Source organism: Aphidius gifuensis, linkage group LG1 (assembly GCF_014905175.1).
Source record: "Aphidius gifuensis isolate YNYX2018 linkage group LG1, ASM1490517v1, whole genome shotgun sequence".
In the NCBI taxonomy this organism is placed as follows: domain Eukaryota; kingdom Metazoa; phylum Arthropoda; class Insecta; order Hymenoptera; family Braconidae; genus Aphidius; species Aphidius gifuensis.
Window position 1 is genome coordinate 20,876,591 of NC_057788.1, and position 60,948 is coordinate 20,937,538.

At 27.0% G+C, this 60,948-nt stretch overlaps 3 protein-coding genes and 1 long non-coding RNA gene across 6 annotated transcripts in view; 3 read left to right on the top strand and 1 right to left on the bottom strand.

Moving 5' to 3' along the window:
- The window catches only part of LOC122860569 (probable ATP-dependent helicase PF08_0048), an 18,959-nt gene extending 6,309 nt beyond the window's left edge, over positions 1-12,650 (top strand). The window contains exons 7-9 of the mRNA XM_044164436.1: positions 1,141-1,467; positions 1,739-2,350; positions 12,633-12,650. Of these exons, the coding sequence (XP_044020371.1) occupies positions 1,141-1,467; positions 1,739-2,350; positions 12,633-12,650 (957 nt within the window). The remainder of the gene's footprint in view (positions 1-1,140; positions 1,468-1,738; positions 2,351-12,632) is intronic.
- A 4,670-nt stretch (positions 12,651-17,320) lies between these two features.
- LOC122860574 (myb-like protein D) lies at positions 17,321-27,130 on the top strand. The gene is made up of 6 exons (XM_044164449.1): positions 17,321-17,744; positions 17,809-17,861; positions 17,919-18,420; positions 19,109-19,239; positions 24,237-24,560; positions 27,113-27,130. The coding sequence occupies exons 1-6, from the start codon at positions 17,321-17,323 to the stop codon at positions 27,128-27,130; spliced, it is 1,452 nt and encodes a 483-aa protein (XP_044020384.1).
- An 11,814-nt stretch (positions 27,131-38,944) lies between these two features.
- Positions 38,945-41,404, bottom strand: LOC122851374. 3 transcript variants are annotated; one of them, XR_006373682.1, is made up of 5 exons: positions 41,090-41,404; positions 39,644-39,842; positions 39,307-39,454; positions 39,179-39,233; positions 38,945-39,080 (listed from the first exon to the last, which is right to left on the bottom strand). It is a non-coding gene; the product is annotated as an uncharacterized LOC122851374 (long non-coding RNA). The 3 variants fall into 3 exon arrangements; XR_006373681.1 differs by having other exon boundaries at positions 38,945-39,120; XR_006373680.1 differs by having other exon boundaries at positions 38,945-39,233.
- Positions 41,405-47,016: 5,612 nt separating this feature from the next.
- On the top strand, positions 47,017-48,797 carry LOC122851386 (DNA ligase 1-like). Its single transcript, XM_044150571.1, has 2 exons — positions 47,017-47,543; positions 47,611-48,797. The coding sequence occupies exons 1-2, from the start codon at positions 47,120-47,122 to the stop codon at positions 48,426-48,428; spliced, it is 1,242 nt and encodes a 413-aa protein (XP_044006506.1). The 5' UTR covers positions 47,017-47,119; the 3' UTR covers positions 48,429-48,797.
- Positions 48,798-60,948: the final 12,151 nt, after the last annotated feature.

The following is a 60,948-nucleotide window of genomic DNA, read 5'->3' on the forward strand; positions in this document are numbered from 1 at the left end:
CATATTAAACTGGCTTAATCAATTTGATTTTTATTTTAAAAAAATAATATTAGTAAATTATAATAAAAAATTAGTTTTTTCTTCTTTCTATAAATAAAATAAAACGACAAAAGCGTCGCTGGTTATAATAGCTGAGATATAAAAAAATATATAAATGCGTTATTTTTTGTTCAATAAAACGGAATTGAATCGAGTAAATAAACATATTTTCAAAAAATTATTACAAAGTAATATTGATTTAAAATATATTGAAAAAAAAAGAGTATAATTGATCAATCATTAGACTTCATCGCAACATAAGTAACAAATTCTAGTTATTTAATTTTTGAGATACTTTCATAAATTAATGATCAAGTGATTATTATGAATAAATTCATATAATTATAAAAATAATTGTCTTGAATATTCAATTTTCATATGTATTCTTTAATATATGCATTAATCATTATATTCTTATCTTCTATATATGAATATAATAACTTAATAATAAGTTAACAATCGATACTGATAGCACTTTTAATTAGAATAAAACATATAAAGTTTTTAAAAATAATAATAATTAATATAATTGACAACTTAGATATTATTTTTAATAAAAGTATTGTGGTTTTGGACATTTACCATTTTTTTTAATTGACATCATCGTCATCAACGTCGTGTCTCTAGTATTTAAAATATTTTGATGAATAATTTCAGCCACAGTAAATCTAAAGAACAAAAATATTATTGGATTTGATATATATTATATAGATCAATTTAAAAAAAAAAAAAAATGGATAATTGAACTATATCAAAATGTTAATTAATTTTTTATTACACTTTCGTGATGTGGCATAAATATTAAAAAGTAATTGTTTGCAAAAATATATAAAAAACTTATTTCATGTGTAAAAATAAAAATATGAAATATAATTTAATTTTTTAAATATAATTCAATGTACAATCGTTGTAGTCAAATGAAAATGCCTAATTATATCTGTGTTTATAGTTTACATGAAAACAGTCGCGGCACTGCGCGGCACTCTCTGACAGGTATTCAAGTATGAAACAACAATAAAAACATTGTAAACATTGCAAATACAACAATCAAAAAGTACATAGATTAAGAAAAAAAATTTAAAAAATATATTCATTGATAAGATGGAACAATTTGATAAACATCAGCTTGAGACAACTGATCAAGAATTGTTTACTGACTCATTTAATTTTTGTTGGGAACTTTTGAAAAGTAAAGAATATTATCTCAGTGAACGTGAGACCGATATATTTTCAAAGATGTCATTAAATTATGGTCAAGACATGTATGATGCCATGATGATAATTATCAACAAAATTATAAAATCCAATGAACACAAATCAAAAGTTGAATCAATAAAAATTGTAACAGCAGAAGCCACTTGTGATTCAGGTTATGATGATAATTGTGATCAATTGGATCAACAACAAAAACAACAGCAAGTTGACAAAGTGAACATTGACATCGACAACAGTCAAGACAAGATGATATTAGAAAAAAGGAAAATATCAGTTGATGAAATTCATTCAAAGAAGATGTTCAAAGAAGGTATGTTTTAAATGATGTTGAATTTATTAAACTGTCATTTGATTCAATTTATTTTCTATTTCAGATAACAAAAAAAATAACTGTGATGATTCAAGTAATGCTAAAAATATACAAATTGTTTCTTCAAATGTAAACTTAATTAAAAAATCACATATAATTGTTTATATTAAAAAGGAAAAAAAATTATTTACAAAAGACAATATAACCACTAAAGATGAAATCGTGTCAGATGATTTAATTGATGTTAGTAAAATTAATATCTGGAACGATCACTCATATGCACTAGATATAAAGTCAAATGAAATTTCCAACTTTTCTAAAGATAACAATCAAAGTCGCTCGAATGAAATCATTGAAAACGTTGATTATCAAAAAAACACAAGAATTCGTACTGGATCACTTGCTCCTAAAAAATATAGTGTTCATACAAAAGAAGATGATGATCTAAGCTTTACCATAGACGGAAATTACCTTGATAATGATGACAATGTTGATGTTGAGGATGATGATGATGATTTCCACCTTTATGTTGATGACAATGATGATGATGATAATGATAATAGCCTCAGTCAAAGTAAAAAGCGTGATGGTAAAATTAAAATAACTAGTGGCTTTTCTTTTGAAGAAAAAAAACGTGTAGTCAAATTGGCAACAGAAAATCCAACTTGGTCATTAGACTTGCTGAGAGAACAAAGTGGATGTAAAAATATTAGACTGCGCAAGCAAGTTGAAAAATGGAAAAAACATGTTCAACAAGGAGGTACTAATCGTGAAAAAATGAATCGTGTAAATAACTGGGTTCTAAATAAGTGCATTAAGAGCAAACAGAAAAGAGAAATAATTACAAATAAAAAAATTAAAACATGGGGACTTGAAGCCAAAAAAATATTTAAACCTATAAAATTTTCAGCAAGTCATAACTGGTTAAAAATGTTTAAAATAAACCATGAAATTACTTTTTGGCCAGAAAAAAACAATCATCTTCTTTATCAAAGATTTACGCTCCCTATGGAATAAAAGTTGAAGTTGTCAATCTTGCAAATGAAAATCTACATTGCAGTTAAAAAAGACTAAGAGAACAAATTGAAAGCTGCTGATGTTAGAATTACTCACTTATTATTTTTACTGGCTGGATCAATTATTTATTATTCTCTTATCAAATATTAACAACACATTTGATCAAATCAAAATATATAAACTCTTTGAAAATATAATCAACGAGTTGGATATTATTCTCAATCAAAGCAGGTGGTGCTGGACATTTACAATTTTCTTGATTATCGTTGTTGTCGTCATATGACATTGACGAATGTTAATTATAAATTTATATATATCGAAGTTTAGAATTATAATTTTTTTTTTTATTTTAAATAAATTATCATTGTTGATTAAAACTAAGTTGAAATAAAACTGTTGTGCTGAGTATAAAAGAACTAAAACGCATCAAATAATAAACCTAGTTAAAAATAATAATGGATGACAAAATAATTAAAAATATTGTAAAATAAAAAAATCATTTATGCGTTTTTGAGATATATGGATTTTCCAAGTGGCTGTTAATAATTTTATTGATAACAAATTATTTCATAATAATTTATTCAGTCGTTCACTCGACACATTTAAAAAATTACCATTTTTTTTTTTTCTGTATTAATTTGTCGTTACATATTTGTCTCACTAGTTTCTATTATATGTATATATTTTGTTTTTCTATCGTGATAATAACATTTCATGTGGACTCAAATTTCTCATTACAAATGACAATAAATAATCGATAAAAAAAACGAATCATTGTTGTCAGACAATTAAAAATATTTTGTATAACAATTTATTATTAATAAAAAAAAATTTTAAAAGTTGAAAAATATTATTTCATTTATAATTTGATCTCACTGAGATGACTCAACCCGGGAAAAACGGTTTGTATACAACCATATACAATCATATACAACCATTATGATTGTATACAAACTCATACAGTTGTATATCGCCATTTTCTGTATACAAATTTATTAAGTTGTATACAGTTGTATACAACCATATATGGAATTTATAGATCAAATTCAAAAATGGTTGTATACAAACATAGATAGTTGTATACAAGTTTATATGCCGTGACTTTCGAAAATTTATTAATATCATAAAAAAAAAAAAAAATTATAAATATTTAAACAATGAAATCTTTTTGTTTATATATTTGAAGATTTATTTGACCGAAAAATTACACCATAAATATTGACTTTACCGGGACTTGAACACGGAATCTTCTGGTTGAAACTCCAGAGCCTTACTTACCTAACCACGGCAGCTACAATCGAAATTTAGGAAAATTTGTTCTACTTAAATATTTATTATAATCATAGCAATCCAAGGATCAACTAACAATCGGCCGATATATAAATTTCATTTGTTTCGTATACTCCGGAATGTATTGTCATAATTCATGAAAAAAATTTTTTATCCCTGAAATTTTCGTTTCGTAAAAAAAATAAGTAGCTGTTATATATTATTAAACAAACACCCTTCCAATATTAAATACATAATAGCGGTTCTTAATATATTTTTATATACATGGAAAGAATGAAAAAAAATCAGTCTTAGTGACCCGAATAAAAATCGATGATAGCAAGTCATAGGTTGGTCAGTCTTCAATGTGCTACTGAGTTGTAAAATTGTATATAATTTTAAAAATGTCCATATATGTTTGTATGCAACCATATATAATTGTATACAAGATAAATAAAGTAAGCTACCAAGTTGTATATAGTTGTATATGATTTTATAAATTCATATATAAACATATATATAAATATTGTTACGAATATGAAGTTAATCATTCCCTCCTCCTATATGATAGACAGAGACAGACAATATAGAATTAATTTATAACAAATGACGACCTTAGTAACGGGAAAGAGATGAGAGAAAGAGTTAAGTTGCAGTTGCAATAGAATAGCAAATGAATAAAGACCTATTAATTTAAATAGAAAAGAGAGATATCATTTATTTTAACCCTAAAACGTAACATTGGTGTCAGAAGAAAAATTAGAAATAAAATAGAAAGAAAGGATTAAATAATAAAATAAAAATATAAATTCATTAAGATATTTGAGTTGAATTCTATTTTATTTTTAAAATAGTGAAACGCTCACAGAATTAATATCAAAAATAAAAAAGATCTGGTAACATTTGTTGGGGCGTGTGGCCCGCGTTACCCGTTGAAAATTAAAAATTTTCAATACTCCGGCTAGGGCCATTGTTGTTTTTATTGCTTAGATATAATTTAATTGTTAAGTAACGATAACATTAAGTATATTTAAAAGAAAGATACCCAAGTGGAAAAAATATATCTATTGGAAATGTGAAATATATTTATTTTATATTTAGAAAAAATTTAGAAAAAATATGAATTAAATTTAAAATATATACAGTTTTGGACATACTAAAATTAAATTTAGAAAAAATTTAGAAAAGATTTAGAAAAAATATAAACTAAATTTAAAATATATACAGTTTTGAACATACGAAAATTAAATTTAAAAAAAATTTACAAAAAATATAAAAAAATCAAGAAAAAATTTAGAAAAAGCTTAATTTTAGTATGTCCAAACTTGAACATTTTCTGAATTTAATTTATATTTGTTCTAAATCTTTTCTAAATTTTTTCTAAATTTACTTTTAGTATGTCCAAAACTGTATATCCATTAAATTCAATTTATATTTCCATTAAATATAAATTAAATATATTTTTTCCACTTGGGTATTTTAATTTTAGTTAAATATTTAGATGATCATTAAAACGAAATTTACCGTAAGATAGATCATATACTAAAATAAAAAAGGGATTTCATTTTTCATGGTTCCAGATATGTTCAATTAATTGATCAATAAAAATTATAAACATTTAATTATATTAGAGATGCCGCGATAATCGATAATATCGCGACAAGGCGATACGATAATGACGACAACGATACGATAATGCCATTTTTTATCGTATCGTCGTCACGACACGATACGATATTTGACTGACGATAACCGATAAAATTATCGTGTCATCGCGATAATGTCGAAAAAATATACATTTAAATCAAAGCAATATTTTCATATTGTTAAACTCCAGAAAATATTAAATTAAAGAAAAAATAGATTACTGCAACATATAATATTAGATACATATTAATCTAACAATATGAAAGTAATATAAATTATAATAATATGATAACTAATAATAATTTTATATAAATTATATAAACCGTTGTTGCATGTGTTATAATATTTTTTTTTTAATTTGGTTTTCAAGTTTTTTTTCAATATTATTTGCCAATGAACTTTTAAACCATGAATTTAAACATAATAAATTTTGACTATAATAATTTTTACTTAGATAATTCATGTAATTTACTTATTGTCCTTAAGATAATTCTTCCTGCTTTTATAATGTTTTTGTATGCAAAAATATTTTAAAATTTCCTGTAAATTATACTCAAACAAAAAATTATCGTCGATCATGTCGATAATACCCGATACGATACGACAACACCTATGACGATACGATAATACGAATTTTTAGGACGACACGATACGATAACGACAATCATCTGCGACACGATACGATAATCAGCCAATTATCGTATCGTATCGTATCGCGGCATCTCTCATTTATATTTTCTTTTATTTTACAAATATTTCAATCGTTTTTTATAATTTTACAATTAATTTCGGATTTATAAAAAATACAACTCTTTAATAATATTAGGATACAAAGATATTTTACTAACAATTATTTGAATTTTTATAAAATATATTACAATAAGTAGTAATAAAATATCTTCGTTTCTTAAGGTGACTGTATTTTTTATTTTAATTTTTAGATTCAAAAAAAGGTTAAATAATTTATTCCAAACTTTTGCATTTAAAAATTTATTCTGATTATAGAAAAGAAACAAAGAAGGTGTAACTAATCGTTTCGATATTATAAGTACACATTGGTAAGAATCAGCTTACATATAATAATTCAATGTATCTGAATATTACTGAATATAATCGATGCATATTTTCTGAGTATTGCTTTCAGAGTGGATTTTATTCTGCCCAAGTGAAAAAAATATGTTTATTTTATATTTAGAAAAAATTTAGAAAAAATATGAATTAAATTTAAAATATATACAGTTTTGGACATACTAAAATTAAATTTAGAAAAAATTCAGAAAAAATTTAGAAAAGATTTAGAAAAAATATAAACTAAATTTAAAATATATACAGTTTTGAACATACGAAAATTAAATTTAAAAAAAATTTACAAAAAATAAAAAAAAAATTAAGAAAAAATTTAGAAAAAGTTTAATTTTAGTATGTCCAAACTTGAACATATTCTAAATTTAATTTATATTTGTTCTAAATTTTTTCTAAATTTACTTTTAGTATGTCCAAAACTGTATATCCATAAAATTTAATTTATATTTCCATTAAATATAAATTAAATATATTTTTTCCACTTGGGTGGTTTCAATTTTCGAAATCTACCTTCGATTAGTAATTTCTATGCTTGTTGACTGAACAATATTTTTTTGCATAATATGTTTGTCTGTGTTATAATTTTTTTCACATTCCTGTTTTGTTCAGAGATTCCATAGATAATTTTGTGAATGTTTGTTGACCGAAAAGCTTTTTGTATTTATGTTTTTATATCATAATTTTTATGGAAATTTTTTATTTTATTAAAAGACTTGTCATTAATAACTTCTTCAATGCTTGTTGATTCCAATCGATAATTTTTTTAATTCAGTTTTACATTTCATAAATTTAACTGTGATATATTCTCAACTTTCTCGTGAAAAAACTTGGTGATGGATAAAAACATTTTAAAAACTGAGTGTTATTCGAATTACTCCATCTTTCAAGTATTATGTAAAGACCATATTGCTGATATCGTGATCAATAGTATTTTACAAATATTCTAATTTCTTGGTAGTTATTGTCTTGTGGCATGATGTAAATTTTCGTAGTGTTGATATATGTAAGACAGATTACCATGTTATGAACTTAAAAATAAAAAAACAATTAATTACCTTAATGATTTCAAAAATTGCATAATTAATATTATTTTTTAGAGTCTTTTTACGAATCAATAAATTTTAAAAAATACAGTCACCTAATCTTTTATTCTAGGTCAATATTGCAATTTTTTTTTTACTAACTCAATAAAATTTCTAAAATAAAACAAAAAAAAAAAATATGGTTATTTTGGAATTATTCTATAATTAATAAAAAACAAATATATAGTTCTGAATATAATTTAAATAATTGAATCTAAAAAAAAAAATACATAGTTATACGAGTTACAATTAATAAAAAACTAAACATTTGTAGATATTTTTAAACTATAAACCAAAAATACATGTTCGATTTAGAAAAAAAATAATAATAAAAATTCATCAAAGAATATTAAAGAAAAAAAAAAAAATTGACCGTGAAACGACGAACAAGCAATACTACCAATGGTAAAAAAAATGAAAAGAAAAATAACCATGGATGTTATTGAGCCTGCAGTCCAATTCACAGGGCATTACAATTTGGGGCTTTTTTCCTCCACTGGCGGCGCTTGTGAAGCTTTTGTATGTAAAATCTATATAAAAAAAATTTTACAAGCGCCATCAGCGGCAAAAAATAGCCCTAAATTGTAAAAAATTTGCCCTGTGAATTGGACTGCTGATATACACTGTCCGTTTGTACGATTTAATGTAAGACCAATTATTACTAGATTTAAATTATAACTAGCTATACACAGTCGATAAAGAAGATTTCTTTTTCAAGGTTTTTCTTTTTTCCTCGATATTTTTTACAACCGAAAAAGAATAAAAAAAAACGGGCAATAGAGTTTTTCAAAACTTTTTTTGGAGCCTTATAAACATTTTATTTCAACTCGATGATGACATTTTTTGGTCCGTTTTTCGTTTTTTTTTGCGGCGAGCCATAACTTTTGTTATAATCAAGATAGAGAGTTCGTATTAGGCTCAAATTATGCGCTTAAAAAAAATCTAGTGACGGCATTATGGGTTTTTTTTTCTCTCGATAACGGTTTTCGAGCAAAAAAATTAAATATCCGAATTTTTTGTCAAATTTTGAAGTTTTTTTTCTCAAAACTGTTATAGATAGAGGAAAACCCATTATGCGGGCGATAGAGTTTTTCAGACGCATAAAATAAGCCTTATACGAAGTCTCTCTTTGATTTTGCGTTGAGTTATTCATTGCGCCGTTTTTCAGTTTTTTTCGGCGAGCCATAACTTTTGTTATAATTAAGATAGGAGTTCGTATTAGCTCAAATTATGCCTCGAAAAAATCTAGTGACGGCATGAAAGGTTTTTTTTCTCTTAATAACGGTTTTCGAGAAAAAAATCTATCAGAATTTTTTTTCAATTTTATATAGTTTTTTTTCTCAAAAACTATTTCAAATGGAAAAGAATTTCGCAAAGCGGGCGATAGAGTTTTCTGAGACACATAAATTGAGCCTAATACGAAGTCTCTACTATGATTTTGCGTCGAGTTATTTATTGCGCAATTTTTATAACTAGTAAAATTTTCACATAAAAACGTATGTACTATTTTAAGTTACGTAATTAATAATTTAAAAATAATGAAATATAAAACAGAAAAGATTTACGAACAAAAAACCTCTGGTGATGAATACTCTCCGATGGATAGTTTAGACACCACAAATTTTTAAGTAAGAAAAAAAATTTTTTCAAAATTTACATTTTAATTTTTTGACTAAAAACTATTATTAATAGAGCAAAAAACCTATTACGCGGGCGATAGAGTTTTTTAATGCGCTTCTTTTGAGCCTAGTACGAAGTCTTTCGGTTACTTAGTTCGTAAGTTATGAGCTTTTTTTTTTTTTCGCCGATGAATTCAAGACTGCGGCTGAGCCTATGGCTCCTAGCCTCCGTAAAATACAAAGAAAATAACGTGATTAATAAAAAAAAAAAAAAAGTGATTAATATTTGAATCAATATTAAAAAAGTGACAAACATCTGAATTAAAATGGCAAAAAATTTACAAGAATTCGACGATAAATTAAATGCATTTAGAAATTTAATCAGAAAGGAACTAGAAGAATCAAGAAAAATAATGAGAGAAGAAATAATACAGTTATTTAAAGAAATAATTTACATCAAGAAAATAATAAACAAATGGAGGAAAAATTGATAAAAATAAATCCGGAATTGTTTGTTTCAAATGCAAAAAATTGGGCCACTATGCAAATAGTTGTGATGAAAATAAAAAGAATCATTAAAATAAAATTAACAAAATAGTTTACATGTAAACAGAATTTATGCATACATGAAATAAAAATTAGAAATTGTTACTTCAAGTAAAAGTAAGATGGGAATTTTAAAAAATGGCCCTCGATGGACTGAGGTTCCTTGTTTCAGGTAGGAAGCAAGGTTAAAGGTAAAAATGGCCCTCGATGGACTGAGGTTCCTTGTTTCAGGTAGGAAACAAGGTTTAACGTAAAAATGGCCCTCGATGGACTGAGGTTCCTTGTTTCAGGTAGGAAACAAGGTTTAAGGTAAAAATGGCCCTCGATGGACTGAGGTTTCTTGTTTCAGGTAAAAAAAAAAAAAAAAAAAAAATGGCCCTCGATGGACTGAGGTTCCTTGTTTCAGGTAGGTGTTCAAGTTAAAATAGATAAATACTGCCTTGGCATGATTCCTTGGAATCATGGCGGACGTGTTGTCCCTTTGATGAGAAATTCTCATCAATGGCCTGTATAAGAGCATGAATGTGACTTGGTTATTGATGTGTGTACACCACAGATTAAAATACTAGTAAAAATGATAATTGATGTTGTTTGTTTTCAAAGGACGCTTTGAAAACGAATAAATAATAACCATAATTATGCAAATTATATTTTTTTTTAGGTTTTCTTAATTTACTTATTTAGGTTGATATTATACTACATGGAGGAATAATTAAATTGCAATCATAAATACAATTAATCATCTAGGAGAAGACAAATATCTAGGAGAAGAATAAATCAATAAAAAAAAGATAGATTGAATGAAGATATTCTATTGACTGAACAAAATTGACTGTAGATATGAAATAAAATTGTAAATGTTGTTCGTTCATGGTTTTTACATTGGGTTTTCCCCTGAACCTTGAGTAAATACTGAACAACATCTTAGGATAACTCGAGAATCCCCAGTGGTCAGGGATCTGATTGATATAATCAGGTTGTTGAACATTCTTGAGCTGTAGGTTACGGATTGTCGGGACGACAATCTTCATTGGGCGGAGGGTAGTGTTACGAATATGAAGTTAATCATTCCCTCCTCCTATATGATAGACAGAGACAGACAATATAGAATTAATTTATAACAAATGACGACCTTAGTAACGGGAAAGAGATGAGAGAAAGAGTTAAGTTGCAGTTGCAATAGAATAGCAAATGAATAAAGACCTATCACAACAAAAGTTTTTAAAGAGTCAAGTGGAAATCACTAACTGGGTAGTATTTAGAGATATGACACTAAAATTAAAAGAAATATAGGATTTGACGCATATTGTTAACTTTGAAAAAAAATTTAAACTTGACCCCACCTGGTTTCTCAAATAAGGTTTCAGTATTTAAGACATATATTTTACATCAGGTCAAGTTTAAATTTTTTCAATAGTTTAGACTTAATTACATGCGTCAAAAATATATATTTCTTTCTTGAATTTTTAGTGTCATATCTAAATTAAAATACTTACAATTATAGTGACAATTTCGAACACTTGACTCTTTTTTGTAGAAAAAAACTTTGTTTTTTTTTTTTTTTGTTGTGATATCACATCTTTTTGTGAAGTCATTTGGTCATATCAAATTTAATAGATCCAGCCTCAAAATTATTGTTTTGTAACTTTGACACATTTACTCATTTGTTTTGTATTTATAAAATATTTTCAAAGTCATCAAAGAAACAAAAGAAATTGATAAAATATAAAGAAGGAGAGAGAGAGATATAACGAGTAATAAAAAAGTATGAGAGAGATGAAATTTTTTCTGTCCTAAAACGTAAAAACGCACAGTTGAAAAATTCATTTAATTATTAAAAATGAAATAAACTACTAAATAATTCGGTTTTTTTTTTAAAATAAAGCTTGATACTATATAATGTTAAATTATAAAAATCATTAATTTCTATCTTCACCATCATATTTTAAATAAATTTTGAAAATTTGCGAGGGATGAGGTTACCTCTATTTGATGTATATTAAGGCTCGGTAGTTTATTTGCGCTTTCATTTTTTTTTTTTTTTCGGTATTATTATATTTTTTCTCACACTTGACACGAGGCACTACCGTGCCTCTTGATTAATTTAAATAGAAAAGAGAGATATCATTTATTTTAACCCTAAAACGTAACAATATATACAGTTGCATATGTCCATATATGTTTGTATATAACCATATATGATTGTATACAAGATTAATAAACTAAGCTACCAAGTTGTATGGTTGTATATGATTGTATATAGTTGTACATAGTTGTATAGGGTTGTATATAGTTGTATATGGTTGTATATAGTTGTATATGGTTGTATATGGTTGTATATGGTTGTATATAGTTGTATATAGTTGTATATGGTTGTATACAAACAGTTTATACCTCATATATAAGTTTATATAATTGTATGAACTTATATACAAGTTTATATGATTGTATAAACTTATATACAACTGTATATGGTTGTATACAAAGTCACTAAAATAATCAACTTTCCATATACATCTATATACGATTGTATATGTTTGTATATGATTGTATATGGTTGTATATGGTTGTATATGGTTGTATACAAACCGTTTTTCCCGGGAACTTGACTCGTTAAACTTATTTTAAATTACTCGTTGTTTTGATAGTGATTGAAATATTTTGATCGATAATTTCAGGAACAGTAAATCTAGAGAATGAAATTATTATTAAATTTACAAAATGATAAATACATCTTTGTTTTTTATAAAAAAAATTTAAATACATTAACTGTATCAAAATATGTTAATTATTTTTTTATTACAGTTATGTAATGTGCCATAAATATTAGAAAATAATTAATTGCAAAAATGTAAAAAGCTTGCTTCATCTAAAATTGAAATATAAAAAAAAAATAATAATCTAATTTTTTAAATAATTAAATATAGAAGCGTTGTGGTCAATTGAAAATACGTAATTATATCTGTGTTTACATGAAAACTGTCGCTGTACAGTGTACACCAAGGTCTGTAGATTAAGGTACAACCAGGGCAAAATGAGAGTCATCTGGCGGATGTTTGCTAAAAACATTATATATTCATGAGTGCGAAAAGAACGAAAGATTAGAAAGAGAATACTGTTTCTCACTATTCCACTCGATCAAGTATTTAGACAAAGACAAAAATTTATTATTCTCTATTAATTAAAATTGAGTATTATAGCCGATATTAAATTTAGGTGAAGTTTTTTCGTCTTTTTTTCTAGTTTCATCCTTTAGTTTTTGGAAAATGTGGCATTATTTTTTCAAGTATTTCGATGGGGTTAATACATAATTGTAAAACCGAACATCGTCTTCCATAAGAGCCTATGTTTAACCTCTAAAAAAAGGACCATCTTTAACAGTTAATTAATCAAAAAAACATCTTATAACAAAAAATCTGATTAAAGAAAAAGGTGTATCGTTATTTCAATTATCTACTCTATAAAATTCGTGAAATCGTTATTATTTTTAATTTTCTCTGGTTGTACCTTAATAGACGGCTGGGATCAGGTCGTCGCATGACTCAGTGCGCATGCGCGGTCAGCCATGTTTGATTCCATTCCCCACTACTAATGTTCACCACATAATGTAAACAAACAGTGTATGGCATGTCAAAAAAATTTCCAATTGAAAATTTAATTATTAATTTACAAAATAAATATGGTAAATCAATGTTGTGCAATTGGTTGTGGTAAAAAACAATCAAAAGGAACCACAATCCTCAAGGCTTTTCCTAGAGATCCAGATCGTCGTCAAAAATGGGCTACTGCTGCTGGTGTGAGCCAAATAAAACCAAGCTTAAGGTTATGTGAGGTAAGTTTTATTTCGTCACACATTAAGGTACAACCGGCCAAAATTTTTGGGGGCGTGTCCTCAATATACTGCCTATGCTTTTACATGGATAGTTTTTGCGTTACCAACCCCAAATAACTAAAAAAATGGATCTTTCTCGGTCGTTTGTGGCTTATTAATAATACTTTTTACTAGAGAATCTTATCATTTCGTCTATGTTATTGCATAATATATCATATTATTGTAATTTCAACAATTTTAATTAGTTTTTATTTTCTCGTAATGACCCCGGCAATAGTGCTTTTTTTGTCAGTTTGCAACACTGATCTTGACGCCATCTTAATATCTATTTTATGAATGTATGTGTGTGTATTCTGTGTAAAAGCTAAACATGGATGCTAAATTTTGCTCAATTTGTTGTTTAAATTTTCCCGCTCCAATGCGCTGTTGCCAGAGCCTCAATACTTGTTCTCATAAAATTGCTAAAAATCGTGTTTTTAGCTTATATTTTTATTAATTACGTGAGATTTAGTCTTATAAGCCCATTTCATCCTGATATCAAAAAATTCCTTATTTTTTCTTTTATTATCTATTAGTTTTTGGGATAGGTCAGACCAAAACAAGTATTGTTTTGTTAAGTTCGTAGATATTTTCCAACACCTCCTCCCATAAGAGCCCATGTTTAACCTCTCTAAATTATGTCAACTTTGAATAATTATTACAAAAAAAAAAGTATTATAACATAAAAACTGAATTGACAAAAAGATGCATTATTATTTCATTTATCTAAATTATTAATTTCATGAGCCTCAGACTATTTTTCATTTTGGCCGGTTGTACCTTAAGTTAAAATATTAATATTTACAAAAATATTTATAAAGCTACATTTTGATGAATCTCAATATGAACAACACCGTCAGGATGGCTTAAAAAAATTAAAACCAAATGCAGTGCCAACTTTATTTGGTGACGTTTTAACAGATTATTTGAGTAAAGACCACCAAGATAAAAGTAACACCAGTAAGAATAAACATTAATTTTTACCAACATTAAAGTTGTCTTGATTAAAAAACTCTCTGGTTATATACTGCTTCTGTTATATATATATATGTAGGATTAGGACAAAAGGCAGATACAAAATAAAACCCTGGTAGAAATATTTCTCCGACTTTTCTCCAACTTTTTTCCAACTTTTCTCCGCCATTTCTCGACCTCTTTACGAAAATGACCCATGGTTAGAGAAATGGCGGACAAATTTCTCCAACCTTTCTCCAACCAAAAATTTACTCCAACTTTTTTCCGACTTTTCTCCAACTTTTTTCCGCCATTTTTCCAACCTGAAATTTACTCCAACTTTTTTCCAACTTTTTTCCAACTTTCTTCCAACCTTTCTTCAACCAAAAATTTACTCCAACTTTTTTCCAACTTTTCTCCAACCATGAGTCATTTTCGTAAAAAGGTGGGGAAAGTTGGAAAAAAGGCGGAGAAAGTTGGAAAAAGTTGGAGAAATATTTCTACCAGGGATCGAAGTCATCTCTGCATTTATAATGATGATAATGGCAATCGAATCAATAAAATGCAAAAACGAATAAGTGTCTGGAATTACCAAGGATCTATAAAAAAAAAAAACGAGACGAGACGAGATTCATAATAAAAAAATTCATATAAAATAAAAATTAGTATTCATATTATCTAATATTTTAAAATAATAAAAAAATATAAAATAATAAAATAAATCAAATTATTCTAATTAATATTCGATATCAATAATAGATATTTTTTTTTCTTTTTCTTCATTAATATGTATCCAAGAATCCTTTCCTACTGCTTTTAAAATATCAGATACAAAAAATATCAGTTTAAAAAAAAGATAATTGGTGTATCTTTACAATTTTCTTGGAATCAACAACAACAACAAAAACAACAAGTTGACAAAGTGAACATTGACATCAACAATAGTCAAGACAAGATGATATCAAAAAAAAGAAAAATATCAGTTGATGAAATACATTCGAAGAAGATGTTTAAAGCAGGTATATTTTAAATGTCTTAAAGATTTTTAATAAATTGTCATTTGATTCAATTTATTTTATTTTTCAGATAACGAAAAAAATAACTTTGATGATTCAAGTAATGCTAAAAATATACAAATTGCTTCTTTAAATGAAAACTCAGTTGAAAAATTACATATGATTGATTTTATTAAAATGAAAGAAAAATTATTTACAGAAGAGAGTATAACATTCGACACACTGTAAAAAATTTTTAGCTGCAGCAACGAGCTAGATAGCTGTCTTTCCTATCCACCGCTAACTAACAGTTGAAAAATTTTGATCAATAGCCTCAGCAACAGTAAATCTAGAAAACAAAATTATTATAAAATTTAATAGATGATAGATATATACTATATATATCTTGGTTTCTTTTGAAATAAATGTAAATACATTAACTGTATCAAAATATGTTTATTATTTTTTTTATTATATACAGTTATGATATGTGGCATAAATATTGAATTGTAATTGTTTGCAATAATATAAAAAAGACCTGGTAACATTTGTTGGGGCGTGTGGCCAGCGTTACCCGTTGAAAATTAAAAATTTTCAATACTCCGGCTAGGGCCATTGTTATTTTTATTGCTTAGACATATTTTAACCGTTAATTAACGAAAACATTATTCATATTTAAAAGAAAGGCAATAGAGTTTTTCAAAGCTTTTTTTGGAGCCTTATAAACATTTTATTTCAACTCTATGATGACATTTTTTGGTCCGTTATTTTTATTTTTTTAATAAAATTTTTAATAAGATTTTTAAATATCCGAATTTTTTTTTTCAATTTTATAGTTTTTTTTTTTTTTTCTCAAAAACTATTATAAATGGAAAGAAATTTTGCAAAGCGGGCGATAGAGTTTTTTGAGACGCATAATATAAGCCTTATACGAAGTCTCTCTTTTGATTTCGCTTTGAGTTATTTATTGCGTCGTTTTTATAACTTGTAAAATTTTCACATGAAAACGTATGTACTATTTTAAGTTACATAAATAATAATTTAAGAATGATGAAATATAAAACAGAAAAGATTCACGAACAAAAAACCTTTGGTGATAAATACTCTTCGATGGAAAGTTTAGACACCACAAATTTTTAAGTAAGAAAAAAATTTTTTTCAAAATTTACATTTTAGTTTTTCGATTAAAAACTATTATCAATAGAGCAAAAAACCTATTACGCGGGCGATAGAGTTTTTTAATGCGCTTCTTTTGAGCCTGGTACGAAGTCTCTCGGTTACTTAGTTCGTAAGTTATGAGCGTTTTTTTTTTTTCGCCGATGAATTCAAGACTGCGGCTGAGCCTATGGCTCCTAGCCTCCGTAAAAACTTATTTTATGTGTGAAAATAAAAATATGAAAGATAATAATTTGATTTTTTAAATATAATGAAATGTACAATTGTTGTGGTCAAATGAGAATGCCTAATTATACCTGTGTTTATGGTTTACATGAAAACTGTCGCGGCACTCTCTCTGGCAGGTTTCTCTTTATTAGTTTAGAGTTTCATGTATTTCATTTATTAAAAATCTTTCAAGTATAAAACAACAATAAAAACATTGTAAACATTGCAAATACAACAATTAGAAGCTACATAACTTGAAGGAACAAATTTAGAGTATATTTATTAATAAAATGGCACAATTTGATAAACATCAGCTTGAGACAAGTGATCAAGAATTGTTTACTGATTCATTTAATTTTTGTTGGGAACTTTTGAAAAGTAAAGAATATTATCTCAGTGAACGTGAGACCGATATATTTTCAAAGATGTCATTAAATTATGGCCAAGATATGTATGATGCCATGATGATAATTATCAACAAAATTATAAAATCTAATGAACATAAATCAAAAGTTGAATCCACAGAAATTATAACAGCAGAAGCCACTTGTGATTCAGGTTATGATGATAATTGTGATCAATTGGATCAACAACAAAAACAACAGCAAGTTGACAAAGTGAACATTGACATCGACAACAGTCAAGACAAGATGATATTAGAAAAACGGAAAATATCAGTTGATGAAATTCATTCAAAGAAGATGTTCAAAGAAGGTATGTTTTGAATGATGTTGAATTTATTAAATTGTCATTTGATTTAATTGATTTTATTTTTCAGATAACAAAAACAATAACTGTGATGATTCAAGCAATGCTGAAAATATACAAATTGTTTCTTCAAACGAAAATTTAATTAAAAAATCACATATAATTGTTTTTATTAAAAAGGAAAAAAAATTATTTACAAAAGACAATATAACCACTAAAGATGAAATCGTGTCAGATGATTTAATTGATGTTAAAAAAATTAATAATTCGAACGATCACTCATATGCACTAGATATAAAGTCAAATGAAATTTCCAATTTTTCTAAAGATAATAATCAAAGTTACTCGAATGAAGTCATTGAAAGTGTTGGTTATCAAATAAACACAAGAATTCGTACTGGATCACTTGCTCTTAAAAAATATAGTTTCCATACAGAAGAAGATGATGATCTAAGCTTTACCACAGACGAAAATTACCTTGATAATGATGATAATGTTGTAACAGCAGAAGCCACTTGTGATTCAGGTTATGATGATAATTGTGATCAATTGGATCAACAACAAAAACAACAGCAAGTTGACAAAGTGAACATTGACATCGACAACAGTCAAGACAAGATGATATTAGAAAAACGGAAAATATCAGTTGATGAAGTTCATTCAAAGAAGATGTTCAAAGAAGGTATGTTTTAAATGATGTTGAATTTATTTGATTGTCATTTGATTCAATTTACTTTATTTTTTAGATAACCAAAAAAATTGCTGTGATGATTCAAGTATTACTAAAAATATACAAATTGTTTCTTTAAATGAAAACTCAATTGAAAAATCACATATAATTGTCTTTATTAAAAAGGAAAAAAAATTATTTACAAAAGACAGTATAACCATTAAAGATGACATCGTGTCAGATGAGTTAATTGATGTTAATAAAATGAATAACTCGAACGATCACTCATATGCACTAGATATAAAGTCAAATGAAATTTCCAATTTTTTTGAAGATCATAATCAAAGTTGCTCGAATGAAGTCATTGACAATGTTGAACATCAAAAAAACACAAAAATTAGTACTGGATCACTTGCTCTTACAAAGTATAGTTTTTGTGCAGGAAAAGACCATGGTCTAAGCTTTACCACAGACAAAAATTACCTTGATGATGATGATAATGTTGATGATGATGATGTTGATGATGACGATGTTGATGATGATGATGATGTTGTTGATGATGATGATGATTTCCATCTTTATGTTGATAACGATGATGATGACAATAGCCTCAATCATAGTAAAAATCGTGAAGGTAAAATTAAAATAATTAATGGAATTTCTTATGACGAAAAAACACGTGTGGTCAAATTGGCAACAGAAAATCCAAATTGGTCATTAGATTTGTTAAGAGAACGGAGTGGATGTGGAGATATTAGACATCGCCGTCAAGTTGAAGTGTGGAAAGAACACATTGAACGAGGAGGAACTCTTCGTCAAAAAATGAACGTGGTAAATAACTGGGTTATAAATAAGTGCATTGAGAACCAAAAAAAAGGAGAAGTAATTACAAATGCAAAAATTAAAACATGGGGACTTGAAGCCAAAAAAATATTTAAACCTAAAAGTTTTACAGCAAGTGCTGTCTGGTTAATAAAGTTGAAAAAAAACCATGAAATTACTGGTAAACCAAATAATCTTAAAATTAATTGTGACATGCAAAAACAAAAATCATTTTTATACTCGAACATTTACGTTCCTCATGAAATGAAAGTTAAGGTTGTTAATCTTTCAAATGATAATCCACATTGGAGTTTAAAAATGCTAAGGGAACAAAGTGGGTGCAATAATCTTGAAAACATGAATCAACTCTACTATTGGAGAAAAGTTGTTAAAAATTTCAATAAGAAAAGAGCTACTAGTCTTTCTATAAGTTTAATGACTTAATAAATTATTAACTTTTGTTTATGACGATTCTAATTATAGACGGTATTTTCTATTATTATATTTACATTTACATAACATTTTCGTTCGTTTTTTTTTTTCTTGTTCAATTATTTTATTATCATTAATGAATTAATGAGTCAATTTGGTGAATTAATAATAATTAATTAATTATTAATTATTAATTAATAATTCAATTTTGTCTTTTTTTTTTTTTTATCATTAGCAATTTTTTTTTCTGAATAAGATATATTGTTTTTTGAATGTTGTTTTTGACAATAAACTAACGTAAACTTTGTAAATGCAATGTAAAGTATCAATGAAATTGTTTTTTTTTTTTTTTTTTTCAGTATTTACTCGGAACACTTACTTCAATTAGTTTTTTAGGACATATTTTTGTGTCCAGTATTATCTGAGTTTAAGAGTCAACGAGTAATTATTTTTTTTTTGTTGTTATTTTTATTTTTTTCTTTCTTAAAAATACTACACATGGATTCACGACTGTTTGACTAATTTCTCACATGTTTTCTAAAACCAATAAAATATTATTTAAAAAAAAATTAAAATTGATTGTTTTTTGAACATCATAAGAACACGATTAACTATAGGTAAGATTTGACCATTTGTTATTATTTTTTTTCCTCATTTAAAAACACAGCTACAGTATTTCTATATTATTGAATTTTTTTATTTCTCAACGGAGATAATAATTAGTATCGAAATTATCAAATTGTTTAAATTGTTCTTTTGAACAAAAGTCATAGGTGGTAAGAGTCTGTCGTTACTATATAATATCTATATGTATTATAATTTCGATAGTCTGGACTGGATCTATAATATTTTTAGGTATAACATTATATTCAACTTAATTTTCAAGGCTCGTATTTTTTCGGCCGCCAAAAAATACTGTTTGAATTTTTTTTCTATAATATAAAATGGTATGTTGATTGGAAAAAAAAATATTTCATAATGAAATTAAATGTACCTATACTTTGAACTTTTTCATAATATATTGTTTAAACACCCTTATCATAGGGCTGATACCGAACTCAGGCCCGAGCACCCCATGGTGCCCCCCGTCGCGGTTTATTGCAGATTATGGCCATTATGACCATCCGTATTTTTATTTTTCTTTGACTCGTTTCGTCTAGTTTTGCCAAAATCAAAATAAGGGACTTAGTTTTTTTTCGTAAAATTTTTTTTTTCCAAGTTTTTTGAAGTAAAAAATCTAGCTAAGGGAAATAATGTAGATATTGATTGTTTGGCTATAATTAAAGCTAAGCAAAAAATCTAGCTAAATGAAAAATATAGCTAAGTAAAATAATGTAGATATTGGTTGTGTGGCTACAATTACAGCTAAGTAAAAAATCTAGCTAAGTAAAATATCTAGCTGAGTAAAATGATGTAGATATTGATTGTTTGGCTATGATTAAAGCTAAGTGAAAAATCTAGCTAAGTAAAATAATGTAGATATTGATTGCGTGGCTACAATTACAGCTAAGTAAAAAATCTAGCTAAGTAAAATCATTATTTTATAGATATTGGTTGTGTGGCTACAATTACAGCTAAGTAAAAAATATTGCTAAGTAAAATAATGCAAATAATGATTGTGTGGCTACAATTACAGCTAAGTGAAAAATCTAGCTAAGTAAAAACTTAAGCTAAGTACAAAATTTAGCTAAGTAAAAAATCTAGCTAAGTAAAAATCTAGCTAATTAAAATAATATAGATATTGATTGTTTGGCTACAATTACAGCTAAGTAAAAAATCCAGCTAAGTAAAAAATTTTGCTGGTAAAATAATGTAGATATCTAAGTTTTTTTTTTTTTTAAATTTAATTTTTTTTCCAAAGTCCATTATTTTTAGCTTGGCAAAACTAGACAAAACTAGTCAATAAATAAAAATAACAACGGACGGACATGGAAGCCAGAATGAACGATAAGTCACGTTCCGCCTCCCTGGAGCGCTTGGGCCTGAGTTCGGACGTTGCCTATCATAGTGTATTTAAAAATAGATTAGTGTGGCTTTCTTTTGATTTTTTTCAACTGGGAAGTATAGACACGACTTTAATCTGTTGATTTTCATCTTCTATCTCTTGACACTGACGACATTGAATATCTTTTATTATTATTTTTAGTTTTTTCTCTACATTTTTTATTTAAAATTAGCTGTTAATGATTTTATTTATTTTTTTATAAATAGAACCAATCGAACGTTGGACTACTTGCTGCTACTGTAATATTCATAGTGTCGCTAATAAATAAATGTGTCGCACTTTATGGCGTTGTAAGTATTTATATGAAATATATAAATATTTTTGTTGACTAGGTTCAAAATTAAGTTAACAGTCAATTGAAACGATAACATGTACTAAGAAATTAATTTCTTTGATATTTAGATTCCAAGTCTGTTGTTACCATTCACGATACGAGGTCGAATTGATGGCCAATATGGTGTGCTGATATGTCCTGACCAACAACCTGACCCAACACAATTTTAAAAATGACTGAATTTGACAGATATGTCTGTCACACTTGAGGCGTTTTTGATAAGCCTGCTCGTCCTTGTGCATTTATTAGGTTTTATTAGTGTGCTTAAGGTTAGTTTAAAGAAAAGACAATTATGATAATTTAATGTTTTTTATTGAGGATACAGATAATTTTTTTTAATTGACATTTTTGTTTTCTTTAATTCTAAAAATAGGGATTATGCATACTACTTCATTTTTTTGTACGTACGTAGTAGTAGTGGTAACTTTTTGGTAGTGGTAACTTTTTGGTGGTTGGCGAGTGTAGGTACGGAAAACATCAAGTCTCATGTTATGTCACAATTTTTATTGGGATGGTATTGTGTCTTTGCTCTCGGTATGTTAAAATAAACCGCATGTTGTATTCTATTTTTTTTACTAATCATTCCCAGCAGCTAAGTTCAAAGATTTTTTTTTTTTTTTTTTCTAGTCATCGAAGTCATCTCTGCATTAATAATGATGATAATGGCAATCGAATCAATAAAATGCAAAAACGAATAAGTGTCTGGAATTACCGAGGATTTATAAAAAAAAAAAACGAGACGAGACGAGATTCATAATAAAAAAATTCATATAAAATAGAAATTAGTATTTATATTATCTAATATTTTAAAATAATAAAAAAATATAAAATCTTCTATCTCTTGACACTGACGACATTGAATATCTTTTATTATTATTTTTAGTTTTTTCTCTACATTTTTTATTTAAAATTAGCTAACTAAAATTTGTAACTTTTGAATAATTTGAACAGAAGAGATTTTCATGAATATAAATGTTTAACTAATTATTATTAATAAAATTATATAATTTTTAAAACAATTTATTGTCTTGAATATTTTATTTTCATATATGTATATTTTTCTGTATACATTAATTATTGTGCTATGATTAATTCTTATTGTCTTTAGTATTCCAAATATTTTGATCAATTATTTCTGCCACAGTAAATGTAAAAAACGACAATATTATTGAATTTAAAAAATAATAAATATATGTTTTTTATGAAAAAAAGTAAAAAATTCAATTATATCAAAATGTTCATGATGTTACGGTTATGTGATACAGCATATCTAATAAAAATAATTGTTTGCAAGGATGTAAAGAACTTGCTTCATGTAAAAATAAAAATATTAAAAAAAAATAATCTCTTTTTTTTTTTTTTTAAATAATTAAATATAATATAATTGTTGTGGTCAAATGAAAATCCGTAATTATGTGTAGCTTCGTTTACATGAAAACTGTCGTAGTACTCTCTGGCTAGTTTCTCCTGATTAGTTCCATATGTTCCATTTATTAAAAATCTTTCAAGTACAACTAAAACAAATAGATAAAACATTGTAAACATTGCCAATACAATAATCAGAAAGTACATAACTTAGAAAAACAAATTTAAAATATATGTGTTCATTAATAAGATGGAACAAAGTAAAAAACACCAGTTTGAGGAAATTGATCAACAATTGTTTACTGACTCATTTAATTGTTGTTGGGAACTTTTGAAAAAAAAAGAATATTATATTAGTGGCCGTGAGACCAATATATTTTCAAAGTTGTCATTGAATTATGGTCATGACATGTATGAGGCCATGGTGATATTTATGACAGAAATTATAAAATCCAATAACGACAAAGTTGCAGTTGAAAATTCGAAAGTTGGATCAATAAAAATTGTAACAACAGAAGCCACTCGTAATATAGGTTATGATGATAACTGTGATCATTTGGATCAACAACAACAACAACAACAACAAGTTGACAAAGTAAATATTTACATCAACAACAGTCAAGAGAAAATGATAACAAAAAAAAGAAAAATATCAGTTGATGAAATTCATTCCAAAAAGATGTTCAAAGCAGGTACATTCTAAATGTTTTCAAGATTTTTACTAAATTGTCATTCGATTCAATTTTATTTTATTTTTCAGATAACAAAAAAAATAACTGTGATGATGTAAGTAATGCTCAAAATATACAAATTGCTTCTTCGGATGAAAACTTAGTTGAAAAATTACATATGATTGATTTTATTGAAAAGGAAGAAAAATTATTTACAGAACAAAGTATAACCATTAAAGATGAAATGTTGCCAGTTACAGATGATTCAATTGATGTTGATAAAATAAATAACTCTCACGATCACTCAATTGGACTAGGAATGAAGTCAAATGAAAGTTCCAATTCATTTAACAATAATGATCAAAGTTGCTCGAATAAAGTCATTGACAATGTTGATCATAAAAAAAACACAAGAATTAGTACTGGATCACTTGTTCCTAAAAAATATAGTTTTAGTACAGAAGAAGATGATGAACTAAGCTCTACTGCAGACGAAAATGATCTTGATGACAATAATATTGATGTTGATGATGGTGATGATGATAATAGCCTAAATCAAAATGAAAAACTTGAAAATAAAATTAAAGTAGGTGATGAAATTTCTTTTAAAGAAAGAGCACGTGTAGTTGAATTGGCAATAGAAAATCTAACTTGGTCATTAACTATGTTGAGAGAACACAGTGGATGTAAAAATATTAATACCCGCCGTGAGCTTGAAGTGTGGAAAAAACAGATTAAACAAGGGGGATCTCCCCGTGAAAGAATGAATTGTGTAAATAACTGGGTTTTAAATAAGTGCATCGAGAACCAAAAAAAAGGAGAAATGATTACAAATGAAAAAATTAAAACATGGGGACTTGAAGCAAAGGAAATATTTAAACCTGAAAATTTTTCAGCACGTGATGGTTGGTTAAGAACTTTAAAAATAAACCACGAAATTACTGGTAAATCTAATAATCTTAAAATTAATTGCAACTTGCAAACAAAAAAATCATCTTCATACTCGAAAATTTTCGTTCCTAATGAAATAAAAGCTAAAGTTGTTAATCTTGCAAATAAAAACCCACATTGGAGTTTGAAAATTCTAAGAGAACAAAGTAGGTGTAATCATCTTGAAACTATCAATCAACTCTACCGATGGAAAGAAGTTGTGAAAAAATTCAATAAGAAATCAGCCACTAGTCTCTCCACTGGAAAAATTCAATCCTCCAGTACAATATGAATATGATGATATAGATAAAAATACAAGTGCAAGTGAAGACAGAGGCAAACGGGACAAATTCGAAACTGCTAATGTTAGAATTTATTATTTTTACTGGTTGTATCAATCATTATCAAGTTGTTTTCTTTTGTTAATGATCGTTTATTAATCATTGGATTTTATCACAACAAAAGTAACAAATTCTAGTCACCTAATTCAGTAAATACTTTTATAAATAAAAGTTCAACTGATTTTTAATAAGAAATTCATTATAAAAATAATTGTCTTGAATATTCAATTTTCATATGTATTCTTTTATATGCATTAATTATTATATTCTTATTTTCTATATATATATATATATTATAATTTATAACTTATAAATAATTGATGATAATAACACATTTGATCAAAATGAAATATATAAAGTTTTTGAAAATAATAATAATTAATATAATTAACAACTTGGATATTATTTTTAATTAAATTGTTGTGGTGTTGGACATTTACGGTTTTTTTTAATTATTGAATTTGAGATATGATAAACAGATCAGGTTAAAAAAAAAAAATAAAAAAAATAATTGAACTATATCAAAATGTTAGTTGATTTTTTATTATACAGTTATGTGGTGTGACATGAATATTGGAAAATAATTGTTTGCAAGAATATAAAAAACTTATTTCATGTGTAAAAATAAAAGTATGGAAAATAATAATTTAATTTTTTTTTTAAAATGTTGTTTGTAAATAACTGGGTTATGAATAAGTGCATTGAAAACCAGAAAAAAGAAAAATAATTACAAATAAAAAAATTAAAGCATGGAGACTTGAAGCCAAAAAAATATTTAAACCGATAAATTTTCCAGCAGGTGGAAGCTGGTTATTGATGTTTAAAAAAAATCATGAAATTACTGGTGAACCAAATAATCTAAAAATTAATTGTAACTTGCAAACAAAAAAATCATTTTCATACTCGAGAATTTACGTTTCCTATGAAATAAAAGTTAAAGTAGTTAATCTTGCAAATGAAAATCCACATTGGAGTTAAAAAATGCTAGGAGAACAAAGTGGTTGTAAAAATCTTGAAACTATGAATCAACTCAACTATTGGAGAAAAACTATTGGAAATTCAAATAAGAAAAAAGCTTCCAGTCTTTTTACTGGAAAAATTAATTCTTCAATACAATTTAACACTTTTATTAAAAATAAAATTAACAACTTGGACATTATTTCCAATTGAAGTAAGGTGGTGTTAAACATTTACGGTTTTTTTGATTATTTTTTGATTACAAATGACAATACATAATCAGTAAAAAAACGAATCATTGTTGTCAGACAATTAAAAATATTTTGTATAACAATTTATAATAAGTTAGTTTGATAAATATTATTTCATTCATAATTTTATCTCACTGAGATGGCTTAACTTGACTCGTACTGAAATTCATGAATCAATAAAAACATGATTTTTTTTTTTCTCATTCTCGCAAGAACTTTAGTCTCTTAAAATTTGAACCAACTCTACCATTGGAAGAAAGGTGTTAGAATTTTCGATAAAAAATAAGCCACCGGTTTTTCTACTAGAAAAATTTAATTCTTAATCAGTACAGTATACGAATATGATGATCCAAGATAAAAATACAAGTTCAAGTGAAAACAGAGGTAAATGAGGGCAAATTTAAAGCTGATTATGTTAAATTAATCGTTGTCTTAATAGTATTTGAAATATTTTAATCGATAATTTCAGCAACAGTAAATCTAGAGAACGAAATTATTATTAAATTCAAAAAATGATAAATATATCTTTGTTTTTTATGAAAAAAATGTAAAAACATTAACTGTATCAAAATATGTTAATTATTTTTTTATTACAGTTATGTAATGTGGCATAAATAATGAAAAATAATTGAATGCAAAAATGTAAAAAACTTGCTTCGTGTAAAAATAGAAATATTAAAAAAAAATAATCTATCTTTTCAAATAATTAAATATATAAGCGTTGTGGTCAATTGAAAATACGTAATTATATTTGTGTTTACATGAAAACTGTCGCTGTACTCTCTAGCTGCTCTCTCTCCTTATTATTTCCATATGTTTTATTTGGTTTTATTATTGAAAATCTTTCAAGTAAAAAAAAACAATAAAAACATTGTAAACATTGCAAATACAACAATTAGAAGCTACACAACTTAAAGGATAACAAATTGAAAGTATATTTATTAATAAAATGGCACAATTTGATAAACATCAGCTCAAGATAACTGATCAACAATTGTTTACGGACTCATTTAATGTTTGTTGGGAACTTTTGAAAAATAAAAAATATTACCTCTGTGAACGTGAGACCAACATATTTTCAAGGTTGTCATTAAATTATGGTCAAGACATGTATGATGCCATAATGATAATTATGAACAAAATTATAAAATCCAATAAACATAAAGCTGCCATTGAAAAATCAAAAGTTAAATCAATAAAAATTGTAACAACAGAAGCTACTCATGACTCAGGTTATGATAATATCTATGATCAGTTAAATCAACAACAACAACAACAACAACAGCAAGTTGACAAAGTGAACATTGACATCAACAACACTCAAGACGAGATAATATCTAAAAAAAGAAAAATATCAGTTGATGAAATTTATTCCAAAAAAGCAGGTATATTTTAAATGTCTCTAAGATTTTTGTTGAATATTGTAATTTGATTCAATTTATTCCATTTTTTAGATAACAAAAAAAAAAACTGTGATGATTCAAGTAATGCTAAAAATGTACAAATTGTTTCTTCAAATGAAAACTCAATTGAAAAACTACATATGATTGATTTTCTTGAAAAGGAAGAAAAATTATTTACAGAACAAAGTATAACCATTAAAGATGAAATATTGCCAGTTACAGATGATTCAATTGATGTTGATGAAATAGATAATTCTCACGATCACTCAATTGGACTAAAAAGAAAGTCAAATGAGGTTTCCAATTCATTCAATAATAATAATCAAAGTTGCTCGAATGAAGTCATTGACAATGTTGATCATCAAAAAAACACAAGAATTAGTACTGGATCACTTGCTCGTAAAAAATATAGCGTTTATACAGAAGATGATGAACTAAGCTCTACCGAAGACGAAAATCATCTCGACGATGATGATGATGATAATGATAATAATAGCCGAAATCAAAATAAAAAACGTGAAAGTGTAATTGAAATAATTGATGGAATTTCTTTTGAAGAAAAAACACGTGTAGTCAAATTGGCAACAGAAAATCCAACTTGGTCATTGGACATATTGAGAGAACAAAGTGGATGTAAAAATATAAAGGAACGCCGTCAAGTTGGAAGATGGAAAAAACAGGTTCAACAAGGAGGGTCTGGTCGTGAAAAAATGAACTTTGTAAATAACTGGGTTATAAGTAAGTGCATTGAGAACCAAAAGAAAGGAAAAGTAATTACAAATGAAAAAATCATAACATGGGGACTTGAAGCAAAAAAAATATTTAAACCAACAAATTTTTCAGCACATGCTAGCTGGTTACATACTTTTAAGAAAAACCACGATATTACTGGTAAATCATATAATCTACACATTAATTGTAATTCTCAAAGAAAGAAATCATTTACTTAAGTTTTCGAAAATTTTCGTTCCCCATGAAATAAAAGCTAAAGTTGTTAATCTTGCAAATGAAAATCCGCATTGGAGTTTCAACATGCTAAGAGAACAAAGTGGTTGTAATAATCTTGAAACTATGAATCAACTTTACCGTTGGAAGAAAGTTGTTAAAAATTTAAATAAGAAAAGAGCTACCAATCCTTCCACTGAAAAAATTTAATTCTACTTCTATACAATACTTAATTACTTACCAATCATTTTTACTGGTTGATAATGATCGTTGAGCAGTTATTGGATTTCATTACAACAAAGGTAACAAATTGTAGTTACCTAATTTCAAAGATACTTTTATAAATAAATGTTTAAGTAATTATTATCAATTAATTCATAAAATTATTAAAACAATAGTTTTGAATATTTAATTTTGTATTCTTTTACATCAATTATTTATTATCAACAACACATTCGATTAAAATAAAATATATAAACTTTTTGAAAATATCAAGTTATTATTATTAATAACAATTGATATAATTAACAATTTGGATATTATTTTCAATCAAAGTATGGTGGTGTTCGACATTTACGATTTTCTTGATTATTGTCATCATCATCATCATCGTCGTCGTCGTCATATGACATCGACGAGTGTTAATAATGAATTTATTTATATCAAAGTTTAGAATTAAAATTTTTTTGTTTTTTTAAAATATATTATCATTGATGATTAAAACTGAGTTGAAATAAAACTCTTATGCTTAGTCTAAAAAAATGAAATAAATAAACAGAGTTAATAATAACTTTTAATTGTTAATTTGTTTTTTGTTTTTTTTTTTAAATAATATATAACAGTGTATAATTAATAATTATATTATCTGTGTGCACATGCCGCATTCATATATTTTGTTTTATGCAGTATATGTAACCGTTTGTCAAAATCCATTCGACTGTTTTATTAATTTTTCTTTTTATATATTTTCTAAAATCAATAAAAACTAATTAAAAAAATATGTTAAATTAATTGTTTCATGAACGTCATATGAACATGATTAACTGGGCAAGATTTGACAATGTGTTATTATTTTTTTTTCTCATTTAAAAACACAGCTACAGTACTTCTATTTTATCGAATATTTTTATTTATTTTTTCTCAATGAAAATTATAATTACATATCGAAAATTCAATTGTAATAATTATATATGTTTTTTTCTTTTTATCTATATACATGTAATAAATGTTTGTATGAATTGTTTTTTTAAACAAAAGTCATATAAGTGGTAAGAGTCTGTCGTAACTATATAATATTCATGTATTAAAATTTTGATAGTCTGGACTGCATTTATAATATTTTCACAACATTATATATTCAACACGTCGGCAAACAAATATTGATTGAATTTTCTTTTAAAATATAAAATAGAATGTTGATTGGAAAAATGAAAGTTTTATAATGAAATTAAATATATACTTCGCATCCTTTGGTTTTTTTTTCAACTGGGGAGTATGGATACTGTTGATTCTCTTCTTATTTCTCTTGACACTGATGACGTTAAATATCTTTTAATATTTTCATTTTTTTCTCTACATTTTCTATTCAAATTATCCTCACTTTTAGCACGTTTATTTATTATTTTTTTTGATTGAATACGTCTTTTTTTAATCCAAACTTGTTGATCAAGTGATTGACCAGAATTAATAATTCTTCCAGTTGATATAGAATCAAGATGATCCAATGAACGAATTAATCTTGGTAGTTAAACAGCTTTTTCATAAGTTGGTGGTCCAATTATTTCAGCAGGATGAATTATTGGCTGTTGTTCTTGATGTTTCGATTCGATTTCTATTTTTTATTAATTCATTTAAATAATAATTATTACTTCATTTACCTGATAACCGAGAACCAGTTAATAATTAAATATTTAAAAAACATTCATTTGTTAATTTAATTATTCTATTATTTTCTTAAATTCAATGTTCTTAAGGTGTTACCCGCGCATATCTAGAGACCTCTTTCGGATATCGTTTAGAAACATAATATTTCTATGAGTGCGAAAGAAATAAAAAAGAAGGAGAAAATCTTGTTTCTCACTTCCACTCAAGTATTTAGACAAAGACAAAAATTTATTTTTATTTATTGTAAAATAAAAAGGTCTCAAAGCCCTATTGATTTTTATATTAAAAATTTCCTTTTTTTTTCTTTTATAAATCTCTAGTTTTTGGTAAATCTGTAATTGTTTTTCTCAAAATGGCTAACCAGGTAATGGAAAACTAAACTTGGCTCTCCGTAAGACCCTATGTTTAACCTCTAAAAAAGTAGTCGACTTTAACAATTAATTAAAAAATAAGTAGTTACAACAAAATTAACAAAAAATTCAAGATTGCGTATTGTTATTTCAAGAATTTACTACAAAAATTTCAGCAATAGTTCATTGTTTTCTACCAGCACTGGTAATGCCTTAATGATTCTAAACTATTATATTATCAAATATTGGATATGTTATCAATTGAATTCAACAATGAACCAAGTGCTATAACTGTTAATAAAAAATGATCTGGTATTTCTTTAATATTGTTATTCAATAAATTTAATATAATATCAAATTATCATTTTCTGAATAAAAATGAATGTATAGATAAGTAAAACTATTTTCGGGTGATGTCATTCCATAAAATGAGCTTGAATTATTGTGATCCAGGCCAATACCATCAAGTGATAAATTAATTAAAATTTTATATTTTGAAAATATATTATCTGGTAGAGATCTTATTGAATTTTTTGATGATATTGCTTGTGTTAATGATGAAAAACCATAAAGACCAGGTCTATCTAAATTACAACGTGATGCATCAAATTTTTTTAATTTATCATGTCTCAATGTTTTTTTTATTAAATAAAGTAATTATTAACTATTATGATATTGATATAATTAATATAATAATACTACAATTATAACCCTCTACTTACAATCTCGAAAACATCAGTCAACTCTATAATAATATATAATATTATTATTATTATTCTACATCAGTCTAATATAAAAGTGAAGATACAAGTTTAAAATACAAGTTTAAGTGGAAAAAGATGCAGAAGAGGGCAAATTTGGAGAATAAATGAGACTACAAAGCTGATAATGTTGGAAAATATAAACACTCACTAATTATTTTTACTGATTGATAATGATCGTTAATCAAGCATTGGATTTCCTCTCAACGGAAGTAAGAAATTCTAGTTACCTAGTTTTGAAAATATTTTCATGAATAAATGTTATATGCATAATTGATATAATTTATATTTAATTTATATTTATATTTATATAGTTTAATAATTTATATAATAAATTAATAATAAATTTATATAATTTTCAAAACAATTGTCTTGAATATTTTATTTTTATAGATATTTTTCTCTATTCATTAATTATTATTATCCTACCATTATTCCTTATTGTCTTATTTATTTAGTATTTATAATTTATAAATCATTATAAATAAATTATAATTTATAAATTATAAAATATTTCGATCAATAATTTCAGCAACACTAAATCGAACAAAAAATAATATTATTACATTTAAAAAATGATGAATATATCTGTTTTTTATTAAAAAAAATTTGAACAATTTGACTGTAACAAAATTTTTTATTACAGTTATGTGATTTGGCACTTGATTCATGTGAAAATAAAAATATGTAAAAAAATAATCTAATTTTTTAAATAATTCAATATACAATTGTTGTGGCCAAATGAAAATACGTAATTATAAGTCTGTTCATGGTTTACATGAAAACTGTCGCGGCACTCTCTGGTCAGTTTCTCCTTAGTAGCCTTATTAGTTTAATGTGTTCCATTTATTAAAAATTCTTAAAGTATAAAACAACAATAAAAATATTGTGAACATTACAAATACAACAATCAAAAAATAAATAATTTTAAAAATATATTCATTAATAAGATATGGCACAATTTGATAAACATCAGCTTAAGAAAACTGATCAACAAATGTTTACTGACTCTTTCAATGTTTGTTGGGAACTTTTAAAAAATAAGGAATATTATCTCTGTGAACACGATACCAACCTATTTTCAAGGTTGTCATTAAATTATGGTCAAGACATGTATGATGCCATGGTGATAATTATGAAGAAGATTATAAAATCCAATGAACACAAAGCTGTCATTGAAAAATCAAAAGTTGCATCAATACAAATTGTAACAACAGAAGTTACTCGGGTCGACTCAGGTTATGATGATAATTCTGAACGATTGGATCAACAACAACAACAAGTTGACAAAGTGAACATTGACATCAACAAGAGTGATGACAAGATAATATTGAAAAAAAGAAAAATATCAGCTGATGAAATTTCTTCCAAGAAGATGTTTAAAGCAGGTATATTATAAATGTTGTTGAAATTTTTATTAAATTGTATCTTGATTCTATCGATTTTATTTTTCAGATAACAAAAAAAATAACTGTGATGATTCAAGTAATGTTAAAAATGTACAAATTGTTTCTTCAAATGAAAACTCAATTGAAAAACTACATATGATTGATTTTATTGAAAAGGAAGAAGAATTATTTACAGAACAAAGTATGACAATTAAAGATGAAATGTGGCCAGTTACAGATGATTCAATTGATGTTGATAAAATAAACAACTCGGACGATCACTCAATTCGACTAGTAATAGAGTCAAGTGGAATTTCCGATTTATTCGATGGTAATCATCAAAGTTGCTTAAATAAAGTCATTGACAATGTTGATCATCAAAAACACACAAGAATGAGTACTGGATCACTTGTTCCTAAAAAATATTACTTTTGTACAGAAGAAGATGATGATCTAAGCTTTACCACCGACGAAAATTACTTTGAAGCTGATGATAATGTTGATAATGTTGATGACGACGATGATGATGATAATAGCCTCAATCATAGTAAAAACCGCAAAGGTAAAATTAAAATAACTGATGGTATTTCTTCTGAAGAAAAAAAACGTGTGGTGAAATTAGCAAGCGAAAATCCATTTTGGCCAATAGATATGTTAAGAAAACAGAGTGGATATAAAAATATAAAAAAACTCCATCGAGTTGAGAAGTGGAAAAAACAGATTCATAATTCTGATCAATTAAATCAACAACAACAAAAACAACAAGTTGACAAAGTTCACTATCAAAACAAGATGATATCAAAAAAAAGAAAAAAATCAGTTGATGAAATTCATTCCAAGAAGATGTTCAAAGCAGGTATGTTTTAAATAATATTAAGATTTTTATCGAATTGTCATTTGATTCAATTTATTTTATTTTTCAGATTACAAAAAAAATAACTGTGATAATTCAATTATTGCTGAAAGTATACAAATTGCTTCTTCAAATGAAAACTCAATTACAAAATTACATATGATTGATTCTATTGAAAAGGAAGAACAGTTATTTATAAATGGAAGTATAACTATCAAGGATGAAATGTTGTCAATTGCAGATGATTCAATTGATGTTGATAAAATGAATAACTCGAATGATCACTCAATAGGACTAGTCATTGAAAATGTTGATCATCAAAAAAACACAAAAATTCGTACTGGATCACTTGCTCCTAAAAAATATAGTTTTTGTACAGAAAATAACGATGAATTAAGCTCTACCTCAGACAAAAATGACCTCGATAATAATGATATTGATGATGATGATAATGGCCTTAATCAAAATGAAAAACTTGAAGATAAAATTAAGGTTTATGATGAAATTTCTTTTGAAGAAAAAACACGTGTAGTTAAATTGGCACGCGAACATCCAACTTGGTCATTAAATATGTTAAGAGAACACAGTGGATGTAAAAATATAATTGGCCGCCATCAAGTTGAACGGTGGAAAAACCAGATTGAACGAGGAGGAACCGTTCGTCAAAAAATGAACTTCGTAAATAACTGGGTTATAAATAAGTGCATTGAGAACCAAAAGAAAGGATTAATAATTACAAAAGAAAAAATTCAAGCATTTGGACTTGAAGCAAAAAAAATATTTAAACCTAAAAAATTTTCAGCAAGTGAAAACTGGTTGTCAAGGCTAAAAAAACACCATGACATTACTGGTAAACCAGATAATTTAAAAATTAATTGTAACTTCAAAAAAAAAAAATCATTTTCATACTCAAGAGTTCCCCATGATATAAAAGTTAAAGTTGTTAATCTTGCAAATAAAAATCCACATTGGAGTTTAGAAATGCTGAGAAAACAAAGTGGTTGTGATCATCTTGAAACTATTCATCAACTCTACTATTGGAATCACGCTGTTAATTATTTCAATAAGAAAAGGGCGACTGGATCAAAAGTCTCTAGAAAATTTAATTCTTCTTCAGTAAGGTATCAACATAATGATAAAGATAAAAATACATGCTCGAATGGAGACAGAGGCTAACGAGGGCAAATTTAAAGAATAAATACGAACTAAGAAGCTGATAATGTTGGAAAACTATTTACTCACTAATTATTTTCACTAGTTGATAATGATCGTTGATCAATTATTGGACTTCTTCACACCAAATGTAACAAATTCTAGTTACCTAATTTTAATGATATTTTTATAAATAAATGTTTAAGTAATTATTAATAATAAATTCCTATAATTATTAAAACGATTGTCTATTGAATATTTCATTTTCATATGTATTCTTTTATTTTTATGAATTATAATACTCTTATCGATTATTAATAACAAGTTTAATTAAAATAAAATATATAAACTGTTTGAAAATAATAATAACTAATATAATTAACAACTTGGATATTATTTTTAATTAAAGTATTGTGGTGTTGGACATTTACGATTTTTTGGATTTTCATCATTATCATTATCGTCATCGTCGTCGTGTCTTTAGTATTTAAAAAATTTTGATCGATAATCTCAGCAACAGTAAATCTAATAAACAAAATTTTTAATAAATCTGAAAAATGATAAGTATAACTTGGTTTTTTATGACGAAAATGTAAATACCTCAACTGTATCAAAATATTTTATTTTTTTTTTCTATAATACAATTATGAGATATAGCTTAAATATTGAAAAATGATTGTTTGCAAAAACGTAAAAAACTTATTTCATGTAAATAAAAAATGAACTAATTTTTTAAATATTTAGATATACCTACAATAATTGTAATAATTATTATTGTGGTCAAATGAAAATACATAATTATATGTCTGTTCAGCGTTTTCATGAAAACTGTCGCAGCACTCTCTGGGGTGCGTTCCGTAGAGGACCGCGGTCTACCAAAAATAGGCGTGGTTTATCATGGTGAATTTAATTTCGTTGTAGTGTCAGCACTGCTATGTATTAGAAAACGTAAACAAACATAAGCAAACGTAAACACCGAAAAATATGATTAACGTATTATAAAGAAAAAAATAATTTGGCATCAAAAAAAAAATTGTCAATTAAAATAGTAGGTGTATATTGTTGTTATCTCAATTATTTAGCCTGTAAATTGTATTTTTTTTTCAAAGTTAATGCTTCAAAACCTATCATAACTCAAATGTAAGGTTAGGACAGCACTTATATTTTTGTTATCTTTCAAGATCTTAAACTGGCTGATGTTGCTGTTCATTTTCAACAAAAACAACAATTACTACCTACATCAGTCAATAGATAATGTGTTTGAAGTGGAATTTTTCTTTTCATTTTGTTAACTGTTATTAACAAATTTATTGTTTTAATAATTTTATTCAGTACAAAATTCAGTAAGCACCACATCCACAACATTAACAATACATACATAGAAAGGTGTAAAAAAAAGTATACATGAGACTGGTTATTTTTTAGGGATTCCTAGGGAGATTTTTAATTTTTATGGATCCACTCTGATTATGGTCAAAAAGGACCGCGGTCCCCCTACGGAACGCACCCCAAAGACACAAATTATCTTGATGATGATTATGATAATGTTGATATTGATGATGATGATGATGATGATGATGATGATGATGATGATGATAATAACCTAAATCAAAATGAAAAACTTGAAAATAAAATTAAAGTAGGAGATGAAATTTCTTTTCAAGAAAGAGCACGTGTAGTTAAATTGGCAATAGAAAATCCAACTTGGTCATTAAATATGTTGAGAAAAAATAGTGGATGTAAAAATATTAATGGCCGCAGTCAAGTTGAAGTGTGGAAAAAACAGATTAAACAGGGAGGATCTCCCCGTGAAAGGATGAATTGTGTAAATAACTGGGTTATAAATGAGTGCATTAAAAACCAAAAAAACGGAGAAATAATTACAAATAAAAATATTAAAACATGGGGACTCGAAGCAAAAAAAATATTTAAACCAACAAAATTTTCAGCAAGTTCTGTCTAGTTAATGATGTTTAAAAAAAACCATGAAATTACTGGTAATCCAGAAAATCTAAAAATTAATTGTAACTTGCAAAAAAAAAAGTCATTTTCATACTCAAGAGTTTACGTTCCCCATGAAATAAAAGTCAAAGTTGTTAAGCTTGCAAATGAAAATCGACATTGGAGTTTGGAAATGTTGAGAAAACGAAGTGGTTGTAATAATCTTAAAAACATTTGGCAACTTAACCATTGGAAACAGGATGTTAGTAATTTCAATAAGAAAAAGGTCGCTAATCTTTCCGCTAAAAAAAATAGAAAATTTAAAAATTCAATTCTATTCCAGTAAAATATAAAGATGATGAAGATGAAAATGCAAGTTCAAAGGAGAAATTTGAAGATTAAATAGTTGATAATGTTGAAAAATTAATTACTCACTAAGTGTTTCTACTGACTGGATCAATCATTATCAAGTTATTTTTTTTTTTTGTCAATGATCGTCGATTAATCATTTGATTTCATCACAACAAAAGTAACGAATTTTAGTTATTTAATTTCTGAGATACTTTCATAAATGAATGTTCAACTAATTATTATTGATAAATTTATATAATTTTTTGAAACAACCGTCTTGAACATTCAATTTTCATATGTATTCTTTACTATGCATTAATTATTATACCCTTATCAATTATTAATAAGTAAGTAATTAATAATAACACATTTAATTAAAATAAAATGTATAAAGTTTTTGAAGATAATAAGTTATTATTATTCATTATTATTATTATATAATATATAACAACAATTAATATAATTAACAACTTGAATATTTTTTTTAATAAAAATATTGTGGTGTTAGACATATACAATTTTCTTGATTGTCATCAGTCACAGTAAATTTAAAACACAATAATCTTATTAAAATTAAGATATGATGAATATATCTTGGTTTTTTATGAGAAAAAATGTAAATAAATCAACTGTATCAAAATATGTCTTTTGTTACATCTTTTATTACAGTTATGTGATTTAGCATAAATATTGGAAAATTATTGTCTGCGAAAATGTAAAAAAATTTTCTTTTATGGATACAAAAAAATATCCCGCCAATATCCCACCAATATCCCGGCATATCCCGTAATTGACCCATTGGCGGGTTATGTATCCCGCCAATATCCCGCCACAATATATGGTAACCGCCAATATCCCGCCACAATATATAGTAACCGCCAATGCTTTCTTGGTGGGTTACATATCCCACCAATATCCCGCCACAATATATAGTAACCGCCAATGTTTTCTTGGTGGGTTACATATCCCGCCAATATCCCGCCACAATATATGGTAACCGCCAATGCTTTCTTGATGGGTTACATATCCCGCCAATATCCCACCACAATATATGGTAACCGCCAATGCTTTCTTGGTGGGTTATATATCCCGCCAATATCCCGCCACAATATATCGTAACCGCCAATGATTTCTTTGCGGGTTATTAGCGGGTTATATAATCCGCAAATATCGCGTCACAAAATATTGTAACCACCAATGATTCTTGGTGAGTTATTAGCGGGTTACATATCTTGCCGGCCCTGAAAATATCAAACAACGAAACAATAGATCATTTAGGAAAAACGTAGGACAATTTACACGGTAATTTTTTAGTATATTTGTATACATTTTATTATTATGTTTTATAAAATGATACATTGAAATACTAAATATCTCTATAATAATACATATCTCTTGAATTTCCAGTCTCTTCCATAAAAATCTGGTTATCGACTCGGCACATTCCCCAGCATTTTAAAAAGATTTTGACAATAACTCCTGTACAATTGCTTCATCGTCATTATTATTCAGGCACAGCACGACCTGGTTCACCTTCTGCACAACAGGAAACTGAAGCGTATCAAATTCTACTCATCTGCACAATTATAGATGAATAAACGAAAACCGTTTTTTATTTTTATGTGTAATTTTACCTGATACTTTAGTTTCGCTTTTTCTATTAGATGATACCTCGTTTGATTTGTTAACCTCCGAAATGCAATGAAAATTAATGATAACAAGCTATAAATGAAGTATTATCGAGTTTATGGAAGATTCATACCTAAAGATGATTGTTCAAGAAGATATATTAGCTTTTGATCAGTTCCTTCTGTGAGAGGATATGCTTGAGAGTTGAGAAGATCAAAATATTTTTTTTTTTCCACAACTTGCTTCTATTTTGAGCTTCTGATAACTGTACCTAATACTGTCTTTAGGATAAAAAAACTAAATTAATGTTAAAGTGAGTATGATAGTTTTTACATTGAAACATGTGAAAAAATAATCTAAAGTTTGCTTATATTTATTTTTGATTAATAAATCAAGCTAGAGCCTAATCAATAATGTTAAATTGTCAAAAGTAAATTGAAATAGTTATCTTTTTTTTTTCAAGCACTTACCAATAAACAATAAACATGATCAGGTCGACTCACAAGTGGTGACTGGTGTGAATGTACCTAGTTGTTCAGTGAGTGCCAATAAAACTTCAACTCCATCATAAATTTTCTCTGTCAAAAAATGCATTAACTTACTACGAGTACGTTCAGTACCAAGTGCCAATTTGATCGTTGAAAGTTTTTAGATTAAATTCAATCGCAGCTATAAAATAAAAATACATTTATTAATTGTAATAAAATTAAGTTTTTACCATATTTACATTTTAAACGAATTGTCGGTCAACTGATATGATGAAATTAATAAAAAAAAAACCACCGCAGTAGTAACCTCATTGTTACAAACACTTGCTGACTCAGATCGAGTAGGGCTTCATGCGGTACGAGACGAGACGAGATTCGACGAGTCTCGGTATCGGTCTCGCTCGTTCGCACCAGGTCTCGGTCTCGGTCTCGCAATTTTAAGATTTTAGGTCTCGGTCTCGGTCTCGGTCTCGGTCTCGGTCTCGTCTCGCAAGTATCGCCGGGTCTCGCTTTTATACTAATATTTATTCGTCCAAGTAAAGTAAAAAAAGTGATTGAATAATACCATGTATATCAAATTCGTGTAAAATAAAAACAATTAATATTGTATTACCTAATTTTTTTAAAATTATAAAATATAAAATAATGCAATAAATATTGAATTATTTTAATTAATAAATTGATTATTAATTTTAATATTAATAAAATTGATTAATCATACAAAATTATGACGAGAATTATTTTTATATACGACGTTTGTTTTTTATCGAGTATCCTATTTTTTCCATCTCATTTTCTAGTTCTTCAACAAATGTCATATTTGAAGAGGCGTTATCAGTTGTAATACCTTGAACTTCCGATTCTAAACCAAAGTTTTTTAAATTAGTCTGAGAAAAGTCTTTAGAAATGCCATAAACAAATAGTATATTTTCTTTTTTTTTTTTTTTTACTTCATCGATATGTATTTTTTTTCCAAGAAGTAAATCATTGCTTTTGAAACATCAAATACAAAAAATATCAGTTGAGGAAAATATAATTGGCGTAACTTAAGTCTTTACAATTTTCATTGATACATAAGGCTTGTAAATATCTTGTGACTCTGGCGTCAATGCCCTACTGTGCAGTGTCTTACTGTGCAGGAATATAACAGTCCTTTTTTTAAATATGATTCGATACGGTAAGAGGGAAAAAAAAAAAAAAAAATATTATTTAAAATTTTCAGAGTCTCGCGAGACTAGCGAGACTTTCAGACGATAGTCTCGGTCTCGGTCTCGGTCTCGGTCTCGCGTCTCGCGAGACGACGCATGCGAGACCGAGACTAGTCTCGGTACCGCATGAAGCCCTAAGATCGAGTTGTTTTTTGTTTTTCAAACAAAAAAAACTTTGGTAATATTCAACAAATAAAAAAAAAATAACTTTTGTACTTACTTGTAAGTTTTTATTTTTCAATTCATCAATCAAACCTGCAATCGGATAGACTGTCGTCCTTTGATTAGTCGGCTGCTGCCGTTACGCTTAACCACAAATTTATCCAAGCAAAATTTATTTATTCTGAGTGTTTCAATCTGAGCCCTGGGCACAATATTACTTTTTTCCTTGTTTTATTTGTTTATGTATATGTTTTTTATATTGCCTTATACACTAACACACAACACTACAACTTTTTTTCTTAACAAGATAATAATGTATAAAAAAAATCTACGTTGCTGCTACGGATTATTATTAGTCCGTGAGTAGGTTGCAAAAACCTGCCAAAATATGTTTGATCAGACATGATATTTGTCGCATCCTGCCGTCCTTTAATGGTTGCAGGTAAAAGTGATAATTCTAATTCCAACTCTTCCGCACATAATTTTTTATCAAGTACTTTTAATTTTATTGTATTAGCTTAATTTTAAAATGGCTGCCTTATCAATTACCATCCGGCCGAGATATTAATTTTTGAAAATTGAAAAAAACATTAATTTTAAAACCCGTTATAAGTGGCAGCCGAGCTAGGTTATTTTTTTTCAATATATTTTAAATATAAAAAAAACTTGGCTGCCATAAAAATAATTGTTAAAGTGGTTAAAAAAATTAATAAAAAATTAATTGAATTGTAGAGTAATGCGGGGAAAATAATAGAGTGGTGGGGAGTTTTGTATCTTTCTTTTCTCTATAGTTTTCTTTTTCTAATATAAACTCCAAGCTGACTGCCAAACTCCCCACCACTCTATTATTCTCGTGCCACTCTGTAATCCCCATACCGCTCAGCCACCGCATTACTCTACAATTTAAATTTTATAATTTAATTTTTAATAATTCTTTTAACCACTTTAACAATTATTTTTTTGGCAGCCAAGTTTTTTTTATATTTAAAATACATTGAAAAAAAATAACCTAGCTTGGCTGCCATTTATAACGTGATTTAAAATTCATGTTTTTTTCAATTTTTACAAATTAATATCTCGGCCGGATGGTAGTTGATAAGGCAGCCATTTTAAAATTAAGCTAATACAATAAAATTAAAAGTACTTGATAAAAAATTATGTGCGGAAGAGTTGTTCGAATTATCAAATTTTTACCTGGCTTACCTGTGGACGGCAGGTCATTAAAACGGAAGCCAATAGATGCAACGTGTTCTGGGTCTCGAGGACTACCATTGAACGTATTTTTCTAATATATGGTTCTGTTCAGGTTTTTTGCAACCTACTCACCATCTATATAGGGTTCCTTTCACGGCGGACAACTGCCAGAAACACCAGTTACCATCTCCACTGCTTACCATCACTACTCCTGTACATGTTCGATGTTCGAGTGTACAGTGGCAGTGATCAAAAATGCTTTGGATTATAAATGTGTGGGTGAACTTGACAATTTTTTTTTTTTCGATAAAGCATGTGTATGTGCGAGGTAGTTTGTAGGTGGTTTCCCATGAACTAAACGAACACAAAGAATAGATTTTCATATCATAAGAATGTTGAACCGATAAAAATACTCCTAGTTTGTCGGCTAAAAAATAGTCAAATGGATAATTTATTAATAATAATATAATATTTTCTCCGCCATCGATTCCATGCCAAAGTAATTTCTCCACCATCAATTTAATGCCGGAGTCATTTCTTTGCTATCAACCTCATGCCGGAGTCATTTCTGCGCCACCAATCTCATGCCGAAGTAATTTCTCTGCCATCAATCCCTGGTAGAAATATTTCTCCGCCATTACTCCGGCTTTCTCCGGCATTACTCCGTTTTTGGCCCATTTCCGGAGAAATTACTCCGGCATGAGATTGATGGCGGAGTAATTACTCCGGCATGAGATTAATGTCGAAAGAATTAATCCACCACTACTTTTAGGCTGGAATATTTTCTCCGCCATCAATCTCATGCCGGAATAATTTCTCCGGAAATGGGCCAAAAACAACGTAATGCGGAGACAGCGGGAGTAATGGTAGATAAATATTTTTACCCGGGATATGTATATGCCAGTGTTTTCAGAGTGTTTTGTGACAGCATATTGGCGGGTTGTTGGTGGGATACATAATCTGACAATATTTTGTGGCGAGATGTCAGCGGGATAAATAACCCACCAATATGTTGTTGCGGGATATTGACGGGATACATAACCCGCTAATGGGTCAATTACGGGATATTGGCGGGATATGGCGGGATATTTTTTCCACCAGGGTAAAAATAAAAATATAAAAAAAAATAATTTAATTTTTTAAATAATTAAATGTACAATTGTGTGGTCAAATAAAAATGCCTATTTATATCTGTGTTCATGGTTTACATGAAAATTGTCGCTACAATCTTTGGCCGTTTTCTCCTTATCAATTCCATGTGTTTCATTTGGTAATTATCGTTCAAGTATACCTATAACAATAATAAAAACATTGTAAAGATTAAAAATACAACGATCGAAAACTACATAACTTCAAAAAACGAGTTCAAAATATATCATCAATAAGATGAAACAATTTGATAAACATCAGTTTAAGGAGATTGATTAAAAATTGTTTACTGACTCATTTAAGGTTGAATGTAAATACGAATTCCCTCTACTCGATTTCGCTAATTTTTTTTTTAATCGCTAGCTAGAACTTTTGTCTATTTTATAGAATTTTTTTCAAATTTTTCGACCGTGAAATAAACTTGACCGATTTAACACGGCCGTAAACGGAAAAACCCACGTTTTGATCTGTATCTAAAAACCCCTCTACTCGAAATTACTAAATTTGATTTAGATTTGTAGTTTTTTTAATTACGAAAATTTAAAAAAAAAAATCATCAATTTCGACCGTGTTTTTCAGAAGATATTCAATCGCAAATGATTAATAAACTCCGAAATTTACTTCACTTTACTGCTGCAGTCGTAGCTGTGTGTGTTCGTGTAAGCCGGGTACACTCATACTATTACAGATGTGATAGTAATGGACACAGATTTTAGGCATAGGGGGCACCAATTTATTTTAAAAAAGCATGGGCTGGGGTGAGCCCCTTTGGCACAAAAAAGTTATTCGACGATGGGACTTACATTCAACCTTAATATTTGTTGGGAACTTTTAAAAAGTAAAGAATATTATCTCTGTGAACGTGAAACCAATATATTTTCAACGATGTCATTAAATTATGGTCATGACATGTATGAGGCTATGGTGATATTTATGAAGAAAATTATAAATTCCAATAAACACAAAATTGCATCAATACAAATTTTAACAGCAGAAGTTACTGGCGGCTCAGGTAATGATGATAATTATGTTCAAATTAAAGATGAAATGTTGTCAGTTACAGATGATTCGATTGATGTTAATAAAATACACAACTCGGACAATTAGTCAATTGGACTGAAAATGAAGTCAAATGAAATTTCCAATTCATTTTATAATAATAATCGAAGTTGCTCGAATCAAGTCATTGAAAATGTTGAATATCAAAGAAACACAAGAATTCGTACTGGATCACTTGTAAATAATCAAAGTTTCCATCCCCCCTGCCCCCCCCCCCCTAAAACGGTATGTTGGGAGTTGATATTTTTTTTATAGCATTTAATTAGTTAACATTCAATTTACATAATATTTTTATGCCCCAATTTTCATTTTAAAGTTAGTAAAAAAAATAATCAAAGTTTTCGTCCCCCCTGACCTCCCCTAATACGCTATGTTGGGGGTCAATATTTTTTTTTTAGCATTTAATTAGTTCATTTTTAATTTACATGTTATTTTCATGCCCCAATTTTCATTTTAAGATAGAAAAAAAACTTGAATTGTCTAGAATCCACGTTTTTACCCCCTTTTATCCCCTAAAACGCTATGATAAGGGTCGATATTTTTTTTTTAGCTTTCAATCAGTTGACCCTTAATTTAGAAAATGTTTTCAGTCTCTAATTTTCATTTTAAAGTTAGTAGAAAAATAATTAAAGTTTCCGTCCCCCTGGCCCCCCTTAAAACGCTACATTGATTCCTTATCTACATCTTTTCTTTAGCTACTGCTTTTCCTTGGAGATTTTTATTTTTCAAAAATAAAATTCCATGTATTTTATTTATTAAAAAAATAAAAATCCCAAGTATTTTATTTATTAAAAAAATAAAAATCCCAAGGTCATTCCTTAGAGCTACATCTTTTTCTATTTCATACTAAAAAATCAAAGCAATTTTGTTTTTATTTATTTAAATAAAAATATTGACGCTTAAATATAGTAAATATCAAAAAAAGCCTTTAAAACCGTCTTTTATAAGTAAACGCAATATTGTAGGTAGGTTGAGAACCGTTGGACGCCGCTTTTATTCCGGTATTGTACGAGTATTGTACAAGCATTGCTTACAACCCTTGTGTGAGAGTTGTACAATGCTTGTAACTTTCAACGAGTCTTGTGCGAGTCTTGTACAAGCATTGTATACATGGCTTGTACATTGCTCGTACAAGCAGAATACACGGGAGCGATAAACGAAATCAAAAACCATCGTTGTACATACATTGTACGAGCCTTGTAACCCACTGAAATATAATAACTGGAAGCCGAACTTCGTGTCGCCAAGAGAGAAACTCAATGGTTGGGATGTTGTCCTTGCCGGTACAGTCACGTCAACTATAATTGGTTGAGACTACTGAAATATCATGTAACTTTTATACCGTGTAGTACTAGTTTGTTTTGACGTTGACTGTACAGGAAATGTTGTGCGCATGCGTGAGTGAGAGGGCATACCAACCAATATATTGCTATCTCTAGCGACACTCCGTGCATTGGCTAAGCATAGGAGTTCACCTTCCAGTTTTATTATATTTCAGTGTTGTAACCACGCTCGTACAAGACTTGAACGAGTATTGTAATCGATCGCAGCGATTCAGTCCGTAAACACAGCCTTGTACAGGGATGGGCATATTGTGAGTTTTCGAGTTGTTTACAATTATCCATGGATAAAACGTTTAAAACAGGATAAAACGGATAAAACCCACGTGATCTCTCAGTAACTCAAATTTTGACCATATAATTTTTTTTAGCTACATCTTTTCCTCAGCTACTGCTTGTTCTAAGTCATTTATTTATTTAACAAATAAAATACATGTTATTTGTTTTAAAAAAATGAAAATGTCCAAGGAAAAGCAGTAGCTAAGGAATTAATGTGGCCAGAAAAATTATGTTTTAAGCAACATTAATTCTTTAGCTACTTTTTTCCCTTAGCTACTGCTTTTCCTTGGACATTTTTATTTTTTGAAAATAAAATAACATGTATTTTATTTATTAAATCAATAGAAATCCCAAAGACAAGCAGTGGCTAAGGAAAAGATGTAGCTAAGGAATTACGGTTGCCGAAAAATTATGCTTTAAGCAACATTAATTCCTTAGCCACATCCTTTCTTTAGCTACTGCTTTTCCTTGGACATTTTTATTTTTTACAAATAAAATAACATGTATTTTATTTATTAAATAAATAAATGACTAAGGACAAGCAATAGCCAAGAAAAAGATGGAGCTAAGGGATTAATGTGGCCAGAAAAATTATGTTTTGAGCAACATCAATTCCTTAGCTACATCCTTTTCTTAGCTACATTTTTTTCTTAGCTACTGCTTGTGCTGAATATGTCACATCAATTCCTGAGATCTTTTTCGGGATTGCAGTAATTCATTTTGGTTTCTTTTGATGATAGTTCCAAGTTTCGCCGCTAGAGGGAGATGTTTTATACAAATGGATAAAACTAAGGATGTTTTAAACTATGTTTTAAACATAGTTTTAAACATAGTTTAAAACATTATGTTTTATACATGCCCATCCCTGCTGATTATATATCTATTCGTGGTTTACATAAAAACTGTCGCTACATTTTTTGGCCGGTTTCTCCTTATTAATTCCATGTGTTTTATTAATTATAGTTCAAGTATAAAACACTAATAAAAACATTGTAAACATTGTGAATACAACAATCAGAAATTACATAGATTAAAATAATAAAATTGAAATTATATTTATTAATAAAATGGCACAATTGGATAAACATCAGTTTAAGAAGATTGATCAACAATTGTTTACTGACTCATTTAATTTTTGTTGGGAACTTTTGAAAAGTAAAAAATATTATCTCTGTGAACGTGAGACCAATATATTTTCAAGGTTGTCATTAAATTATGGGCAAGACATGTATGACGCCATGATGATAATTATGAACAAAATTATAAAATCTAATGAACACAAAGTTGTAGTTGAAAAGTCAAAAGTTGGATCAAAAAAAATTGTAACAACAGAAGCCACTCGTGATTCAGGTTATAATAATAATTATAATCAATTGAATCAACAACAGCAACAACAACAAGTTGACAAAGTTAGCAGTCAAGACAAAATGATATCGAAAAAAAAAAAAATATCAGTTGGTGAAGTTCATTCCAAGAAGATGTTTAAAGCAGGTACATATTGAATGTTTTTAAGATTTTTATTAAATTGTCATTTAATCCAATTTATTTTATTTTTCAGATAACAAAAAAAATAGCTGTGATGATTCAAGTAATGCTAAAAATATACAAATTACTCCTTCAAATGGGAACAAAGATGAAATGTTGTCAGTCACAGAAGATTCGATTGATGTTAATGAAAGACACAACTCGGACAATCAGTCAATTGGACTCACAATAAAGTCAAATAACATTTCCAATTCATTTAATAATAATAATCAAAGTTACTCGAATGAAGTCATTGAAAATGTTGATTATCAAAAGAACATAAGAATTCGTACTGGATCACTTGTTGATGATGATGAACTAAGCTCTACCGCAGACAAATATGACCTTGATGATAATGATATTGATGTTGTTGATGATGATGATGATGATGTTGATGATAATAGCCTAAATCAAAATAAAAGTCTTAAAGATGAAGTTAAGGTTTATGATTCAATTTCTTTTGAAGAAAAAACGCGTGTAGTCAAATTGGCAATAGAAAATCCCAATTGGTCATTAGATTTGTTAAGAGAACAAAGTGGATGTGAAAATATTAAAGATCGCCGTCAAGTTGAAGTGTGGAAAAATCATATTGAACAAGGAGGATCTCGTCGTGAAAAAATGAACTTTGTAAATAACTGGGTTTTAAATAAGTGCATCGAGAACCAAAAAAAAGGAGAAGTAATTACAAACAAAAAAATTAGAACATGGGGACTTGAAGCAAAAAAAAATTGTAAACCTATTAAATTCACAGCAAGTGATGGCTGGTTATCAAAATTTAAAAAAAAACATGAAATTACTGGTGAACCAACTAATCTAAAGATTAATTGTAACTTGCAAAAAAACAAATCATAATCTTCATCAAACATTTACGTTTCTATGAACTAAAAGTTAAAGTCGTTAATCTTGCAAATGTAAATCCACATTAGAATTTGAAAAGACTAAGAGAACTCTACAATTGGAAGAAAGTTGTTTAAAATTTCAACGAGAAAAAAGCCACTGGTCTTTTCATTGAAAAATTTAATTCTGCTTCAGTGCAATACGAATATAATATCATATAATGAAAATAAAAATACAAGTTCAAGTGGAGACAAAGCAAATGAGGGCAAATTACTGACCATTATTTTCACTGGTTGATAATGATCGTTGAGTAATTATTGGATTTCATTACAACAAAAGTTACCTAATTTAAAAGATACTTTTATAAATAAATTTTTAAGTAATTATTATCAATAAAGTCATATATAATTATTAGAACAATCGTCTTGAATATTTAATTTTCACTTTATTTTTCTATATCAATTATTTATTATACTCATATTTATTATTAACAACGCAATTAATTAAAATAAAATATATAAGCTGTTTGAAAATAATAACCATTAATATCATTATCAACTTGGATATTATTTTTAATTTAAGTATGGTAGTGTTGGACATTTACGATTTCCTCGATTATCATCATCATCATCATCATCGTCAGCATCGTCGTCGTCGTCATATGACAGTGACGAATATTAATTATATTATTATAATTTATACATATCAAAGTTTAGAATTAAAATTTTTTGTTTTTTTTTAAATAAATTATCATTGATGATTAAAACTGAATTGAAATAAAACTCTTGTGCTGAGTATAAAAAATGCAACAAATAAACCGAGTTAATAATAACTTTTAATTGTTAATTTGTTTGTTTTTTTTTTTAAACAATATATATCAGTGTATACCTAATAATTATAATATATCTATGTGCGCATGCCGCATTTATAAATTTATTAATTTATTATTTATCTATATAAGTTTAATGACATTATTATAACTATTGCTTATGACGATTTTAATTATAGACGGTACTTTCTATTATTATATTTACATTCACATAACATTGTTGTTTTTTTTTTCCTGTTCAATTAATTTATTATCATTATTAAATTAATTAGTCAATTTGGTTAATTAATACTACTAATTAATTCATTTTTGTGTCGTTTTTTTTTTTTTTTTTATAAACAGTTTTTTTTTTTAATGAGTCTGTTGGGACATATTTTTATTTCCAGTATTATCTGAGTTTAAGAGTCAACAAGTAATTTTTTTTTTTATTATTTTTTTTTTTTTCTTTTCTTAAAAATACTACTACGTGGATTTATTTTCATATATATTTTTTTTTATGCAGTATACTTGTAATAATTAGATATTTTTTTTTTTCTATATATAATAAAAATTTATAGAAATATTTTTTTTGAAAAAAATTCATAGGTGGCAAGAGTCTGCCGTTGCTATATAATGTCTATGTATTATAATTTCGATAGTCTGGACTGGATGATCCAATTAACGAATATATCTTGGTAGTTGAACGCTTCTTCATAAGTTGGTGGTAAAATTATTTCAGCAAGATGAATTCCTGGCTGATGTTCTTGACGTCTTGATGCAATTTCTAATGTTCTATGCGAGACAAAAAAAGAAAAAAAAAGAACAATGAAACTTTATATTGATAGACAAAAATTTGTAGTTATTAAGTAATAATTTTACTCTAGCTTCAGCTCTTTCAGCTTTTCTTATTCTCAACAATACACATATAAATAATTCCATTGAAACTAGCTGATATATTTTATCATTGTATCTTGAATCATTACCATCATATGACCAATCAGTATAATATGCTGTTGTCCATGACTAACTAGATACATTAGTTGGACTTTGACAAATCAAATTTGATGTTATTGTTTTTCGGAACTCTTTGAATAATTATAAATTGATTTCAATTTATCACAATCACAATGTCATGGATTATCATGAAGTAATATTTTTTGTAAATGATTATTCAAAGAAAATATACATTTTCATAGATTTTCTAAAAAAATAATTTGAATATTTATTACATTATTTACCTGATAAATCAAGTTAATAATGGAATATTTAAAAAACTTTTATTTGTTTATTTAATTATTCTATTATTTTCTAAATTTAATGTTCTCAATGTTATTTGATAAATTAAATAATCTCAAATTAATATTTTTTTAGAATAATAAGATGAGTGTAGATGAGTCGAACTATTTCTAAATGATTCATTCAACTATATCAAAATGTTAATTATTTTTTTACTACAGCTATGTGATGGTTGATAATGATCGTTAATAAATCATTGGAATTGGTCACAACAGAAGTAACAAATTTTAGTTACCTAATTTGAAAAATACTTTTATAAATGAATATTTAACTAACTATTATCAATAAATTTATATAATTCTTAAAACCATTAATTGAATCTTATACGTTTATTGATTATTATTTATTAATAACAAATTTAATTAAAATAAAACATATAAACTGATTGAAAATAATAATACAATCGATCAATACATGTCAGCTATGGTAAATCTAAAAAAAAATAATTTAATAATATTATTAAATTTAAAAAATGATGAATCCTTATGTTTTTTATAAAAAAAATTTAAATAATTTGACTGTATCAAAATGTTAATTAATTTTTCATTACAGTTTTGGAATGTGGCACTTATTTCATGTGAAAATATAAAAATGTAAAAAATAATCTAATTTTTTGAATAATAGATGTACGATTGTTGTAGTCAAATAAAAATGCCTGATTATATTTTTATTATAATTAAATGCAATTAAATGTACGATCGTTGTGGTCAAATGAAATTTCGTCATTATAAGTCTGTTCATGGTTTACATGAATAATGTCGCGGCACTTTATGGCCGGTTTCTACTCATTAAGCTTATTATTTATGTAGTTTCATGCAATTTCATGTATTCCAATTTCCAATGCGTTCCAATGTATTCCATTCAATTCCATTGATTGAAAATTCTTCAAGTATATAACATCAATAAAAACATTGTAAACATTGCGAATACAACAACCAGAAACTTCATAGATTAAAAAAACAAAATTGAAATTATATTTATTAATAAAATGGAACAATTTGATAAAAATCAGCTTGAGAAAACTGATCAACAGTTGTTTACTGACTCGTTCAATTTTTGTTGGGAACTCTTGAAAAGTAAAGATTATTATCTCTGTGAACGTGAAACCAATATATTTTCAAGGTTGTCATTGAATTATGGTCAAGACATGTATGACGCCATGAAGATAATTATGAATAAAATTATAAAATCCAATGAACACAAAGTTGTAGTTGAAAAGTCAAAAGTTGGATCAATAAAAATTGTAACAAAAGAAGCCACTCGTGACACAGGTTATGATGATAATTATGATCAATTGGATCAACAACAACAACAAAAACAAGTTGACCAAGTGAACATTGACATTGAAAACAGTCAAGACGAGATGATATCAAAAAAAAGAAAAATATCAGTTGATAAAATTCATTCCAAGAAGATACTCAAAAAAGGTATGTTTCAAATGACGTTAATAATTTTCTTAAATTGTAGTTTGATTCAATTTATTTTATTTTTTAGATAACAAAAAAAATAACTGTGATGATTCAAGTACTGCTAAAAATATACAAACTCCTTCTTCGAATGAAAAAGAAAGTGTAACTAATGAAGATGAAATCTTGTCAATTACAGATGATTCAATTGATGTCGATAAAATAAATAAGTCGAGTGATCACTCGATTGGACTAGAAAAAAAGTCAAATGAAATTTCCAATTCATTCAGTAATAATAATCAAAGTGGCTCGAATAAAGTCATTGAAAATGTTGATCCTAAAAAAAACACAAGAATTCGTACTGGATCACTTGCTCGTAAAAAATATAGTGTTTATACAGAAGAAGATGATGAACTAAGCTCTACCACAGACGAAAATGACCTTGATGATGATGATGATATTATTGATGTTGATGATTATGATGATGATGATAATGATGATGATTATGATTATGATGATGATGATGATGATGATGATAATAGCCTAAATCAACATAAAAATCTTGATAGTAAAATTAAAATAACGAGTGAAATTTCTTTTGAAGAAAAAACACGAGTAGTTAAATTGGCCAGCGAAAATCCAAGTTGGTCATTGAATATGTTAAAAGAACACAGTGGATGTAAAAATATTAAAACTCGCAGTCAAGTTGAAGTGTGGAAAAAACAGATTGAACGAGGAGGAACTCTTCGTCGGAAAATGAACTTGGTAAACAACTGGGTTATAAATAAGTGCATTGAAAAGCAAAAGAAAGGGAAAATAATTACAAATGAAAAAATTCAAACATGGGGACTTGAAGCAAAAAAAATATTTAAACCTGTAAAATTTTCAGCCGCTAAGTCGTGGTTAACAGTTTTTAAAAAAAATTATGAAATTACTGGTAAAGCAGATGATTTAACAATTAATTGTAACATGCAAAAAAAAAAATCACTCTCTTTATCGACCACTCACGTTCCCTATGAAATAAAACTTAAAGTTGTTAATCTTGCATATGAAAATCCCCATTGGAGTTTAGACATGTTAAGAGAACAAAGTGGTGTTAATCTTGAAAACATCACTCAACTCCGTTATTGGAAACAAACTGTTAGAGATTTTAATAAGAAAAAGGCCACTAATTTTTCCACTGGATCAACTGCTTCTAAATAATTTAATTCTATCGGTAAAATATAAAGATGAAGATAAAAATACAAGTTCAAGTGGAAACACATGCAAACGAGGGCCAATTTTAAGATTAAATATAAACTACGAAGCTGACATTGTTGGGAAATTAATTACTGACTCATTATTTTTACTAGTTGATAATTATCATTGATCTATCATTGTACTTCATCACAACAAACGTAAAGTTGTAAATATTTTTTCAACGAAAATCCACATAGGGGTTTGAAAATGCTCAGAGAAGAAAGTGGCTGTAATAATCTTAAAACTATGAATCAACTTTACAATTGGAAAAAAATTGTTAAAAATCTTAAAAGAACCACTAGTTCTTCCACTGGATAAACTGTTTCTAAAAATTTAATTCTACTTCAGTAAAATATAAAAATAAAAATACAAGTTCAAGTGAAGACAAAGGCAAACAAGGAGAAATTTAAGGATTAAATATCTAGAGCATTACGAAGCTGTTAATGTTTGAAAATTAATTACTCACTTATTATTTACACTGGCTGGATCGATCATTATCAAGTTGGTTTTTTTTCGTTCATGATTGTTGATTAATCATTGGATTCCATTACACAAATAAGTTACGGATTCTAGTTACCTAATTTCAAAGATATTTTTATAAATAACTGTTTAACTTATTATTATTAATAAATTTATATAATTTTTAAAACAATTGTCTTGAATATTTTATTTTCAATAATAATACTCTCATTAATTATTAATAACAAGTTTAATTAAAATAAAATATATAAAATGTTTGAAAATAATAACAATTAATATAATTAAACAACTCGGATATTATTTTTAATTTAAGTATTGTGGTGTTGGACATTACGTACGATTTTTTGGATTTTCATCATTATCATTATCGTCATCGTCGTCGTGTCTTTAGAATTTAAAAAATTTTGATCAATAATCACAGCAACAGTAAGTCTAATAAACAAAATTATTAAAAAATCTAAAACATGATAAGTATAACTTGGTTTTTTTTATGAAAAAAATGTGAATATCTCAACTGTATCAAAATATGTTAATTTTTTTTTTATTATACAGTTATGAGATGAGGCATAAGTATTGGAAAATAATTGTTTGCAAAAAATTAAAAAACTTATTTCATGTAAAAATAAGAATTAAAAAAAAATAAATTAACTAATTTTTTGAATATTTAGATATCAATACAATTATTGTGGTCAAATGAAAATACGTAATTATACGTCTGTTTATCGTTTTCATGGAAACTCTCTCTCTATATATCAGCTGATTATCAGTTCCAACCAGTTCCAACTTACAAGTGTTTTATTATTAAAAATCTTTCAAGTATCAAACAACAATAAGAAGCTACATAACTAATTCAAAATATATTCATTAATAAAATGGCACAATTTGATAAACATCAGCTTGAGACAACTAATCAAGAATTGTTTACTGATTCATTTAATTTTTGTTGGGAACTTTTGAAAAGTAAAGAATATTATCTCAGTGAACGAGAGCCCAATATATTTTCAAAGTTGTCATTGAATTATGGTCAAGACATGTATGATGCTATGAAGATAATTATGGACAAAATCATAAAATCCAATGAACACCAAGTTACAGTTGAGAAATCAAAAGTTAAATCAATAAAAATTGTTACAACAGAAGCCACTCGTAATTCAGGTTATGATGATAATTGTGATCAATTGGATCAACAACAACATGTTGACAAAGTTCATAATCAAGACAACATGATATCAAAAAAAAGAAAAAAATCTATTGATGAAATTCATTCCAAGAAGATGTTCAAAGCAGGTATGTTTTAAATAATGTCAAGATTTTTATTAAATTGTCATTTGATTCAATTTATTTTATTTTTCAGATTACAAAAAAAATATCTGTGATGATTCAAGTAATGATGAAAATATACACATTGCTTCTAATAGGAACTCAATTACAAAATTACATATGGATGATTCTATTGAAAAGGAAGAAGAGTTATTTATGAATGAAAGTATAACCATCAAGGATGAAATTTTGTCAAGTACAGATGATTTAATTGATGTCGATAATATGAATAACTCGAATGATCACTCAATAGGACGAGTCATTGAAAATGTTGATCATCAAAATAACACAAGAATTCGTACTAGATTACTTGTTCCTAAAAAATATAGTTTTTGTACAGAAAATAACGATGAACTAAGCTCTACCTCAGACAAAAATGACCTTGATAAAAATGATATTGATGATGATCATTTTAATGACGTTGGTGATAATAGCCTAAATCAAAATGAAAATCTTGAAGATAAAATTAAGGCTTATGATGCAATTTCTTTTGAAGAAAAAACACGTGTAGTTGAATTGGCACGGGAACATCCAAATTGGTCATTAGATTTGTTAAGAGAACACAGTGGATGTAAAAATATTAGAGACCGGTGTCAAATTAAAGTGTGGAAAAATCAGATTGAACGAGGAGGATCTTATCGTGAAAAAATGATTTATGTAAATAACTGGATCATAAATAAGTGCATTGAGAACCAAAAAAAAGGAGAAATAATTACAAATGAAAATATTAAAACATGGGCACTTGAAGCAAAAAAAATATTTAAACCTGTAAATTTTTCAGCAAGTATCAGCTGGTTATCAAAGTTAAAAAAAAACTATGAAATTACGGGTAAACCAGATAATTTAAAAATTAATTGTAACTTCAAAAAAAAAAAATCATTTTCATACTCAAGAGTTCCTCATAATATAAAAGTTAAAGTTGTTAGTCTTGCAAATAAAAATCCACATTGGAGTTTGGAAATGCTCAGAGAAAAAAGTGGTTGTAATAATCTTGAAACTATGAATCAGCTCTACTACTGGAATCACGCTGTTAATGATTTTGATAAGAAAAAGGCCACTGGATCAAAAGTTCCTGAAAAATTTAATTCTTCTTCAGTAAGATATCAAGATAATGATGAAGATAAAGATACAAGTTTAAGGAAAGACAGATTCAACAGAGCTCAAATTTGGAGACTAAATACGAACTAAGAAGCTGATAATGTTGAAAACCTAATGACTCACTAATTATTTTTACGTCGTGTCTTTAGTATTTGAAAAATTTTGATCAATAATTTCAGCAACAGTAAATCTAATAAACAAAATTATTCATAAATCTAAAAAATGATAGGTATAACTTGGTTTTTTATGAAAAAAATGTACCAAACTGTATCAAAATATTTTGATTATTTTTTTATTACTGGTATGTGATGTGGCATAAATATTTGAAAAATAATTGCAGGAATGTAAAAAACTTGCTTCATGTGAAATTAAAAATATAAAAAAAATATAATCGAATTTTTCAAATAATTAAATGTATAATTGTCGTGGTCGAATAAAAATACCTATATTTATTATTTATATCTGTGTTTATGGTTTTGTTTACATGAAAACTGTCGCTACATTCTCTGGCCGGTTTCCCCTTATTAATTCCATGTGTTTCATTATTAATTAATAATTATCCTTCAAGTATATAATAATAATGAAAAAATTGTAATCATTGAAAATACAACAATCAAAAACTGCATAACTTCAAAAACGAGTTTAAAATATAACGTCAATAAGATAGAACAAATTAAAAAACATCAGTTTAAAGAGATTGATCAACAATTGTTTACTGACTCATTTAATGCTTGTTGGGAACTTTTAAAAAAAAAGAATATTATCTCAGTGAACGTGAGATCAATATATGTTCAACGTTGTCATTAAATTATGGTCATGACATGTATGACGCCATGAAGATAATTATGAATAAACTTATAAAATCCAATGAACACAAAGTTGTAGTTGAAAAGTCAAAAGTTGGATCAATAAAAATTGTAACAGCAGAAGCCACTCGTGACTCAGGTTATGATAATAATTATGATCAACCAAATCAACAACAACAACAGCAAGTTGACAGAGTGAACATTGATATTAACAACAGTTTAAACAAGATGATATCTAAAAAAAGAAAAATATCAGTTGATGAAATTCATTCTAAGAAAACAGGTATATTTTGAATGTCTATAAGATTTTTGTTAAATATTGTAATTTGATTTAATTCATTTTATTTTTCAGATACAAAAAAAAATAACTGTGATGATTCAAGTAATGCTAAAAATATACAAATTACTTCTTCAAATGAAAACTCAATTGAAAAATTACATATGATTGATTTTATTGAAAAGGAAGAATTATTTACAGGACAAAATATAACCATTAAAGATGAAATGTTGCCAGTTACAGATGATTCCATTAATGTTGATGAAATGAATAACTCGGATGATCACTCAATGGGACCAGTAATAAAGTCAAATGGAATTTCCAATTTATTTAATGGTAATAATCAAAGTTGCTCGAATAAAGTCATTGACAATGTTGATCATCAAAAAAACACAAGAATTAGTACTGGATCACTTGCTCATAAAGAATATAGTGTTTATACAGAAGAAGATGATAAACTAAGCTCTACTACAGACAATAATCATTTTGATGATGATGTGAATTGCCTAAATCAAAATGAAAATCTTGAAGATAAAATTAAAGTAATTGACGGTATCTCTTTCGAAGAAAAAACACGTGTAATTAAATTGGCAATAGAAAATCCGAATTGGTCATTAGACTCGTTGAGAGAACACAGTGGATGTAAAAATGTTAGAGACCGTCGTCAAGTTGAAGGGTGGAAAAAACAGATTGAACAAGGAGGATCACTCCGTGAAAAAATGAATTGTGTAAATAACTGGGTTATAAATAAGTGCATTGAGAAGCAGAAAAAAGGAGAAATGATTACAAATGAAAAAATTCAAACATGGGGACTTGAAGCAAAAATAATATTTAACCCTATAAAATTTTCAGCAGGTCGTCACTGGTTAACAATGTTCAAAAAAAACTATGAAATAACTGGTAAACCAAATAATCTAAAAATTGATTGTAATTCTTCTAGAAAAGAATCATTTACTTTCTCGAAAATTTTCGTTCCCCATGAAATAAAAGTTAAAATTGTTAATCTTGCAAACGAAAATCCTCATTGGAATTTAAAAATGCTAAGAGAGCAAAGTGGTTGTAATAATCTTGAAACTATGAATCAACTTTACCGTTGGAAAAGAATTGTTAGCAATTTAAATAAAAAAAGAGCTACTTGTCTTTCCACTCAAAAAATTTAATTCGACTTTAGTACAATACGAATATAATATCATATGATGAAGATAAAAATACAAGTTCAAGTGGAGACATAAGTGATAAATTAATTAAAATTTTATATTTTGAAAATATATTATCTGGTAGAGATCTTATTAAATTTTTTGATAATATTGCTTTGTGTTGATGATAAAAAAATAATAAAGACCAGGTCTATCTAAATTACAACGTGATGCATCAAGTTTTTTTAATTTATCATGTCTCAAACAAATGCGTTCCCAATGAAATAAAAGTCAAAATTGTTAATCTTGCGAATGAAAATCCCCATTGGAGTTTAGACATGTTAAGCAAACAAAGTGGTTTTAATTTTAAAAACATCAATCAACTCTACTATTGGAAACAAGCTGTTAAAGATTTTAATAAGAAAAAGACCACTAGTTTCTCTTCTGGATCAACTGTTTATAAACAATTTAATTCTACATCAGTCTAATATAAAGATGAAGATTGATTTGAAGACAAACTTGAAGATCAAATACAAACTACGAAGTTGATAATGTTGGAGAATCAATTACTCACTAATTATTTTTACTGGTTGATAATTATTGTCGATCAATCATTGGACTTTATCACAACAAAAGTAACAAATTCTTCTATAATAATTAATAATTAATAATTAATCACTACATTCTAATTCATTATTAATAATTTATGAATACTTAATATATTCTTAATTATTGAAATAATCTTAATTAATAGATTCTTCTATATTTATTGATGATAACACGTTTAATTAGAATAGAATACATGAACTGTCTGAAAATAAAAATAATTAATGTAATAAACAACTTGATTATTTTTACTTCAAGTATGGTAAAGTTGGACATTTACGATATCATCATGCATCATCATCATCGTCGTCATTATTATCCTTATTATTTTATGTTGTATTTAAAATATTTTGATCAATAATTTCAGCCACAGTAAATCCAAAAAAAACCAACTTATTATTAAATTAAAACAATGATAAAAATATCTTGGTTTTTAATAAAAAAATTATAAATACCTCAACTGTCTAGTTGTCTACAAAAATGTAAAAAACTTACTTCATGTGAAAATAAAAAAATAAAAAATAATATTCTAATTTTTTGAATAAATTTAAATGTACAATTGTTGTGGTCAAATGAGAATGCGTAATTATAAGTTTGTTCATGGTTTACATGAAAACTGTCGCGACACTCTCTGGCTGGTTTCTCCATATCAGCTGATTATTAGTTACAACTTTCAAGTGTTTTATTATTATAAATTTTTCAAGTATAAAACAACAATAAAAACATTGTAAACATTGCGAATACAACAATCGAAAACTACATAGACTGAAATTATATTCAGTAATAAGATGGCACAATTTAATAAACATAAGCTTGATAAAACTAATCAACAATTGTTTACTGACTCATTTAATTTTTGTTGGCAACTTTTGAAAAGAAAAGAATATTATCTTAGTGAACGTGAGACCGAAATATTTTCAAAGATGTCATTAAATTATGGTCATGACATGTATGATGCCATGAAGATAATTATGAACAAAATTATAAAATCCAATGAACACAAAGCTGCAGTCGAAAAATCAAAAGGTGACTCAATAAAAAGTGTAACAGCAGAAGCCACTTGTCACTCAGGTTATGATGATAATTCTGATCAATTAGATCAACAACAACAACAACAACAAAAACAACAACTTGACAAAGTGAACATTGACATTAACAACAGTCAAGACAACATGATATCAAAAAAAAAAAAAATATCAGTTGGTGGAATTCATTCCAAGAAGATGTTTAAAGCAGGTATATTAAAAATGATGTTAATATTTTCATTAAATTGTATCTTTACTCAATTTATTTTATTTTTTAGATAACAAAAAAAATAAGTGTGATGATTCAAGTAATGCTAAAAATATACAAATTACTTCTTCAAATGAAAACTCAGTTGACGAATTACATATGGTTGATTTTATTGAAAAGGAAGAAGAATCATTTACAGAACAAAGTATAACCATTAAAGATGAAATGTTGCCAGTTACAGATGATTCAATTGATGTTGATGAAATGAATAACTCGAATGATCACTCAATAGGACCAGTAATAAAGTCAAATGGAATTTCCAATTTATTTAATGGTAATAATCAAAGTTGCTCGAATAAAGTCATTGACAATGTTGATCATCGAAAAAACACAAGAATTAGTACTGGATCACTTGCTCGTAAAAAATATAGTGTTTATACAGAAGAAGATGATGAACTAAGCTCTACCGCAGACGAAAATTATCTCGATGCTGGTGATGATGATGATTATGATGATGATGATAATGATGATAATAATAACTTAAATCAAAATGAAAGTCTTGGAGATAAAATTAAAGTAAGTGATGAAATTTCTTCTAACGAAAGAGCACGTGTAATTAAATTGGCATTAGAAAATCCAACTTGGTCATTAAATATGTTAAAAGAACGAAGTGGATGTAAAATTATCAGAAAACGCTCTCAACTTGAACGTTGGAAAAAACAGATTGAACAAGGAGGATCTCGTCGTGAAAAAAATAACTTTGTAAATAACTGGGTTATAAATAAGTGCATTGAAAACCAAAAGAAAGGAGAAATAGTTACAAATAGAAA

Bases quoted from the DNA above. Each gene is read 5' to 3' on its own strand.
- LOC122860574 (XM_044164449.1), top strand. From the start codon at position 17,321: ATGGCACAATTTGATAAACATCAGCTTGAGACAAGTGATCAAGAATTG. The intron at 18,421-19,108 runs GTATGTTTTAAA...AATTGGCAACAG, and splicing joins AAAGAAGATGTTCAAAGAAG to AAAATCCAAATTGGTCATTA. The intron at 19,240-24,236 runs GTAAATAACTGG...TTTATTGAAAAG, and splicing joins TTCGTCAAAAAATGAACGTG to GAAGAAAAATTATTTACAGA.
- LOC122851386 (XM_044150571.1), top strand. From the start codon at position 47,120: ATGGCACAATTGGATAAACATCAGTTTAAGAAGATTGATCAACAATTG. The intron at 47,544-47,610 runs GTACATATTGAA...TTTATTTTTCAG, and splicing joins CAAGAAGATGTTTAAAGCAG to ATAACAAAAAAAATAGCTGT.